This window comes from Drosophila obscura, unplaced genomic scaffold (genome assembly GCF_018151105.1).
Source record: "Drosophila obscura isolate BZ-5 IFL unplaced genomic scaffold, ASM1815110v1 contig_46, whole genome shotgun sequence".
NCBI classification, from domain to species: Eukaryota; Metazoa; Arthropoda; class Insecta; order Diptera; family Drosophilidae; genus Drosophila; species Drosophila obscura.
In genome coordinates, this window is record NW_024542835.1 from 2340201 (window position 1) to 2412081 (window position 71881).

The 71881-nt window shown below is 42.5% G+C and overlaps 4 protein-coding genes and 1 pseudogene across 4 annotated transcripts; 4 read left to right on the top strand and 1 right to left on the bottom strand.

Moving 5' to 3' along the window:
• Positions 1-6330: 6330 nt before the first annotated feature.
• On the top strand, positions 6331-27175 carry LOC111074731 (annotated as a pseudogene).
• On the top strand, positions 24203-25837 carry LOC111074734 (modular serine protease-like). Its single transcript, XM_022367647.2, has 2 exons — positions 24203-25260; positions 25324-25837. The coding sequence occupies exons 1-2, from the start codon at positions 24294-24296 to the stop codon at positions 25704-25706; spliced, it is 1350 nt and encodes a 449-aa protein (XP_022223339.2). The 5' UTR covers positions 24203-24293; the 3' UTR covers positions 25707-25837.
• Positions 27176-29109: 1934 nt separating the features above from the next.
• LOC111074718 (polypeptide N-acetylgalactosaminyltransferase 35A) lies at positions 29110-31244 on the top strand. The gene has a single exon (XM_022367617.2). The coding sequence runs from the start codon at positions 29154-29156 to the stop codon at positions 31113-31115; it is 1962 nt and encodes a 653-aa protein (XP_022223309.2). The 5' UTR covers positions 29110-29153; the 3' UTR covers positions 31116-31244.
• Positions 31245-31350: 106 nt separating this feature from the next.
• On the top strand, positions 31351-35063 carry LOC111074717 (DNA mismatch repair protein spellchecker 1). Its single transcript, XM_022367616.2, has 6 exons — positions 31351-31507; positions 31564-31613; positions 31666-32444; positions 32500-33584; positions 33671-33903; positions 33971-35063. The coding sequence occupies exons 1-6, from the start codon at positions 31459-31461 to the stop codon at positions 34517-34519; spliced, it is 2745 nt and encodes a 914-aa protein (XP_022223308.2). The 5' UTR covers positions 31351-31458; the 3' UTR covers positions 34520-35063.
• On the bottom strand, positions 34636-45977 carry LOC111074716 (voltage-dependent calcium channel subunit alpha-2/delta-3). The gene is made up of 11 exons (XM_022367615.2): positions 45186-45977; positions 39319-40648; positions 39071-39247; positions 38936-39013; positions 38497-38873; positions 38269-38420; positions 37693-38198; positions 37395-37637; positions 37226-37319; positions 36739-37163; positions 34636-36670 (listed from the first exon to the last, which is right to left on the bottom strand). The coding sequence occupies exons 1-11, from the start codon at positions 45356-45358 to the stop codon at positions 36560-36562; spliced, it is 3666 nt and encodes a 1221-aa protein (XP_022223307.2). The 5' UTR covers positions 45359-45977; the 3' UTR covers positions 34636-36559.
• Positions 45978-71881: the final 25904 nt, after the last annotated feature.

Below are 71881 nucleotides of genomic sequence, written 5' to 3' on the forward strand. Positions count from 1 at the left end.
CCGAGTCCCAGTTAAAATTACGTAAGGCAAAAATTAAAAATTGTTTTTGGACCTACTCGAGAATGGACTGTTGCTCCTTGTACTGTGGACTCCACACACAAGAAAAATATTCCAGAATCGAACGAGCCAAGGAGACGTACAGTGTTTTGGTGACATACGGGTCATCAAACTCCTTGGACCAACGCTTTATAAACGCTAGAACACCCTTAGCTTTATTTACATCTGAAGCTATATGGCTATTAAAACACAGTCTATGATCGAAAAGAACTCCAAGGTCATTAGAACTCGAAATTCGTTCGAGGGCATGAATTCCTAAAGCGTACGAGACAAAGTGTGGAGCGCGACGGTAAAAAGTCATAAGTTTGCATTTAGAAAGGTTCAGAAAGAGGAGATTTGTTGAACACCAAATTTGCAACTCGTTTAGGTCGAGTTGAAGGCGTTTGTGCAGGTACCAATCAGAGTAGGAGAGATAGATTTTAACATCGTCAGCGTACATAAGAGTAGAGGAGTATGTTATAACTTGAGGAAGGTCATTCACAAATAAAATAAACAGAAGTGGACCCAAATGACTACCTTGTGGCACTCCTGATGTAACATTAACGACATTGGACAACACATTAGTAAACAAAACACGTTGTGTGCGGTTAGAAAGATATGACGAAATATTAGTTTAGAAGATTAGTGGGGAAACCAATTAAAGAAAGCTTGTGAATGATGAAAGAATGGCTCACGGAGTCGAAAGCCTTGCTTAAATCCATGAAAATTACGTCAAGCTGCTTTGGAATGGCGGAAAGCTTAGCAATACCTCGGTAGTTCTTAATGTGAGATCTTGAACCCTTTTTCACTGGAAGACAAGACCGTTCCAATGATAGGTTGAAAAGATATATCAACGGTTTGCATAAGGACTGGGCACAGTGTTTTAAAATACAACTTGGTACCTTCTCTGGACCCGCCGAGAATGATATGTCAATCGTTGACAAACCTTCTAGAACATCACTTTCCTCAAAGAAAGGCAGAAAAATGCTGTTGGCATAAGGTAAATGGTAGGGATACGGAGTGGATGCGTGGTAGATATGTGACGAGTACGTTGATTGGAAGAAGGTGGCAAATAAATTTGCAATACCAGCAGCAGACGATTCAGATTTGTTTTGATAATGGAGGGATGGAGGAAATGCATTGGACTTACGTTTAGAATTAACGAACGAATAAAATTTTTTTGGATCACTACGAAAATTTATACTACATCGGGAAAGGTATTGATTATCCAATGGGATTGGCAGCGCAACTGGATCGAACACACTCAAGGGATATGGCTAAAGTTGGATGGTAGGGGTCTTTAGGAAGTGATACTGGACTTACTCTGGAGACCGTAGCAAGAGCAGCATCACAAACAAACATAAAGTCAAGGAGTCTGTCCCTACTATTTCTTATGGAATTAATTTGAACAAGGGAGACATCGGTAAGCCCGTCAATAAAATCGTTGTGGTAATTTGGTAGCAACAGGTTAGAATCATCACTAGGCATCCAAGAAAGAAGTGGTAAGTTAAAATCACCCATGATAATAATATGATCGTTGCAACCTAAAGTAGATACAATAGTCTGAATTGCAGAAAGGTGATAAGAGTAAACCTCAGCATCTGATTTGGGAGGAATGTAAGAGCAAGTCAAATAGATCGATACCGATCCAACAGAAACTTGGACTGCAATGAATTCAATGCCATAGATATTGTTGAATGGGAACAAATCAGATGAGAAATCCGTTTTCACAGCAATCAGAACCCCACCAGCAAAAGATGGACGGTCCATTCTATATGTGATAAACTTTGGAACGAAAATTTCATGATCATAGACGGAGGAGTTAAGCCAGGTTTCAGTTAAAGCGACAGCGTCAAAGTCAAAAGAGGCACTATTCGTATGTATTTGACACAATTTGCCCAACTGACTGCGTACGTTCTGGCAATGAATATAAAGTTATTATTAACTCAATTGTTAAACAGCGAAACACAGATAATTGGCACAAAAAAGGACCAATTATGATCAGTTTAAAGATGTACACGATTAGTTGTAATTAATATTTAATTAAATTGGCAAAAAGGCAGAAAATGCATGAGCGAGGTGAAAAGACGACCGGCTTAAGCAAGAGCACGCGAGTATTCTGCAGCCCTTCCGTGGCAGGTGCAGTAAGTAGTGGCTAAGTTTACCATTGCGCTCCTTGCCAATGGTTTCTGCAGGTGGTGGTACTCTTCCACCGGCTTCTGGCCTTCGTGTCCGCTCGTTTCTCCAGAGCGCTTTGTAGCGTTCTAAGGGAGACAGGCACGTTCTCGGTTCTGTCAATGGTCAGCCCGACGCCTTCCTTAGCCAGTACATCCGCTGTCTCGTTACCTTCGATGCCCTGGTGGCTGGGAACCAAATAGATCCGCACTGACTTTGTCGTGCTTAGGTAGTCTAATGCCTCCCTGCTCGGCAGGACGTTTCTGGAACTGACTGCTGATGACTGCATGGATCTTAACGCCGCCTGGCTGTCCACGAACAGGTTTACCCCGCCGTGTGAACAATCGATAGACTAAGCTGCCTCCGCCTGGAATATGCTGCATTGGCCCGGTAGCTTATAGGACAGCCTTATCTCAGGGTCTGTACAGTATATGCCCGCTCCTACTCTTCCTTCCATCTTGGAGTCGTCGGGTCCCATAAATGAGGTTGTTTTTACATCCAGGTAAGTTTGGGGGATCATGTATCCAGATATACTGGTAATGTCTCGGCCAATTGAACTGTGCCCGAATCCTTGTAGAGACATGTTTGCTGAGTTTCCTACTAAGCGTTATGCCGCCTTTCCTTCAGTTAGTTGAGCGTGGATGTCCAGGGGGTCGATTCCGATTATGGTTTCGAGTGCTTTTGTTGGGGTTGACCTCAGCGCCCCCGTAATGCACAGCAGTGTCTGCCGCTGGGTCCTTTCCATAAGCTTATCGTACGTCGTCTTTTCTGTCGCTTGCCACCTCACTAAGACTCCATACAGCAGAGTCGGTCGCACCACGGAGATGTAGATCCAGTGCATTAGAGCAGGTGACAGGCCCCATGTACTGCTAAGCATCTTATTGGACCCTTTCCACTACATTGGGCCTCCATCCCAACGTGCTATCCAGTACTATGCCGAGGTATTTGACTTGTGTTTTTGGGGTAAGTCTGGTTCAGTCGATTTTCGGGGGGATCCTCTTGTACCTCTTGGTGAAGAGGTTGAGGTCCGTCTTGTCCGCGTTGATACTGAGTCCTACTTTTCCCGCCCACTCACATATCTCCCTGAGTGTTGATTCCATTATAGAGCTTAGGCTCGATAAGCATACTTCCGTAAGCTGTTATTTTTGGGGCTATCCTCTCGAATCTCTTTATTAGGTCGTTGACCACCAGATTCCATAGGAGGGGCGACAGGACCCCACCCTGAGGTGTGCCTCTGTGTGCCCCTTTCACCATGGAAGCGGTGCCCCACTCTGAGTACACCCGTCTACAACTTAGAAGGTTCTTTATCCAGAGGTTGATTGCGGGATGTGTGTTGATCGCTTCTAGGCGGTCCACGTATTCACGTTGTTGAATGCTCCGGATATGTCTACGAATACTCCTAGAGCATTCTTCTTATTTTGAAGGGGATTTTCGATGGTGGCTACTAGCGAATGCAGTGCCGTTTCTACCGATTTCCCTTTGATGTAGGCATGCTGGTTGGTTGACATCTGTCCCCCTACATTCATTCCTGATGTGTAGATCCAGCAGCTTTTCTAGAGTTTTGAGTAGAAAGGAGGTGAGGCTTATCGGTCTATAATCCTTGGGGCTCATATGGCTGCACTTTCCTGCCTTTGGAAGGTAAAAAATCCTCGAGGTCCTCCATTGGATAGCCTGTGCTCAGGCAAGCTGAGTATATTGCAGAGAGCCACGGGGTGATCACATCTTTGGTCACCTGTAGCATGGCTGGGAAGTCCTGTAGCCGTCTAGTCCTGGTGCTTTTGTACCCGCAAAGGAGTCTATAGCCCAGTGGATTCTCTTAGACGATATGAGATCCGTTGGGGGATGCTGTTCCTCAGTTGCAAGGTCCTGATGCTCTGTAGCGTCAGCAACCTCGGTGCATCCTGGGAAGTGAGCTTCCATTAGTGCTGTTAGGCCTTCTTCACTGCCCTCAGTTCACTGTCTCTGTATGGTAGGTTGTTTTGATAGCAGCTTCCGGAGTCTAGCCGTTTCTGGGACTGTCTCGATATTGGAGCAAAAGTTCTTCCACGAGTTTCTTTGTGACCTTCGTATTTCTTTCTTGTACTCCCTGAGTAGGATTTTGTATTCCTCATTGATCATCTCATCGCTCGCCTGTTTGGCGATTTTGAAGAATTCTTTGAGGTTGTTTCTTTGAAGCGATAGGTCCCGGTTCCACTAGAGTGGTTTGGTCCTCTTTTTCGTTCTCGAGGGTGGGCACGATGCGTGGTACGCATCCAGTAGTTCCTTGGATAGGGTCTCCAGGGACGTTTCTATGTCTTCCGGGGATTTCACTGTGCCCGGACGAGTCGCGAGCTTCGAGGTAACTGTCTTTTTAAACTTTTCCCAGTTTGTGTTCCGGGGGTTTCTATAGACAGTTATCTTCGGAGAGTGTTTAAATTCGCACTTAAACTGAATGTACTTGTGGTCTGAGAAGGTTGGTATTTCAAGGACTCTCCAGCCAGATACCAAAGTACTCTTTCCCGTTACGAGTTTTATATCCAGCACGTTTGAAGAGGTGGGACCTACGAAGGAGTATTCCTCTCCTACGTTTGCTACTTCTAGGTTAGTCGATAGTATGAAGTCTAGGAGTGACGTTGATGTCGGGGCTTCCCCACAATTTGTGATGTGCGTTTGCGTCCCTACCGACGAGAAGTTGCTGGTCTTTCGGGCTGGCTTCCGCCACTAGATGCCTCAACTCTTCAGGTGGAGCTGGCCTTCAGGCGCCTTTCCTTACTTTCTAGCATCACCACGGTCAGATCGTCAGTGCTGTAATAAGACATAAGGTGCGCATGGATTCCCTTTAGTACGAGTACGGCGGTTATGTTCCTGCTTACCGATGGTGGATAGAATACGTTAAAATTTGAGGACTTTAGTCCGGCCACAGCATTGCCTGATGCAACCCATGGCTCCTGGACTAAGGCTATATCGGCGGGCCCTTGCTCCATGGCAAAGAGGAGCTCCGCCGACGTAATTTGACTTTTGTGTAGGTTGAGCTGCAGCAAACTCAACATGTGCGTCCGCCTCAGCTCCGCTCGACGGGTTGACTACTACCATCAGGTCACCGACCTCCTCCTCCTCCGAGTCCGGCGCAAGACCCTGGGCGGCCTCCACGATGGTGTACAGACCAAGGTCCTTATGCACCTCGCCCGCCTGCAGAGTGTGCGCATCTTTATCCTCGGGGTGGCGCTTTTTCAGCCGCAGGTACACACTGCCCATCCCCCACGCCATCTTCCCGAATCTTGGGTACAGCAGGTCCTCTGCCTCCTTGCTGATCTGGACGATCGCACTCTGGCCCCCCTCATTGGGTAGTGGGCTCCCGATGTGCAGTATCCTCCAGTTCGCCGTTGGTACATCAGGGTTCTGCCGCTGTAGTAGCTTTTTCGCTGGCCACAAGGCCATAAAACAAGTCGAACTTTCATACTAATGGACGTACATATATGGCTGTCTACCCATAAATCTATCTGCTGCTGTCGATGTCTGATCAAATATGTAGTTCAAAATGCGACAATTGTGACAAATTCATGCCAAGAAATATTTTTTTTTTTTTACTTTTTTTGAGTTTTTAAAGACAAAATTTCGAGGAAAAATACCGCAACAAAATTATCAAATTTTAATTGGAAATTATGCCTGCCACAGATTTTTATCCTTTGTGGGGGCGTAAGGGGACGGGGCGAAATGGGGCGAAGTGAAATACACTTGTAGCAGTGTGATATCACATGAGTCTGGAAACAAATTTGGTTACCCTAGCTCTTATAGTCTTTGAGATCTAGGCGCTCAACAAGACGGACAGACAGACAGACAGACATGGCTATATCGACTCGGCTATTGATGCTGATCAAGAATATATATACATTATGGGGTCGGAAACGTTTCTTTCTCTGCGTTACACACATCCAATTTTACCACAAATCTAATATCTAATATACCCCTTAACTCTTTTTGAATACGGGTATAAAAATGGAAAAACCAAATCAAAACAATTGAGATGCACTTAACAGCACTCTGTTAAGTAACACTGACCAAACTATGTTCGGTTTGCGCCTAACAGCAAACTATTGCGAACCAACTATCGTATCGCAGCGTTCTTTGCGATAACGATAGCTAATCAGCTGGGTTTAGCATTTTTAATAAAAACAGGCGCCAAATTTTGTCAATTGTTTAAACAATAAAGTAGAATAGAAAACAGAATAACCATGCAAGCCAAAGCCACTGAAAGCGGGCGAGAGTTAAAATTAAAACGCAAATGCAGAGAACTCATTTATTTCAGACACAAATGAGCGATTTCATCAAGTACCATGCCAAGCTTGGCGAGGTTAGTCTTGCCCCGATTAGAGAGCAAAAACATTCTAGCCCGTCTTTCACAGAAACCCAGCACCACAGTTCGCTTTTACGATCACTCGGACTGCTACACGGTCCACGGCAGCGATGACTGCGAGCTAGTGGCTAAGATTGTCTACAAGTCAACCGCGTTTATTGGGGCCCTTCTGCCCGACGACAAGGAGACTCTACAGTTCGTGGCCCTCTCCAAGGGGAACTTTGAGATGGCAGTGCGCGAGCTGCTCCTGGTGAGGAATTTGCGCGTTGAGGTCTACATCAAGCGTAATGAATGGCAAACTGGAGTATCGCGGGTCTCCGGGCAACCTGCTGCAGTTCGAGGACATATTGTTTGCCAACAAGGAGATCTTGGTGGGCAACAACATAATCTCACTTCAGGTCAAACTCGAGGGTGGAGCCCAGCGACGCGTGGGCGTGGCCAGTGTGGAGCAGAATGATTGCCAGTTCCAATTGCTGGAGTTCCTCGACGACGACTTCTTCACGGAGCTGGAGGCCACTGTGGTTCTCTTGGGGCCGAAGGAGTGCCTACTACCCTCGGTAGAGGGAGAATATGTACCAGTCAAAGCCCTGATGGAGCGGAATGGGGTGATGATCACTGTGCCGAAGAAGAGCAGCGCCAACGATCTCCTGCAGGACCTGAATCGTTTGTTGCGATTTGCCAAAGGCCAGCAAGAGGACGCCACAGGTCTGAAGGAGCTGCAAATGCTGCTGGCCGCTGAATCCCTGAAGGTGGCCATAAAGTACTTGGACTTGGTCAACGATGCTGGCAACTTGGGACACTACGAAATCAAGCAACTAGATCTAAAGCGGTGGGTGTACTAAAAGGGTCGCTGAACACTTTCAATAACTTCATTTTTATTCCAGATTTGTCCATTTAGACTCGGCTGCTGTGGGCGCCTTGAACATTATGCCCAAGCCGGGGACTCATCCGTCCATGCCCTCTTACCGCTGGCAGAGCATTTTGGGTGTCCTGGATCACTGCAGATCTCCACAGGGGCACCGACTAATGGGAAAGTGGGTGAAACAGCCACTGCGCAGCCAGGAGATCCTAAACGACCGTCATAACATCGTCGAGTGTCTGCTGGAGTCTTCAGATACCCTCGAGACGCTTAGTTTGGATTATCTGAAGCGCATTCCAGACATTCTGATGCTGACCAAGAAACTGATGCGTCGCAAGGCCACGTTGCAGGACCTGTTTCGCATCTATCAGGTTATATTGCGAACTCCCAAAATTGTGCAGATTCTGCTTGGCCTGGAAAACTCGACTCGTTTCCTAGAGGATCTTACGGGGCTCAAGCAGATGGTTGAGCAAGTATTCGACTTTGAGGCAATCGAAAGGGGGGAGTACCTGGTAAAATCCTCCTTCGACAGCCGCCTGATGGAGCTCCAGCAGACCATGAACGAGTTGTACGACAAAATGCAGCGCCTGCAGTCCAAGTGCAACGATGATTTTGATCTGGACCGCAAGCAGGTGAAGTTGGAGATGATGAAGGATGACTCAGTGCTTCGAAGAACAAGAACTATCGCATCATAGACGTGATAAAGGGCGGTGTGCGCTTCACCTCCGACAAGTTAGAGGGCTATGCCGATGAGTTTGCCAGCTGTCACAATCGCTACGAGGAGCTGTTGGATATGCTGCTCCATTTTCCTCTCTCAAAAATGAGCTGGCAGAGCTGGACTGTTTGGTCACCTTCGCTATTGCCGCCCGCAGTGCTCCCACTCCCTATGTCCGTCCCAAAATGCTAGCAGAGGGCGCTGGCCAACTGGTTCTCAAGGATGTGCGTCATCCCTGCCTCGAGCTGCAGGAACATGTTAGCTTCATAGCCAACAGTGTGGACTTTAAAAAGGGTGAGATCAAAGTCCTATATATATAATAAGAATTCCAGGGTTCAAAAAGAATGTTTTATTTAACCGAACTTATATTATAACATAGGATATGAACATACATATAGTGAATTCCCCAACTCAATGTTAGAAAGTCTCATATAAGTCTGATACTTCGTCTTCGTATTTGAGCAGTGATGGCTTTGGCTGAGAGAGTCGAAGCTTTGGTTGCGATAGGCGTAGTTTTGGTAAGAGCGGCTGATAAGCGATGCGTTGGCCTACTTGTGGGAGGCTTGGGAGATGCGTCGGCTTTGATGAAACAGGCGGCCGCAGCTGGCGATCGGTATCGACTTTCATCTTGAGAACTCACTTGTTTACAAGAGTTCTCCCTTCGATTGGAGTGTGGGAATGATTCTGGATTAGTCATATGATGGAGTGTGGGAACGAGCTGATAACGGATTGGTCAGCGACGTTCTATTGCATTCCACAGTTTTGGGTTGCATGAGACTTCCTGTTGGAACGACTCATGCTTTGTTTATGCAGGTGTTGGGGTATCTTCTCATATGTTTATCTTATTTCTTATATGTACGAGCACATAGGTGTAAGGGTGAGTTCTAGGCATATGCATAACGTGTATAGGTGTGGGTGTGGTTATGGATATGTCAAGTGCTTAACGTATACGTAATGCGTGTGTGGTTGTAGGGCATTATGGATATGTACTCCCCCGGCATTTCTTATAAGCCTGTCCTCAGGTTTTCATTTTGGAGTATAGGGATGGAATTTCATCTATTGTTATGTTAGATTTACATTGTTATATTAGAAGTACACAGAGTAAGCACGACTGCTTCATTTGGTTGATTGATTGAGAGAATGTTTATTGAATATCTTTTTGTTCTTATCCTAGGGTACAATCGTTCTTATGTATAACGGAGAGCGAGAGTTCTCCCATGCATTATATGATAAGAGTACCACCGCATAAGTATTAGTGCGCGTGGTCTCTGCCTGAGTCTAATGGAAATGCATGATCAGCGTTAAGGGGCTTTTGAGAGGGAGACCCATCGCCTCAGTGTTAGGGCGTTTGGGTTCGGCCTGAGTTCGGGTAAATGCCTGCTCAGCAGTTTTGGTAGCTGACCGATCTGCGTTCAAGTCGTAGATCGTTGCTGTGCAAAAGGAATGCGTAACATAAACATAAGTTGTTTATGTCACTGCTCATATGTACGCGCTTATATATGTATTTATATATATAACAGAGTGTTACATATGTACATGCATGGGTTCACTACACTATAACTATTGGGGTACCTTTTACTTCTTCTTCTTTTTCTTCCTCTTCCTTAGGTCGTACATATTTAATAGTTAGTATTTTTAGTTATTTTCTTAAATTTAACAATTATATACCCCATTATGCTTATTATTGATAAAATAAACATAATTATTATATGTAACTATTTGCAATATATTACTATATTTTGTTTGTTCTATAATTATTTCTTTTGTCTGTACAAAAGACAAAGGTTCTAATCTAGTTATATTATTACTAACATAGACATTTTGTGTGAAATCAAGCATTGAATTATATTTTGTGAATTCATTTAATTGGATTGAACAGTTGTAAATCTTAATTATGTTATTTCCTTCGATTATAATTTTTTTGTCTAAACAATTTTGGTTTAATTTGGATTTGGGAAGATTCCATGATAACAAAATGTTTGGTTCAACGTAATTTATTTGGAAATTCTAAAATGTTTTTGTATATGGAGAATTAGTGGTTTTTAGTTTTAAAATCCCTATTATACAATCGTCTTCTATCATTTGCTTAGTTTCTTTGCTGTATATTTATCTAAGTAACTATAATATTTATCGAATGTTATCTCTGTTAAGATATTATTTTGATTATCTGGATATGGGACTATTTTGCATACTGGGACATTAGCAATTTCGCTCGGAATATTGGAGATTATATAGATTTCATTTGTGTCAATATTTAACCATGTAGAAGTTTTAATATTTAATAATTTCTCAAAACGTATACGTAATGCGTGTGTGGGTGTAGGACATTATGGATATGTACTCCCCCGGCATTTCTTATAAGCCTGTCCTCAGGTTTTCATTTTAGGATATAGGGATGGAATATATGTGTCTCAGGTAATCTTGTTTTAATAGTTTTGGATTAAAAATAGCAAGTCTTTAGTTGAATTCCCATTTCTATATCTTCTATGTATTCTGTGAAATGTTGAAGATCGAAAATTAAAATTTCTAATTTTTTATTCTTATTGTTTTCTTCATTTAATTTGTTTATTATTTTAACTCCTTGGTTTACCACCTCTATAACTAAATTTAGTTCATTTGTTTGGATACCATGGATGGCAAGATTTTATATTTACATTTATTATATTATTATATTTATATTCGGTAGACGGCCTAGAATTATCATATTAACATTAATTTTCTTTTTAAACTTACCTTTATAATGGGTTATTTTCCTTCCTATATTCTTCTCTTCATAATGTTTTTCGTCTTACTTTGTTATTTCACCTGTCTTTTGAAAGGGATTAGTTACCTGAGTCTTTACGAGGGGTGATTGTCTGAACCTAGAGTCAACTTAAAAATCGTTACGACTTTGGTTCAACTGGGTGATTTGTTTCACCTTGTTTAGTTGAGTGTCGTATTCTGGGTGTCCTGCGTATATAAATATATCCGCAGTTGTTCTGTTAGTTGTATTATGTTTGCTTTAATGATTATATGTGTACAGTATTAATTCGAATTTGGTGTACTTATTTTCGGGGTCATTTTCGCTGGCTATGATCCTCAACTTTTCGTTAACTGTTTTGTGGAATCTCTCGACATCAGATATTCAATTTTTGCTGGATATTATTAGTAATTTAACATTTTCCGAGATGAGCTTGCAAAGCTGCGCACATGAAAGCTGAATCTTTGTCGGCTTTTATCTCTTGGGGTTTACCTATTTCGTTGAAGACCTTTAAATATATCTTTTTTGTTTCTCCAGTCGCGACTTTTTACTTCGTTGCCTATCAAATAGAAGTTCATTACATATCGCTCTCGGATGTTTAATTCTTCGGGTGTTAATTCGAATTCCAACTTGGTGTCTCTATGCTCAGTTTTGGCAATATTTTAAGTTGTGCATTCGTTTATTATATTCTGTGTCAATTTTTGATGGTCAGGGTAGTAATATTTTCCCTTAAACCATTGAAGGTTTTCTCAATTCCCGGATGAAGTAGTTCTTTATGGTTTTTATTATTAATTCTTTGAATTCCGCGTAATTTGGTATATCTATGAGTTTTGTACTAGATTTCAGAGCTTTTGTAAAGTTGTTTGGACTGATAATTTCCAAAATACGCTTTTTGGAAGGTTGGGAAATCAGTCTCATTATTGAAATATAAAGCACTCTTTTTGGTACATAGATATTCCTTAATAAGTTCTTTGTCGAAGGTGTTAGTCATTTCCTTGTATGTGATTTTGATAATTTATTTATGGAAATCATGTTCTGTATCTTCATCTCCCTTTATCAACTTAATTGTGGCGCCTGCACTGTCAGAAACCTCACCGAGTAGGTTTTCGTTAACTTTTACCCGGGAGATTGCATCCGCTACATGGTTTTCTTTGACTGGTAGATATTTGATTTTAAAATCAATTCCTTCAATTTGATCTTCCATCTTTGTCGTTTCATGTTGGGCTCTTTGAGGTTGCTTAACCATACTAAAGGCTTATGGTTACTAAGTATGATCGGAAATACTTGGTTGCCCAAATAATCGCTAACAATTCTTTCTCGATGGCAGAATAGTTGATCTCATGTTCGTTTAACGTTCGGCTGGCTTAGCAGATTGGCTTATGGTCCTGCGATAGGACCGCACCTATAGTAACAGAAAACGTCTTGTTGAAGTCTGGATATACGAGAATAGGGTCTGAGGTGATGAGTACTTTTAGTCTCTCAAATGCCTCGACGTAATTCTCTTCTTTAGGATATATTATTAATCGTTTCTTTAGTTTGAGCGTCATAGGCTTAGCTATGTTAGCGAAATTAGGAATGAACTTCCTATAAAATCCGCATAGTCCTAAGAATTACTTAATTTGTTTTGTGGTTTCTGGGATGGGAAACACTGTGATGTCTGTGATCTTGTTGCGATTTGGTACTATTCCTTCGGGTGTGACTATATGACCGAGGAACTCAGTTTCTTTCTTCAGAAACTCACACTTATCCATTTGTAGCTTAAGGTTTGCATCTCTCAGCTTGCCAAAGACTTTCCTTAATGACAAAAGGTGTTCTTCCAAGGAAGTGGAGAAAATTATTATGTCATCTAAGTATACCAGACAATTGGTGAAAATTAAGTCTTCCAAAAGATCGTTCATGCATCTGAGGAATGTGGCAGGGGCGTTGGTTAAGCCCAAAATGCATTCGAGTATTCTCGTAATGATCGTGTTTGGTAGAAAAGGCCGTTTTCGTGATCGAATTGGGTTCCATTGGGATTTTATGGAAACCTTTTGCCAAGTCGATCGTGGTGAAATATTAGCACTTTCCTAACTTGTCTAGGATTTCGTCCATTCTTGGAGTTGGAAATTTTGGCCTTTATGGTTATCTCGTTGAGACCTCGTTAGTCTACGACTAACCTGTACTTCTGTTTTCCAGAACCGCCTATCTTCTTTGGGATCATTCAAATGGGGGAACAGTAGGGCGATTTCGACTTACGAATTATTCCTTGTTCGATCATTTCTTTGATTTGTTTGTTGACTTCTTCGACATGTATTTGGGCATACTTATATGGCCTTCTGTATACCAGATCTTCATGTTGTGTTTGGATAGCATAGTACTTGTGAAAGTCAAACTGTCACCATCTCTTAACTACACATCACTGATCTCATACAACACTTTCTTCAATTTCTCTTTCTCTTCATCGTTTAGATGTTCTAGCGTTAGCTCGTGACATTCCATTAGTTCATTATCGAGAGCGGAAGTGAAGTATCGATCCCCTTCTGAGGATGAGTCAAAGCACTATTATGCGATATTATCTTCTTCCGAAGGTGTATCTTTGTACTTACAAGCGGTCCTTACTTCTTCAATAACTTCTGCACTAGGAATTATTGGGAATGTTCTTTCTCCTAACGTTACAGTGTTGTCTCTATAATTAATTACAGCCTTGCTGGCCGTCAGATATTCTCTTCCTCGCAGGATATCATAGTTGTCAGAGAAATTATACAGGTAGGACTTCTGCTCAATTGGGCAGACTTTGTTGGGGGCCTAATTATACTTTTTGTTAACTTAACTGGTCCCTTGATGGTATGGACTTTGAGGCTTTCTGTGTTTATTGGGGCGTTCGGAATGTTTTCCTTTATGATATTAATTGAGGATCCCGAATCCACAATATCTCTAAGTAATTTATTATTTAAATTTAGATTTATATAGGGTTTTTTTCTACATCCATTTTTACCTGATCGCTTTGGCTTTCCTTAATCCTTTTAGTGGGTTAATTGGGCCTGCTGCCACTAGCTTGGTTTTGATTAATTTGGTAATTCACAGGATTCTATGCCTGACCTTTATTTAAAGAGTTACGAAATTCCTGGTGCAATCCAGGATTATTATTATTGTACCGAGATGTACCTGAACCAGATGGATTCTGAGTTTGTTGTGTATGCTACTGAAGTTTGGGTAATAATTCCCAGTATTCTTGTAAGCGGACTGTTCTTTTTTATGCTTCTGCTTGTTAGTATTCTTTTCTTCTATCTTGGCTTCGTACAAGCCTTCTTCTTGAGCTGCTTTTTTAAGTTTTGACAGGGTTGTTATAACTTTTCGAAGAAGGGTCATAAAGGTCCTATCTGGGAGTTTACGCGATATAACGTCTTTAATAGTATTATCTAATGCAGTTTGATAAATCAAGGTTTTGGCGGCATTGTTTTCTAATGCTTCTTTATTAGTAACTACTAGTATTTTTGTTTCCAAATCTTCTATAAACTTACGAAGACTCCCGTAGATCTGTCTCAAAAGTTCCTCATATGGTGTTTGGTTTTTGAATTCGTCGATTAAAGCTGTTTTCAACTCCATCCAGGTGTTGGGTTAAACCATTTGTGATAATCGCTGTGCATTTTCGGTTAGTTGCACTTCAATGGCTCCAAATATTACTCGAGTCTATCTAGCTTCTTGCTTCGGGTACAGTTCTTGGATGTATTCGATGCGTTTTATGAATGAACTCATCTTTCTAGTTGATCCGTCATATCCGGCACTTGTCGAATGGACAGTAGTACTTGGTTTAAGTGAATTTCACTTAGGGATACTGGTGGCAATGCCATTTTGATTTATTGGTGGTTTTAATTCACTTCACATGTATTTCGCTCAATTGTTAATTTGGTTGATGATTTATTTAAACCGTTGCAATTTTCGTTACACAGTTTGGTTTTACTTAACGTTTAAGAGTTTGTAATTAGCCTAGTGCTACGTTGCACCTAGGTTCTTTGGAGGATTCACTTGGGCTAACTAGCTTCGCTGATCTCCAGCAATCTAGTCGTTTATATTGCTTCTAATAGATCAGTACCGGAACAATAACGTTAGTGTTGTGAATCCTACTAGCTGCGCCAATAAGAATTGCAGGGTTCAAAAGTAGGTTTTTAAAAAGGATGTTTTTATTTAACCGAACTTATATTAGAACATAGGATATGATTGAGTCTGTCTGAGGCAATGCAAGACGAATACTCTTTTTGCTTCTCGGCGAATCAAATAAAAACTAAACTATCCTAACCCCAGCCCGTCGACCGCGAGCCCTCTCCTGTTAGTCGCGACGCCGGCGCAGCGCAGCATAAAAAAGCTGACACCCGTGCAGATGTTCGAGTGGGATCGTCCACGATCACCCAATCCCACGTCTCATAAAATGCAAACTTGGCAGATATTTCTCCGCCCAGTGTACAATTGGTTAGCACTCGTTAACTACTCCCCCCTTTATGTCTTGACCGCCCTCGGTCGAGCCAATGTTTTTCAATACCTGCTGAATGGCGATGGCTGTACCTTTTTGTTGCTTGCGCCGCAACTCCTGGTGGTTGTTCCAATCATGATGGCGCATAGGCTGTAGTTGTGGCCAACACGGGGCCAATAACTAGGCGCGTCTGAACATCGTCGATCCATTGCAAATTTTCCACATTCAGCTTATGGAGATAAGGTAGACTCAAGAGGGACTGGTGTCGGGTGACGTTGATATTTGCAGCCGTTGTAATAACCGCGAGTCTCTTCGGGTCGTTGTTGAAGTTGGTCTTGGTCTGGTCTTGTTGACACGGGCGACTCGGTCGAAAGTCAGTATGTTCCAGTGACATTGTGCTCTGCGCCATCGACGGCGGCCACGATGACAGTCGTTGATTATGAAGACGCCCTCGTCTACCTCCACAATTGTAGGCAAGTCGTTAGATTGCGTGCCACAGTGGGCCACGGACCCTGAGTGCAGTTCCTGAGCGCGTCTGTTCCCTGGAGCCTCCTTGCAGAAGGCTAATGATGCGACGACCTTGCTGTCGCATACCGCTACCGCATACCGGGAAAGATAGTTAATTTCCTACAAATAAACTTAGGACTAGGTATTTCAATTACAAAAACTATTAGTTCTTTACTAGTAAGAGCCCTTACATTTGCGACACCCAATAGCTGGGTTGCGCTGATCTCGGTGGAACCCTTATTTAAAATCGCCTCCAAGTCACAAAAGAAACATTCAAAACCTGAATCTCTGTGGGGAAAAAATAACGCAAAAATGTATCAAATTTGAATTTGAAAGCTTAAAATCTTCTAAATCTTAAGCTGCAGCTACATAGTGTCTGGCTCGGATTTATAGCTGCATTTGTCAGCTTTTCAGAGCTGCAAAAGTTCTATGCAACCAGATTTAAGATACTTAAGTTATGTGAAAAATAGAAGCACTACCTCTGAAAAAAGACATGATAAAAGTACCAGATTTTAAAAAATTAAAAAAAATAAATAAACTATAAAAAAACATAATATTTAAAAAAATTGTAAGTCCCGAAATCTATCAGAAAAGTCATTTTGGTCCACAGGGGGAAGAAAAAGTTTAATTTTGTCGAGTAGTGTAATTTACAATGTATTGCATTGACCGTTCGGGTTTTATAACTTCTTTGGCCGCCTCAAGCAGCCCTTTCCGGTGGTAAAAATTAAGAATGTGTCTAGTTTTCTCTCGGAGCAAAACAGTGAGTTGTTTTAATGGGGAATCTGCCTTTTCCAGGACTATCTGGTTCCTGAAGCAGTTGAGGGGCTTGTCAGTGGTCTCAATTGTGTGAGTAAGGAAGACCTCACTGTGAGTAGTTGCCGCGTACGACCAGCTGGCACTTTCCAAGGCGTTGAGACTCTGCCACGAGAGCGCATCTGCGACATGGTTTGGTCCCTGGTCCCTGCTTGGTTTGTAAAGGACTCTCGCCCCAGTCTCTTGGATTCGCGCCTTCCAGCGCTTTATCTTGGAGTTGGGGTTCTTATCCGAGACCGCAAATATGAAAGGCTGGTGGTCTGTGTAAATGTTTATGTCACTTTTACCGTAAAGGTAGTGACGAAGTGTGTCTAATGCCCATATTATGGCTAGGAGCACTCTCTCATTTGTTGCGTAGTTAGTCTCGTTGTCCTTTAAGGTCTTAGAAATCATTGTGATATGACGGTTTTGTTGGGACAGCACCGCGCCTTTGCCAGTGGAAGACGCGTCTGTGGGAGGTTAAAGTCAAGGTAATGAAGTATGACGTCATCCGACGCCAAGCTTGTTTCTGGGTTTCGTCAAATTCTACGCAAATTGACTTTGATCGTTGTTTGGTGACTTTCCCGTTATCCCCTTTTAGTATGCTTGTGATGGGCCGAGCTCTTTGGGCAAAGTCTTCAATGAAAGACCATAGTAACTCGTAAGCCCCAGGAAGGACCTTACTTCAAATAAAGTGGAGGATTGCCTGAAATCCTGTATGGACTTGACCTTGTCAGGTCTTGTTCTGGTGCCTTCTGTAGACACGACGAACCCAACCCAACCCAAGCACTTGTGGACAGAATCTTTTCCGATGCCCTAGCCAAGTGAAGTTTTTTTGACCCCAAGTCAATATTAGAGCCAGCCACTCTCGAGCCCTATGATGCCGTCAAAAGTTGACAGTTCTGGCAGGATACGTACTGTTACTGTTGATTAGAAACTTTTGTTAAGGGTCAAGGACAATGAGCATCAATAATTTATATGTTCCTGGTGGCCAAGTCGGACGGATGGATGCGGTTTAACCTTCGCATGGTTCTGCTCCTTACCAATCTTTTAGCGAGGGCGTTCGGGTGGCTCCTTAGTTTGGTCAAGTATCTTGTGGCTTGTTCGTTAATAATGTCGCCGACTGAGGGAACTCCCAGGTCTTTGGAGATCTCTCTATTACGGACATACCACTCAGCACCAGAGTTCTTTCGGAGGGTCTTGTTCTGAAACACCCTCATCCTGTTGGTTTTCACTGCGATACCATGGACCTGGATGCCTGGAGGTTGTCCGTGGCAAATTTCACATCGATTGGCTGGGTCGTATTATCAACGCTATCTTTAGGCATACCTTGCGTGAAAATGCTGTACCGCGTTGGCCCTAGCACGCGGCCTTGCTGGACTCCGGCTTCAATCACCTTCACCGTGGAAACTGCTCCGCTCTGTGTGACTAGGAACGTTCTGTCCTTTAGAAATCTTTCAATAATCAGGAACAGTTGGGGGTTTATCAGGGGTTTTATCTTCGCAAGTAATCCGTCGTGCCAAACTCTCTCAAATGCTTGCTGGATGTCCAGGTACGATGCTTCGACGTACTGCTTCCTGTGAAAGCCATCCAGGATATGCTCCACCACACTATGCAGCTGGTACTCTATGCCTCAGCATGAACCCAAATTGGTGATTAGAGATAGCTCGATTTACGGATGGGCTGTCCAATAATCAGCAAAGAATGCTGCGCTCCAGGAGCTTCCCAAAAGTGGGGAGCAGCCTGATTGCCCTCTAATTGGCCAGGTCGTCAGGGGACTTGGCGGGTTAATGCAGAATCACAACCTGCGCGGCTTTCCATGCTTTGGGGAAGTGTCCCAACCTCAGCGTTGCATTCAGTATTTGTAAAAGGTACAAAAGCGCTCTGAGTGGCAGTGCTTTTGCCATTCTGTTATTTATATTGTCCTTTCCTGGGTATTTTTTAACTTTGAGCTAGAGGATATCCGTCTTTAGTTCCTGGAGCGTGATTGGGACTTCCGGGAGCTCCATTTGGTGGATTTCATCTAGCATAGCAGCAACTAGGCTTGCTCTTCTCGCTGAGGCCGTCCGAATGGTCTGAATCTGCACTCCAGCTCATCTGAAAAAGCTTCCACCCGGTCCGCTGCTGACCTCGCCCATGAGCCATCTGCCTTCCTTACTGGGATGTTAGGAGTGGATTGCCGTTTGTACCGGCTCGTGAGTTTCCACATATATATAAATTATTTTAAAGTGGTGTTGGTCCGAGCTGCGGTCTCCGTTGCGTTGGCTCCGGCGGCAGCGATCGGGTTCGATATATTCGATACTCCCATCAAATTAACTACTGGGACCTCTGTGAGCTGTTCGGTAAAAATAGTTTTTAGATCATTGTGGTCAAAACCTAACCTAACCTAACCTATATTCGCTTTGGCAAGTGTGATCGTAAGCATGAGATTTTGGACTTCCGAAATTAGCATCCTGTTTCTCGCCAGTAGCGCCTCATACAGGTGCGCGGTGTCCACCAAGTCGCCTTGTTTTTCTTTTAAGATCTTATTAACAGTATTGGTTAGAAAGTTAATATGTTTCTGTGCCTTTGTGTTAATCAGTACCTGTCTATTGTTTGATTCTATAAGCTGTGATTTTGTTATTCTTATTTTTTCGAGGTCCGACCCGTCGGGGGTACCTGCTACGACCTTTAGGGCTGTTCCCAGGAAGTCTAGGCTTCTGGTCATCCTATGATGTATCATTAAAGCGGACAACAGATTTTTTGCATGTTCTTTGTCTACCTCTAATAGTTTTCGCATATGCGAATGCGGGAACAACTCGAACATTTTAACGGTGTCATCTATAATGCTCGTATATTCGGTTAAATTAGTTTAGTGCCTCAAGTAGTTACGGTGTTCCCATACCAACACAGATTTTAGATCTAGGGTAGTAACAAATCTTGCCTTTCCCAAGTTCGCTAGAATCATGGGTATGCTTGGAATAGGGTATCGATCGGCGATTGTTCGCTCGATCAGTTTCCTGAAGTCGATTACCAGCCGTTTTTTCCTGTTGCCGTGGGCGTCAGATTTCTTTTTGTCTACAACCCAAATTGGGCTGTTGTATGGTGACCTAGATGGTCTTATTATGCCGTCCCTTAGCAGTTCTTTGACTTCTTTGTTTACGAAGTCTGCTGCTCCCATAGGGTAGGGGTATAATTTCGAGTAGACTGGTTCGTCATTCTCAGTTCGGATGGTGGCGACGACTGAGGTGTTAAAGGGAAGCGCCTCGTTAGAGGTCGAAAAAACTTTAATTCTCTTCAGTATAATCTTTTTAAACTAGGATTTTACAGAGCCTGGGACCACCAGGTCATCGACTTTAGTGAAATTTACATTGTCACAGTTGTGGAACTTAAGTTGTTCAGTTACGTTTCCGTATCTGATTGTTCAATGCAGGTTCAATGCCGCTCCCGCTCGCGTTAGCAAATCGGAAGCTATAATGGCATCAAACGTACTTAGCGTGTCTAACAAAAAAAATGGGGCGTTAAGCCCGAAAATCTGCACTAGGCACTTGTTTTTTATTTCACTGGAGCCATGTATTGAGCTCACGGTGAAGGGGGTATCGACCGAAGTTACGTTTTTTAGCTCCTTTGCGGGCTTTATGTAATTTTTAGCCGCATCAGTGTCGATTAAAATTTTTAGTGTTCTGCCAGCCAACTGTCGCTCGACGAACGGCAATTGGGAGCGCTCCCTAAAAAATTCAACAGGTCGTTGCCGCTAGCCGAGTCACTTTCTTCGTCAATTTCCGCAACCGCGGCCTCGGCTAAGTTTGCATATTCTTGTTCCCCTTGGTTAGGGGCCTGCTGTACTATATTATTTACCCGTTGGCGTCTTTGCCCAGATATACGATCTGACGTATTCCGCCTTTTCTGAGCTTCGCCCTGTGTGACGTCGCTCTGTGGTTTCCCCCAATTGGTCTGTTGCCTAAACCTGGACGTTGATGGGTCAACCTCCATAGGTTGCACTTGGTTTTGCTGTGGGGCCTCTTTATCGTTTGGATTTGGCCAAGGATCGCTCTGTTGCTGCCTATTTTGAGTACTTTTTCCCACAAAATGTGGGTTCTTTTCCTGACCTCTACCTTGCCTGGCTTGGGCCCGATGACCCTGTCTATTGCCGTCGCTTGAATGGTTTTTTTTCTCGATCGCCTTTGCGTACGTAGCGGCAAATGCGCTTCTCTCAATGCTATTTTCGGCCTCGCGAGCTAGAGCTAAGGCGGATGGCAAATCCTTGGGCTGTGCCGGGAGAACAAGCGATTTTAGCGGCCTCTTGAGGCCCGCTATGAATGCGTGTAAAGCATCATTCCTAATTTCCTCGTTGAGAATGGTAGCTGCCTCCTCATTATGAGTCATGACCACTTTGTTAGTGACGAGCGTGAGCTTTCTCTCGACCTCGTCATAATATTCCATTAGATCGGTTTCACCCTGCCTAACCATTTCCAAGTGTTGACGTAACACACGTAGGGATGTTTTGTCCGCATATGTGCAATCAAGTCTAGCTATGATTGCATCAAAATTGAGCAGCGTGTTGTGCGATGTGAGAAATGCTCGAGCTGTTCCACAGATTTTATTTTTTATGATGGCCACAGCCTCGTAGTGTGCCTGTCTACCAGTGTAGTTTTTGAAAACTTCGTACGCATCTAGAGCAGATTGTCTCCAAGACACATACTCCTCATGATTCCCGTTGAAAGTTGGTACTGATTTCACGATATCTAGTTTCACTTCACATTTTAGATTTTGGTCAATGGTCACTCTCTTATAAGTTTCCACCTGAGGGGCACCTACAGTTAAGGCGTTCACACTATTTCTCACTTTTTCGGGTTCCCTGCCAGATTCTGCACTCAGTCGTCGTTCCTGTTCGACGAGGGCGTTGTTGATTGCGCCTTCTACTAACGCTTTTATCATTGCTGGATCCATTTCTAATTGATTCTGTACTGACTGTTTAGTTCTGACTGGGGCCTGGTACGATAAGTCTGGGCTATCTTCACTGTCGTATTCGACCTTGTTTCTATAGTCCCAACTCATGAACGATCAGCGAAGGGGAAACAAAAATTCTTTCACAAGCTTTATTTTTTCCGAGCAGTCACTTACATGTTATTTTTTCTTGGGGATCCACCTAAATCCCGTTGGGCGCCAATTATCTTAAAGTGGTGTTGGTCCCAGCTGCGGTCTCCGTTGCGTTGGCTCCGGCGGCAGCGATCGGGTTCCCGTGGCCCGCTCTTGTAGCGGGGGGCGGTGGTTGCCGTTTGGCAACTAGGTCTTCTACTGAAGATTATGTTGAGAGGATAACTGCCCTCTATTTCGTTGGCCCTTAAGGCTCAACAATATGATTATGTTAATAAAGGTTTTAGGATTCGTGTCAAATCTTAAACTGAAACTTAATTCTGAACCTAACCAAAACATAGCCGGCGAGCCGGCCGCGCATAAACAGGAAATGCTGACCATGCAACATGCGCCAGAAGGGAGCCGCCCGCTACGGCGACATTTGCTGCATCACGTCTTGAGTATCAGACTTGGATACGTTAGGGCGGCACATGATTATTCATATTTCTTATGCGCTACGTTAGGGTGGCACATGAACATTCGTGCTTCATTTCTTATATGTTATTTCTTATGTGTTAACTTATATAGTTTTGAGCTAGCAGATATCCGTCTTTAGTTCCTGGAACGTGATTGGGGCGCTTGGGTTGGCTAATCTAAAATTAACGTATTTATACCTTATGAATGTGTTTGTTAATTGTTAGATAGTTAGAATTTGAAACAAAAAATATATTGAGCATCTCTGCAGCGTTCTCTAATGGCCGACTACGAAAGGTCGTTTAGTTAGCATGGGTTGGAATGGAAAATAACTAATATCTCCTAAAAGGTTCAATTGTGGTTGGTAATGGTTTGTTTGTTTGCTGAATATAGCAACCATTTTTTCGTGCAGTCCAATGCTTGGCCAAATATATCCTTTTTATATCCCGCTTAAAATTGAAAATAATGAAACAAATATAATCGAAACAAATATTTTCTTGTTTTTAATGATTATTTTAAATTTGTTCATTAAATTAAAGAAAAAAAAAATTTCTCCTAGCTTGAGTACGTTTTGAGAAAAATGCATTAACCTTTGCCTTTTAAGAACGGTTTTCTTAATTTTTTCAAAAACAGAAAAATGGTCCAACTTTGAACAACGATTATAAACCTTAAACATTGTTATCAAATTATAAAATTTTGGTTTTGAATAGCTTCATCAGTGTAACAAAAGTTTTGCCAAATTCAACAACGCGATATCCGACCTTTGCAACGAGTTTTCAGAAAATGAGCCACTGTGCGTGGTCGCAAGTCAGTGTTGGGTTGTCTAGCAGTAACAGCAGTTCGCTCACTTCAGTGTCAATGTCAGATTCACTCATACACATATTATATTTATGTTGCCCACAGACAATAATGTTGTATATTGTATATATTGTTGTATAGTATGGACTCAAGCTCCGCCGTTGTTATCTGCTCTTTTGACGAGAGAGAATAGAAATAGGTTCCGAGAAAAATGACGCTCGAACGTACTTTAGTCCAGAAACAAAACTTTTTTTTTTTAATTCAGATCAAAGTTGAAAAACGGCCAACAATGAGGTTAATACTCTAATGATTTTATATATTTCATCCATTAGACATGGGATATCTCAAGATATATCGGAAAATAGTTCTTCTATAGAAATTTTAAGTTTATAACTATTGTACAACAAATTTTAAAATATGTTTTATAATAAAAATGTCTTTAAAATTATATTTGATTAAAAATAAAATTTAAAAATATTATATGTAGTGATAATAACCATTAAACTTTTTTTATCGTTGGAAAAAACAAAGTTTAGCACATAATGCACCGCAAAAAGGCAAATATTCACCGGAGTCAAAGTTCAACTTTTACTATTTAAAGCTTCTAGACATTGTAGCACCATTATCTTATCATATCCTGCAGACTAAATTTTCAAAGATTTTTCCTTTCAAATGCAGTTCACTTCATGAAGATATCTTGATTCGTTCAGAAGTTATTAATTTAGCAAGCTGAAATGGCCGAAGTGCCCACTGTGCGACGTTGGGCGCCAGTAATGTTTTATATCCTTCAAACTTGATTAAGTATAAGACGACGGGATATTATATTCATCGTATTCTTTATTCAATAGATGGTGATTATGGTTAGTAGGTTAATATAACATATTTAATTGTTTGAGTAATTAAAGAGGCAATGCAAGACGAATACGTTCTTGCAGCTCGGCGAATCAAATAAAAACTAAACTATCCTAACCCAGCCCGTCGACCGCGAGCCCTCTGTTGTTAGTCGCGACGCCGGCGCAGCGCAGCATAAAAATGCTGACACCCGCGCAGATGTTCGCAGATCGCCAAACTTGGCATATATTCCTCCGCCCAGGAGGATTGGTAAGCACTCGTTAACTTATATATTTTCGAAAAATATAAGTGTGCCAATGATGATAAGAGCAGCAAAGTAACGAACGAGCAGCACAGATTCACTTGACTCTTCTGACCTTGTTCAACGGAAAGAGACGCAGATAAGCGGCAGAATTTCTCGCTCGAAGGCCTAAGCTGTTTTAGCTCAGTTCATCAGCGACATTTAAGAATATCGGATCCGAAGTGCCGAATTTGTTGAAGAGTTTCGAAATAAAACACCGCATAATAATAATGCTCCATAGGCTCTACTCGTATTGGAAGACTTACGTGAGACTGTTGCTGATATTTGGGCTCGCTTCAGCGGAAGTCTGCAATCAAAATTCACAACATCAGTGTGAAGAAGATGGAAAGTGTATCCCAATCATGGGTCGTTGCAATGGGACACCAGATTGTAAGTACGGGAGCGACGAATCCTTTGCAGAGTGCAAGGCTCACCTGAATGACTCGGTGGCAGACATGTTCTACTGTGCCTCTGGCATACTAATGATCGATGAACAACTTTGCAACAATGTAAGGGATTGCCCTGATGGATCTGATGAGCTGCCACAATTATGTGAATACGAGCCTTTTGGACTAAAGTTTAGGGACTTGAACATTCAGGGCAAATGTCGAAGCTCAGAAATCGAATGCCTACCTGGGGAGTGCGTCCCTGAAAATAAGAAATGCGATGGCAGAATCGACTGCAGCAATGGTCGGGATGAGTCCCTGGAACTCTGCTTGGATAGCTGCCGAGACTGTTTTAAGTGTGCCAATGGCGTAGCAATCAATTCGGAACTCGTCTGCGATAACAAAATAGACTGCTTGGACGGATCCGACGAGTTGCGCAATGTCTGCCAAGGAAATTCGGACAGCTGGACAGAGACCCTGCCAGCGATCTGCATAGAGCCGCCAGGCGGGAAGCACAGATTTACCGACAATACAATGTTCTCTTTGAGAAAAGAAACACGCTTTGTTTATCCCAATCAACCTGCCGAGCTGCAATGCCAGAGCAGCAATCAAACAGCTTGGAATGTGTGCATGAAGGACGGGTCCTGGAACCGCGAACTTCCCTCGTGCACGACCATGCCTAAATATGTAAACAGAAACCCCGACACGAATGGCACAAACGGCTGTCAAAAGAGCTGGTACCGTAAGGCCTTCTCTTATGTATTATCTTTTACCCCTTGGTCACAGGAGAACTCTAGTCCGCGCTGTACCAGTAAGTCTCTCGTCTTTTAATTAGTCTTCTCCACAGTATCAACTTTTCCCTTCACCCTTGCAGAGCTTTGCAGACCAGAGGACCTGACTAAAATTGCTTCTTTGATTCCCACATGCTACAATGGCAAGGATGGATCAAGCTTCAATTGTAATGACGAAAACTCTCTAATTCCTGATACCAGCGTGAAATTCAGGTGCACCGAGGGCTTTATGCGCCTGACCGATAAGGAATATTATGTAACTTGCAACGAAAATGGCATATGGGAGGGCTTGCAGGAGCTGTCCTTGAAGCAGGATAAACTGTGCACATATCAGTGCATTATCAATCACGCCACCTCAAACAGCGCAAATGGCGTTTCAAAAAATTCACATCATGCTTCGTGGGTCGTATGTGTTGTAAATTTTATTGCACTCAACATTGTACTGACTGCAGGCCAATTAATCTAATTAATCTGGAACCAGGTGAAATACGCGTTGGACCCACCGGCAACAGATCCAAGATAATTACTGAAGATTATTATGCGGTTAGACAAATTTAAAAAATTTAAAAAAAAACACTAAAACATAAAAAAATCCATAGTTAAAAAAAAAAAATTAAATTCCGAAATCTATCAGAAAAAGAAATTTGGGCCATAGCCGGAAAAAAATTCAATTTTGTCGAGTAATGTTATAAAAGGAAACACATTTTCCGCCGCAACAAATGGCGGTTGGTGCCAGGGGGAATCGGAGTTTCACATCTGGATCCAGATTTGGAGGCGTTGCCAGGCGCGGCATTACTCTTCTTCTTTTTAAATATGATGGAATTTTTCACGAACATTTTAAGAGTCCTTCGTGTAGTTCCTATAATCGCAATCCAAGGAAAAACTCTGTCCTGGCGACAGCCATGCCGTGATCGTGCCGTGTAGAACCTAAGACCACTGTTTAGTTAGTGTGGTAAGCAGATCAGTTAGAGCAGGGGAGCGTGGAACAGACTGCTGTGGATTTATGTAATATTTTCAAATTTTTAAATTTTACATTTTGTTGCTACATTTGTTATCTACATCTACAATGCATATTCTACATCTTCACCGCATCACATAACGAGGCAGAGAGAAGCGACCGAGAAAGAGTCTCTTGCTGGAGGAGGTGGGGGAAGCAACTGAAAATGAATTTCTTTATTTTGGCTATAATTATGATCCGATCTGATTCAGATTTCTGTGGATATGGTCATTCTCTACGATACTGTGTTTTTAGTTTTATCGTATCTTTTAAATTATGGCTGACACAGATTTCCGTCCTTTAGTGGTCGGAAGGGGGCAGGGCTAAATTTTGAAATACACTTGTAGCAGTGTGATATCACATGAGACTGGAAATAAAATTTGGTTGCTCTAGCTTGTGAGGACCTATCTCAGGCTGAGGTATGCATCAGTCCGTCCAGGCTCCTGAATCACAAGGTATTTGTAATTCACGAGGACTTTATCGGGAAAAACCAGGAGCTTTGCCAGGAACTGAAAGAAAACGATTTGCTATTCACAACACTTTTTGGTTCTTTTAGAGTTTTAAATAGTTTTGTTTATTTGTGTCGGATTATTATTATTGCTACTTAGTTAGTTTGGTTGTTGGGCCGCGGCGTGTAGGTAACTTCTTGATTCCCGGTGGACTGCTTTGCGTGTTTGTTATTTGCCTGACTGCTATGGCTGATGGACTGCTGATTGACTATGGCTGATGGACTGCCTATCGACTCGAAAGCGAATTCAAGGCGAACTCCTAGCGAACTGCAAGCGAACTCCCGATTTGCGAACTGATGGCGAACTCCAATCGAACTACTTTATTACAGGTAGAACTCAGATATATATAGCGTTTTCCCTTTCTTTACAGGGCCAGTGCTGCTATGTATAGGACATTGCTCCGAGCCGGGCTAGGGTTTCGCTTTAGCGTGTTGATCTGCACTTTTCCATGTTATTGGTTGTATTTTGCTGCGTGGGGTGATCGCAATTCCTTGACGTTCGATGGCACGTGTGCTGAGTCCTCGGTTTTCCTGTCTGCCGGTCACGCGTGTGCTGAGGTTGGTAGTTATATTTCTTTATTTTGTCTCTTACTGTTCACATTTTCGTGGATTTTGGTGGCACGTGTGCTGAGTTTTTATTTTGTTGACCTCGTCATTTGAGAGCTTTGGTTACTTGGTTTTGCTGTGGTGGGGGTTGGTTATATAATCTTGGCCAGCGCCTTTCCGTCGATTGGCCGCGCGTGTGCTGAGCTCTCGCTTTTCTTCCTTTCCTCCGTCGACGTCTTTCTGTCTTTCAACCTGTGCTTCGTCTTTGAATTCGTTGGTGTTCATATCTACACCTGGGGGTAGCGTTGGTTACACCGACTGCTTGTGACGAACCATGGCAACTTGGCAACAAAGAAGACGGACAGACGAACATGGCTTAATCGACTCGGCTATTGATGCTTATCAAGAATATATATAATTTATGTCTCTGCGTTGGACACATCCACTTTTACCACAAATACAATATACCCCTTAACTACTTGAGTACTGGTATAAGTAATACAATACCATTGTTCTTTGCTTGCGTTTTGTTTTTTATGAATTCTTTTAGTTTTGATGTTTGATCAACACGTTAACATTTTTAAAGAAATTAATTGTTAATTGTTTAAGGCTCCACAATGTGCAGTTGAACTAATGAAAGAACAATTTAAATGTATACATATGACATATTGACATATTACCCTGACCTAAGGGGACTAATGTATTGGCTCAAGTAGGAGCTCACAGCCAAGTTGAGGTCATAGAATAGCTGATAAAATTAAGAATAAACTAATTTAAATGAATCATTAACATAGACTTTACCTTAATAGTACAATTTTCGAAAGAAAACACATGAAAAAATGCATTATAGTTTCGGCAAAGCTTACGGAAAGATGCATGGTCAGAGTAATTAGAAAGACGGTTATTTAGTCTTCTTTCGGATCCTAATGTACTCGTAGAACCCACACAACCAGAACATGATTCTGAATATTTTATATTTTGTTACCTGTCTTTAGAAATAATTTGTTGAATAAATATTAATTTTTTTTAAATAATTTTAAAAATAAAAAAAATTTATTAAAAAAAACAGTAAATAAAAAAATTCTATTATTTACAAATTACACATCGAAAAATACAGGAAGACGAAAAGGTCTTGATTATATACCAGGACACGCCAATAAAGCTCAACTAAACGGTGAAGGGAAAACCAAAGCTCGTTATCTACTGGCTTGCTAAGCTCTGAGATCCTAACCAGGCACGTATTCTATGTGATGATCATACGGTTTTTAAGTGGCTGCGCCACGAATCAGCTGAAGACTGCGTGGGTGTTTAGCAAGTGATGACAGACAAGTGTCACGAAATAATTATTGCCCCGAAAAAGCGCCAGTAGAGCTAAAAATTATTCTAGCAATTTTAGCAGCACTTTTATCGAGCATTGTGAAAATTGTATACATTTATTAGACTCGATTGATTGTTCACGCACCCCAAGCACGTTTATGACTATATGATTTTGTTTTGTTTACCTCATAGTGTATGTACTGTATGGTGAGTGGCAAATTTGAAATTTGAATTGGCTCCAAAAGTGTGCGCTCTACAGCACATTGTGTGCATGTGAAGCTGTATCCGGTGTTTTTTTATTTAAAGTCAATGATTAAAATGATTAAGTAAAATACTATTTTACGTATAATGGTTGTGTTCCAACGCCTTCCTTAAAATCTACACTTAAAGACAGACATTACATGTGACAACAATATGTAAAAATGATTTGCAGAAACATCGATGTTTAAAAAGTAACATTGGTCATTGCAGATTCATCGTCGTGCGACCACTCAATTCGCTTTAGCGATTAAATACCAAAAAAAAAAAAATAAAAAGTAACATCGATGTCATCGATGTTGCTATGCAAATTAGCATTAATTTATTCACAATTCAACAATGACGAAATAGTGTTCAAAACGGGCTACGTAAACGAATCTCAACCTATGATGCAAATCAAAAGACTACTCTGCAAGTCCTGCACCTTGGGCACCATGCTAATAGCCGCTGTGTGGATCCTGGCCCTCCTTCTCTACAACCACAATCTTAACAGTTCCATACACACGGCTGGCTGGAGGTTCAACAAATCAAATAATTCTCCCAGAGCGGAACTAAGCTACGAGGCAAGGGTCACGAGTGGCTGCACTCCCAGCTCTTTCCACTCCAACTCCTCCACAGCAGTAGCAGAGGTTCCCTCCGAGCCACTGGAGCTCCTGGGCGTGGTGCGAAACAAGCAGGACAAGTACATCCGTGACATTGGATATAAACATCATGCCTTCAATGCCCTGGTATCCAACAATATTGGACTATATCGCGAGATTCCGGACACGCGCCACAAGGTCTGTGACAGGAGCGAGACCAGCGAGGCGGAGCAACTGCCTCGAGCCTCCGTCATCATGTGCTTCTATAACGAGCACAAAATGACGCTGATGCGGTCCATTAAGACCGTTTTGGAGCGCACGCCCAGCTACCTGCTTAAGGAGATTGTCCTCGTCGACGACCATAGCGACCTGCCCGAGCTGGAGTTCCATCTGCATGGCGATCTCCGCGCCCGTCTCAAGTACGACAACTTGCGGTATGTGAAGAACAACAAGCGGGAGGGACTGATCCGCTCTCGCGTGATTGGCGCAAGAGAGGCCGTCGGAGATGTCTTGGTTTTCCTGGATTCGCACATCGAGGTGAACCGCCAGTGGATAGAGCCGCTGCTGCGCCTCATTAAGGCGGAGAATGCCTCGCTTGCCGTTCCAGTCATCGACCTGATCAACGCAGACACCTTCGAGTACACTCCGAGTCCGCTGGTGCGCGGAGGATTCAACTGGGGCTTGCACTTCCGGTGGGAGAACCTCCCCGAGGGAACGCTCAAGGTGCCGGAGGACTTTCGGGGTCCATTCCGCTCGCCCACCATGGCTGGTGGACTGTTTGCCGTAAATCGGCTATATTTCCAGGACATCGGCGAGTACGACATGGCCATGGATATATGGGGCGGCGAGAACATAGAGATCTCCTTCCGCGTGTGGCAGTGTGGCGGCGCCATCAAGATTGTGCCCTGCTCCCGAGTAGGCCACATCTTTCGGAAACGTCGCCCCTACACTGCGCCGGATGGGGCCAACACCATGCTAAAGAACTCCCTGCGCCTGGCATACGTCTGGATGGACAAGTACAAGGACTTTTATCTCAAGCACGAGAAGGTGCCCAAGGAGTACGACTATGGAGACATTAGCGATAGGCTGAAGCTGCGTGAGCGCCTCCGGTGTCGAGACTTTGAGTGGTACCTGCGAAACGTCTATCCAGAGCTTCACATACCGGGCGAGGAGCCAAAGAAGTCAGCCCCCGGTCCCGTCTTTCAGCCATGGCACTCGAGGAAACGCAACTATATTGACTTCTATCTGCTGCGGTTGGCTGGGACGGAACTCTGTGCTTCCGTTGTGGCACCCAAGGTGAAGGGATTCTGGAAGAAAGGCAGCTCCCTGCAGCTGCAGCCCTGTCGAAGCACGTCGAACCAACTATGGTATGAGACAGAAAAGTCGGAGATCATTCTGGACAAGCTGCTCTGTCTGGAGGCCTCTGGCGATGCCCAGGTGATCATCAACAAATGCCACGAGATGCTGGGGGACCAGCAGTGGCGTCACACCCGCAACTCCAACAGTCCTGTCTACAATATGGCTAAGGGCACGTGCCTCCGAGCAGCGTCTCCGGCGGTGGGCGCCCTCATTAGTCTGGACCTGTGCTCCAAGACGGGTGGCCTGGGGGGCGCCTGGGACATTGTCCAGCAGAAGAAGAGCGTGGAGAAGGCGGACACGGCGCTGTGAGCGGACGGGTTTGCAGCTGCAATGCAATATTAGACTGATAACTGATTAGGTGCCAAGTGTATTATGTTTAAATAGTCAGTATTTTTGCATGAACTTTAATAATAACAATGGAAAACCCAAATCAAAACAATTGAGATGCACTTAACAGCACTCTGTTAAGTAACACTGACCAAACTATGTTCGGCTTGCGCCTAACAGCAAACTATTGCGAACCAACTATCGAATAGCAGCGTTCTTTGCGATAACGATAGCTAATCAGCTGGGTTTAGCATTTTTAATAAAAACAGGCGCGAAATTTTGTCAATTGTTTAAACAACAAAGTAGAATAGAAAACAGAATAACCATGCAAGCCAAAGCCACTGAAAGCGGGCGGGAGCCAACGCTGCACATGGGTAAGCACAAAGCTTTCAAAATTAAAACGCAAATGCAGAGAACTCATTTCTTTCAGACACAAATGCGCGACGCAATTTCATCAAGTACCATGCCAAGCTTGGCGAGGTGAGTCTTGCCCCGATCCGAGACCAAAAACATTCTAGCCCGTCTTTCACAGAAACCCAGCACCACAGTTCGCTTTTACGATCACTCGGACTGCTACACGGTCCACGGCAGCGATGACTGCGAGCTAGTGGCTAAGATTGTCTACAAGTCAACCGCGTTTATTGGGGCCCTTCTGCCCGACGACAAGGAGACTCTACAGTTCGTGGCCCTCTCCAAGGGGAACTTTGAGATGGCAGTGCGCGAGCTGCTCCTGGTGAGGAATTTGCGCGTTGAGGTCTACATCAAGCGTAATGAATGGCAACTGGAGTATCGCGGGTCTCCGGGCAACCTGCTGCAGTTCGAGGACATATTGTTTGCCAACAAGGAGATCTTGGTGGGCAACAACATAATCTCACTTCAGGTCAAACTCGAGGGTGGAGCCCAGCGACGCGTGGGCGTGGCCAGTGTGGAGCAGAATGATTGCCAGTTCCAATTGCTGGAGTTCCTCGACGACGACTTCTTCACGGAGCTGGAGGCCACTGTGGTTCTCTTGGGGCCGAAGGAGTGCCTACTACCCTCGGTAGAGGGAGAATATGTACCAGTCAAAGCCCTGATGGAGCGGAATGGGGTGATGATCACTGTGCCGAAGAAGAGCAGCGCCAACGATCTCCTGCAGGACCTGAATCGCTTGTTGCGATTCGCCAAAGGCCAGCAAGAGGACGCCACCGGGCTAAAGGAGCTGCAAATGCTGCTGGCCGCTGAATCCCTGAAGGTGGCCATAAAGTACTTGGACTTGGTCAACGATGCTGGCAACTTGGGACACTACGAAATCAAGCAACTAGATCTAAAGCGGTGGGTGTACTAAAAGGGTCGCTGAACACTTTCAATAACTTCATTTTTATTCCAGATTTGTCCATTTAGACTCGGCTGCTGTGGGCGCCTTGAATATTATGCCCAAGCCTGGGACTCATCCGTCCATGCCCTCTTACCGCTGGCAGAGCATTTTGGGTGTCCTGGATCACTGCAGATCTCCACAGGGGCACCGACTAATGGGAAAGTGGGTGAAACAGCCACTGCGCAGCCAGGAGATCCTAAACGACCGTCATAACATCGTCGAGTGTCTGCTGGAGTCTTCAGATACCCTCGAGACGCTTAGTTTGGATTATCTGAAGCGCATTCCAGACATTCTGATGCTGACCAAGAAACTGATGCGTCGCAAGGCCACGTTGCAGGACCTGTTTCGCATCTATCAGGTTATATTGCGAACTCCAAAAATTGTGCAGATTCTGCTTGGCCTGGAAAACTCGACGATCGAGAATGTGATTTGCTCCCCCTTCAAAAGTTTCCTAGAGGATCTTACGGGGCTCAAGCAGATGGTCGAGCAAGTAGTCGACTTTGAGGCGATCGAAAGGGGGGAGTACCTGGTAAAATCCTCCTTCGACAGCCGCCTGATGGAGCTCCAGCAGACCATGAACGTGTTGTACGAAAAAATGCAGCGCCTGCAGTCCAAGTGCAACGATGATCTTGATCTGGACGGCAAGCAGGTCAAGTTGGAAAATGTGGCCAAGTTGGGCTACCACTTCCGCATAACCCTGAAGGATGACTCAGTGCTTCGCAAGAACAAGAACTATCGCATCGTAGACGTGATAAAGGGCGGTGTGCGCTTCACCTCCGACAAGTTGGAGGGCTATGCCGATGAGTTTGCCAGCTGTCACAATCGCTACGAGGAGCAGCAACTATCCATCGTTGAGGAGATCATACAGGTCGCTGTTGGATATGCTGCTCCATTGACCTCTCTCAACAATGAGCTGGCACAGCTGGACTGTTTGGTCAGCTTCGCTATTGCCGCCCGCAGTGCTCCCACTCCTTATGTCCGTCCCAAAATGCTAGCAGAGGGCGCTGGCCAACTGGTTCTCAAGGATGTGCGTCATCCCTGCCTCGAGCTGCAGGAACATGTTAGCTTCATAGCCAACAGTGTGGACTTTAAAAAGGGTGAGATAAAATCAAAGTCATATATAAATGTACCTATGAGGAAACGTTTGAATACCTCTGATATGCATCTGTTCTGATTCGTTTAGACAAATGCAACATGTTCATCATCACAGGCCCTAACATGGGGGGAAAGAGCACCTACATTCGCTCCGTTGGGACTGCCGTGCTGATGGCCCATGTTGGTGCCTTTGTGCCCTGCGACGTGGCCACCATCAGCATGGTCGATTCGATTCTCGGTCGTGTGGGAGCCAGCGACAATATTATAAAGGGATTGAGTACTTTCATGGTGGAGATGATTGAGACTTCGGGTATTATAAGGGTAAGTAGAGGAGGAGTGGATCCTTCAAAGGAAGAGTGTGAGATGTTTAGGGATTATTTCTTTTCAGACTGCAACGGAAAAGTCCTTGGTTATTATCGACGAGTTGGGACGTGGCACGTCCACCTATGAGGGCTGTGGCATTGCCTGGTCAATTGCCGAGCATCTGGCCAAGGAAACCAAATGCTTTACGCTCTTCGCCACCCACTTCCATGAGATTACCAAGCTGGCTGAGACACTGCCAACAGTGAAAAACTGTCACATGGCTGCGGTGGCCGACGCCGAAAACTTTACGCTGCTGTATCAGGTGCGTCCTGGTGTGATGGAGATGAGCTTTGGGATTCAGGTGGCCCGTCTGGCAAACTTCCCGGAGGATGTGGTGCAGAATGCCGAGGAGGTATACAATGAATTTGAGGACGAGCATGCCGACAAACAAAATCAGGAGGATAAGGCATTGCTTGAGAAGATTCAGGTCGCTATTCAGCAGCTCTCAACGGCTGGCAACAATACGGAAATAAATGTAGAGGACCTCACCCAGCTGGTCACACAGTTTACGCAGGACATTAAGCAACTGGACAGCGACTACTTCAAGTCTGTGCTGGCCTCCAGTGAGGCTTAGGGTTAGACGGTTGGCCACGATTCAGTGATCTAGCGGTTGAGCAGTATTACTTTGGATTTTGGAATACGATGCAGTGCAGGAATAGCAACTCCATAAGTTCACATCCCATTTCATTATTTAAACATTTATTGGTCTTTTTATTTACTTATTAGTTGTATGTTCTTTTTCCTTCATATATTTCATGGTTTGTGTACATCTTTTTTTTTTGTCAGTTTCAAACCGCATTTTGTTTTAAACATCAAAAGTTCGAATTCGCACGAACGTCTATGCCATTTATATTGCTAAGGAAATTTAAAATTTTTATCATTTTCAGTTTCAGTGGACATTTCTTGTACAATGTGTATACGTGTCGAGCTTGAAAAGGTAGTGATTAAGAAGAGCGATAAACTCAAAGAGATGAATACGCGTATTACAATATGTGTTCTTTATGAATGTGAAGCTAATCCACGTATACCACTAGATTACCATGTAGATTTAGTTTCGTAATTATTTTATACATTTTACAACGTTTAAACACTCCAAAAAATAAATATTGTTTTAGTAATTTGGTTTGTTTAAAAAATTACATTTAATAGTTAACTGTTTACTTTTCAATTATCCTTCCTCCTCACTGTCTGTTCCTCCTCAGTTCCGCTTCGAGGACGCGTCCCCCTTTTGATTTCATTCACTTGAAAATAATCCTAATTTAAATTGTTATTTTTTTCGTTTAACACTCGTCTACGGTTTGGTTTTCAGTTTTCTATGCATAAATTCATAAAGTTCATAAAATGTTTCCACATTCGAAATACGATACAAAGGCAATTGTTTGGTTTTGGTATTCATTTTCGGTTTGGTATTGTTTTGTTTTGTTTGGTTTCGTTTCGCTTCTCTTTTTGTGTATGTAACAGCTGCTAAGATTTTTGACTAAGTGTAAGGCCAGAAAAGATCCAATGAACAAACTTATCAATCAATGATTGGGTAACAAGTATTGCATACTCGTACTTTGCAGGTGGTCCTATTCGGGTGCTATCAATCTGTGTGCGCGCTTTCATTGTTAACTCTGTTCTTTACAAAATACGGGTACATTTAATAAAATACACACAATAATATACAGTACAAAAACAACTGGGAAAACATAGTTTTTGTTGCCATGTAAACGCTTAAAATATAGTACATAGTCGTAATTAGTTATAACCCATTTGTGTATACATATGTACGAGTATGTATAAATCCATTTTGATTGTATCCAAAAAAAGCTAACAAATTACTTCAAGACTTCTTCTGCGGTTGGGACAAAAGGGACGAAATATTTATAATATTTTTAAGTGTGAGTGTTTGTGGGTCTCGTGTGCCATCTCTTTTATGCTTCTTGTTCACTCGTAATATTATGTGTTTTCATAAATTTGTATCTTTATAAAAATCAACTAAGTTTTATAAAATTACAAAAATAATTGTCGTTAGAATTATTTTCGTTTGCTTACATAATTGGTTTCCATCTCCTATTTTTTGTTTGTTTTGTTTTGTTTTGTTAATATTTGGCATAGGTTGTACCATAATAAACTATCAAAATAGTTAATGAAACGTGGGTCTTTAGCTAGAGGCGTTATGTATATTAAAACTTAACCTGCTAACATTCTATGAAACTGACGGGTTGGGGCACTGGGACACCCGGAACTCATCATTTCTCGGGGCTGGTGGTTTTTTTAATTAATTAATTTATGCTTTGTATAGTTGGATCTTCAATTTAGCCTCGCTTCCAGCATTCTCCATCAATATATCTATAAAGTAAGACCAGTTTCTTATTCTTTGGCGTTTTGTTTTGTTTGTAAGTCTAAAAGTTGAAATTGCTCTCGCTAAAAGTGGTTTAGTTCCAAAGATTGTGCCAGTTTTGGTTTGGTTTGCTTGTTAAACATTCGACTAGAATTGGACTACAGAATAGTTTACAATCTATAGGAAACAAAAATTATATATATATATATAGGTAATTATAATCAACAAATCGATCAACGTCGTTCGCATACTCGTATAGTACATATGTGTATATAGTTGTGTATATATAATCTAACGCATAAAGCAGCGCGTCAAGTAAAACATCAAAATTATGGTCAGCGGCAGCAGCTGGAGCTTCAGACCCAGCCGCGAGGCATTGCCGCAATAGGTGAACAGTTCCTCCTAAGCACGAACGACAGATGAGTATTAGAATGTTGGGACTACAACGAGTATATTAAAAATGCACTCACATCCTCGTGTTCTGTGTAGCACTCCTCGAGGCGCCGTCTCTCGTAGAAACTCATATTGAGCTTGTAGCAGGGAAACTCCTTGCTGTATTCCAGTATCGGCTGGGGCTCGGTGGTGAGTCGGACACTTCGCGACGGCATCAGGACATTGACCACGACCAGCAGCAGGTTGGAGTTGGGTATCTTTTTGACCAGAAACGGGCGCGTCGATGGCACCTCCACAAAATCGTTGATGCTAATCAGGGCAGCGGGCTGGAGGGCATAGAGCGTGGACCGCATGTCGCAGGGATGGTAGATGGGATCCGGTTCGGGTTCCTGGAACAAGGCATTGCCATCGTCGGAATCTTCTTTCGGCTTGGCTGCCGATGCTGAATTACTCTCCCCCACGGCCACGTATTCGTCCTCGATTTCGTCCGTATATTCCATGACTGAAATAAATATACATAATGCTTATTGTGCACCCTGGGAATCTGCCGATTTAGTCACTTACAGGGTGCTCCATCCACCCACCACTGGATCCTCTGGTACTGGAAGAATAGCCGGGCCACCAGCCACTTCCATCCCAGACTCAGCAGGCGCAGGGGCTATGTGGAAACAAACCGAAACGAAACGAAAGGAATAGTTAAGCGAATCGAGCAGAGAAATCTTCTACTACATACATGCAGCAGGCTGTGTCCATCGCTGTTTGTCTTTGGCTCCTCCTTGCACTGCACCTGGTAGTCGTACACCTCGATGGCCTGGAAGATGCCCTTCTCCACCATGGCAGCCATGACGTCGCCATGGAACTCGCCAAAGAACTTTCCCGTGGTGTTCATGTTCTGGCCAATCACAATGTAGGCGTTATTGTCAATGACCACACAGTCCACATCGTCGTCGGTGCAGATGGGCAGGCAATGGTTGCACTATGAAAATAGGCGATTACAATGGTTGCACTTGGCAGGGCTGGCCGCGACTTACGTTATCCACAGCGGTGATGCTGAAGAATCTCTCCCACATGCGGGCGTGGGAGAACTGAAAGCCGACGACGCACGCGGGTGCCTCCTTGCCACCATCTCGCGGGAAGATGGCATGGGAGGCGGTCACCTTGAGGTCGCTGTCCTCCATTGGATCGTTGTAGTGCTTTACGGAGTACACGAAGCTCTCCGTGCGATCCTCGTGATGCTGCAGAATGGCGCTTTTGTACCAGGTTTCGTCGATGGCCGTGGTATGATAGTCGCCGAACTCCCGGTCCGTGTCCACCTCCACCTCTCCAAAGATGAACTGCCAGCGGGTCAGCCCACTCATTGTGGCCACGAATCGCAGAGTGGCACCGAAGCGTTCGATTAGCTGGCGCTCCTCCTCGTTCTCAAACTTCCATTCGCCGTAGCTGGAGTTTGTCACTTTGGCGTCGAAGATGAGCAGGTGGACCAGCTCCTTGTTGCAATAGTAGGCATCGTTACCGAGGGTGTTGCGGCCGCAGTTCACTGTTGATGAGCACGTGCTGGGTGAGATAGATGGCTGGGGGTGGCTGAGATGGGTGGAAGGAATACATACAATCGTCCTTGTCATCCCAATCGGACTCGTCCTCCGCATATTGCTCCGCCCACTTCCAGTCGTCCTTGACCATCTTGCCCAGAAACTCGCGCAGCTCCGCCTCGGGGGTCTGGAACTCGTGTCCCTCCAGATAGTGATACTTGCAGTAGACCCTATGGGAGAGCATACACTTACATACATATTCTACGAGCTTATGTACATATTCTAGTGGGGAATGGGGCTACCCACCAGTCTGGATGCACCTTCCAGTTCTCGCCGATGAAAAAGTCTGATATGTTGACCTTTTTGTGAATGCTCCTTTGCACCTCATCGCCGACCTTGATCCACGTCTTGCCATACTCGCTGGGCATCACAATGCCCAATGTGAACGGGGTATTGGGCAGCGGTGCAAAGAAGTAATCCTGCATCTCCTCCGACACGCGTCGCATTTTATCATAGTGAAACTTTACCGAGATGTCCTTGAACTCCTTGGCCTCGTGGCGCACCATGGCGCTGCGTATATTGAGGATCGATTCGCCTGGCTCGCGCGGACTCTGGTCCTCGAAGAGATGTTCGACTTCCGTGAAGTCGATGCTGTTGTAGTTGGGATTCATTTTGCCATTGGTCTGCAAGGGACCGAGGCAGACATTAGGACCAGCACTGTGGGAGACTGATTGCCCATACTCACCCCAAGGGGTCGCAGGTCGGGATGCAGAAGAACATACCCGTTGTTGGACACCACAAACGAGTACCCATTGACGCCCAGCTGCAAAGGATGGGGATGCATTAGGCTAGGTTACATTTGCACAGCTCGATGACTCACCTTATAGGGAAGCGTTAGCTTGTCTATGTCCTCCACGGGCACGTCTGTTCCTGCCACGCCCAACAGACGCGCCCTGCGATTGGTGCTGTTCTCGTGGCGATAGAATCGGTCGAAGGCGGGCACTCCCACCGCTATCATGAGGCGGGGCCGTCGATCAACCGAGGTCTTTGGGTCATACTAAGGGGGCCATAAAAGAAGAGAGATTCGAACAGATGTCTTAAGCGAAGGACAGGCAACAGTCCGCTCACCGTCTTGTCCGTGAAGGCGTGTGTCCAGGTGGGCGGATGCTGTTCATTCTGCAGCACCAAGGGCGTGGCTATGACATCGACGTACTTGAGCACCTCCTCGTGGACCTCGTCCAGGGACTGGACATGCGAGTAGTAGCCGCGGTTCAGGCAAGCCATCCACTGGATCTCACGCACCTTCGTGACCTCCTTGCCCAGAAGGTACGTGAATATCCGGACGTTCATTTTGGAGGTGCCATTCTCGCCATTCCCCCAGTTGTACTTCTGGAAAACTTCGGTGGTGTTGCCGGCCACGCCGTCGGTGACCAGCATGATGGCCTGGTTGCAGGTGGAGGTCGCGTTGCAGTTCCGCTCCTCGTAGTAGGTGCGCAGCAGCTGGAAGGCCTTTTCGTAGGCGAGCGTGAGGTTGGCGTAGCCCTCCGGGTCCGGCAGTTTGGCGATGGCGTCGTTGAATACCTCGATGTTCTCGGGCGTGGCCTGGACGAGGGCGCCGTTGAAGCAGGGTATGATGTCGTCCACGCCGGCCGAGTAGTTGAAGATGGTAAAGAAGTCGTTGTTGGAGAAGGTGTCGAGGATGCTGCGTATAGTGAACTTGGCCACGTGATGCCGGAAACCCGTCATCGAGCCGGAGTGGTCCAGCAGGATGACAATGTCCTTGGAGCACGTAGCCGTCTCAATGTACCAGGACCGCTTGCGACAGTCGTAGGTGTCGGCGTCCAGGCGATTGGGACGCGGATCCGTCCATTGAGAGGCGGGATAATGACGCAGTATGCCCGTGTCGGAGCCAAAGTACTGCCAGGAGAGGGCCGGATCCGACTGGTAGTTCTGTCGGAAGACCTCGTCCAGCTGCTCCGACCACATGATGGTCTTCAGCACGCGCTTCGATCGATCCCAGACGTTGGAGGGTACATGCACCGAGCTGTGCTTCGTGTCCACGGGCGTGTTGTAGAAGTGCGTGTCCGGATTGAGTTCCAGCTCGCGGTACATCCACTCAAACTCCGCTTCATTCGGCTCCAGTTCCTCGGAGCTGTTCCCGTTGAACGTCGAGTACTTGCTGGAGAAGTAGGTGTAGTTGGCCTCCGCGTAGGTGAGGTTGAACTCGAAGTTCTCATTGACGCTCTCCGCCTTCTCCTGGATGCACCGCACCGCGTCCATTTTGCGGGCCAGCATCTTGCCCACATTGGCCGTAATTGACTTGATCAGCTCGGTGCCGTTCTTCAGCTCTACACGGGCATTGAACTCCTTGTACTTCTCCTTGATCTCCTGCGATTTGGTGATTTTCTGGGCCAGCAGGAACAGCTCATCCCCGAACTTTGTGGCCCACTTGCCCACGCTGCAACGAGACGAAACGAGACGAGCACAAAAATAACGTATCAGAAATCAGCAGGCCACTCTGCACAGTCTACAGAAAAAAGTCGCAAAGTGTCAACCACCTGTCCGAGCTCCACTAATTCAATTAGCCCACATGTTCGTCAGGGGTTGGTCAGGAGGAGGTGCGGTAGGGTGAGATGTTTGGGGGTACAAGCAAGGTGTGCTCTCAGAAAGAGGCACTTAATAGTGCTGACAGCACGGCCACCCCACCCTTGGCAGCGTCGCGACGCCAGCGTTCTCACCACAATCAGCTGTGCATGGCCTACGTGGCGAGAGATCAACAAGTGCCTGCGCGCGCACTTTCTCTCATGTGTACTACTGCTCTCTCTTAGTAACACAAACTCACGCTCTCTCTTAACTTGTGGTGCAAAGATTATGGAGCTAAGATTCCATAAGTTAGGGTAACCAATAAGCAAACAATCACTTAATTACTCAGAAATGCTGGATGGGAGTACCAGAAGTGACAATTCTAGGTATTAGAAATAATCACAATTTTGGTTTTTATTCGAGATATAGGTAGTATTTATTTATTACACCATGCAATAGATATTTACAACCATATATTCAAATAAAATAACTAATTAAATCAGCTGTGTGGTGATGAATACACTGTGATGAATACTCTAAACAAATCTCAATCAAATTTCTTCTTGTGCCCTCTTGCAATAACACAATTACTTTGGGTAGTATGCGTAGCTTCTTCATTGGATTAGCCAATTTTCCACCTCTATGCATCTAGAAATCATAATGTTCCCTTCAATACAGTCAGCCATTTCCTGAGAATCTCTGGCTGCCATTTCTTTCTATTGATATCATTGGCATACTGCAAAGATCGTTAACATCAAAGTAATTTGCGAATGAAAAATAAGGGGAAACGCATTGGCCTAGCCATTCTTCAAGTGTAAGTTCAGCAATTATTATAAACATTTGATGGATTGGGGGCCTGCGCATGACTGCACAATGCGATCTCTCTCTTGCTCTCCATTTGTATGGACGGGGGGCGCTCTTGTTGGGGCATCGATGGTGCCACCGCTGCCGGCGGCGCTGCTTCGGCCATTTTCATTTCACTTCTGTCGCCGACGCGACGTTGCCTTTGACACAGTTATTTCGCCCCGCACATGCAAACGCACCCTCGAGCACGGCCCCGCCGCGGCGGTCTGGCGTTTGTCGTCTGTTTCTAGTGGGAAATGGATGATACCTCTCCGGGTTTTATTGCGTCCTGGAATTGTTCAATTAATTTGGCCACATCGCTTTGAGCGCGGCCCTGCTCGTATCTTGTTTGTCATTGTTTTAGATGGGTCTTGTTATCTACATACGCCCAACAACAACTACATGGCCGAGTTGAAGCTGTCTTGGACAACAACAAACCGACCCCCGTCCGCCTTGGACCGCACATACGAGTACACCAGCGGTCTAAAGACTATGCCCATGGATTCCTCACTATTCCCCAACCCGTATAAAGTATTTTGCAATCGGGATCAATTTATATGTGTCGTGTTCGAGTTGTTTCCCATTCGAATGCAAAATAATCAAATTAATCCTGAACGGGTATATTGGTCAGAAATATTCAAAGTGCTAAATGAAAATATGTACATATGTATATTGTAGGCGGGTCGGATAGCAAAACGTGCACATTTTTTTGTTGCGGCTGTGCCAAACACATTTTCAACATTGTTTTACATTTTAGATTGATTTTTTATTGCTGCTCCTTGGGGTACAAATGGCCATTTTCTATTAATGTTGGCATTGCGGCGAAAGTCCCGCCCCTCCATTAAATATTCTGTGTAATGGGAACATTAAATCTCTTTGGTTTTCTCTCCCTCTCCCTCTCCAGGCCAACATTTTGTGGCTATTTAGTAGCGCTAATTTGGTTGGAGACTTTTTGTTTTTTGTCCGCAAATACTTAATTATTTATGTCCCTTTGATGTAGGCTACTAATTGGACTTTTACTTAATTCTAAATTGAGTGGCCTTGCGACAGTTTTATGAGTCAGTCACTTAGTTTTTTTTCCCTAATATTTGTTAAGTTTTTTCTTTTTGGATTTGGATCTAAGGAAATTCGCATAAATACCAATGTGTATATTCCATATCAAAGAATTAACTGAACATATATTTTTAATTTTCTTGTGAATTTTTGCTCAATAGTTTATTTATAAGTGTGATTCTCTGACGTGCATACATATGTATATGCACATATGTATGTATGTACTCTAAAGTGTACTCCAACAATAAATGATATCAGATATGAGTTCGAATACTATTGAAATAGGAATGCCTATTAATAATCGATGAAATTGAAATCTTGATTTTCAGTTGAAAATCTTCGTGATGAAATGCCTGAGATACAAAATTTTAAGTCTTAAAAGTGTAGTCCATTTTGCCAAAAGGTTTTACTCTTTACGAATGTTCTAGTTACATTTTATTGATCATCCCTTTATTAACGAAATTTTAGTGTCCACTCGGATTTGAGATTATACCGTAAAAAACCAATCTTATCCCCATTCGATTTTTTTTTTTTGGAAAAAGTCTTCTCATAGGTCAGGAGATATTGATTCAAAAATATACAAAAATACAGACAAAATTTAAATTAAATATTTCTTTATAGGAATACAAGAATCTTCATTCCATTAACTGACATACTTTGGCTTTAGAATCAATATTCAACTAATATTTTATTCAAATACTATATGTGTTCACTGTATAGACATATATATTCTTTATTTAATTAAAATTATGCTTCTCTGGTTCTTTGTTGACTCACTCGCATCACGAACATTATCCATGGAAGCAAACAAACAAAAACAAATAACAAAAATGTCCAGCTCAGCCGTCTAGTTACTTAAATTAATTGCACAACTTTGGGCATGATGTTTAGCGGTCCCAACAAATGTCCAATAAAGTATTCATTAGGCGTAAATGGGCGTCGCTGGTTCTACCATTCTACCTGTTTGCGTCGCTCCCCAAGTCAGCATGTCAGACAAATAATTTCTTTATGTGACTTTATGAAAAGTTGCGGCCCAAAACAAAAGCAAAACGAAGCGTCTCGACCCCCAAGCAACCATCTCGGCGACCAAAAGTGAGACGGAGGGAATGAGTAACAGTGGACAAAAATGCTGACGCACACATGCACGCAAACTGAAGAAGAAAAAAACGCTCGAAACAAAAGACAAAATGCTTAAGCACGCAATGCGAAATGTCCGAAAGAAGGTGCGTGGGGTTCGACTCTCGCAATACCTCGGGGGAAATCTAGTGGTCATAAAACTGAAAACTCATAAAGGCAAGATGTAATTAAATATTTATTTGTCATTTGTGAGGATTTCCATCAAAATTGCAACGAGCAGGTTGTGGAATGTACCTAAATGACATGAAGGTTAACATAAGGATTTATGGTTATTCATATACCTAAGGTGTTTAACTGATTTTATTTTATTCAAATCTCAGTGTTGTACAAATAAAATTTTTGAAGAGTTTTATAAAATAAAAATGAAAAAAATAAAATAAATTCAAAAGTTATCGGGGAAATAAGGAAGCATTCTGGTAGATCGCCAAAGGATTAAACTTTCCAATGCCTAATGCTGTGACCCATCATATTTCAAGAATGAATAACTAAGGAAATGTTTTAAGTATTTTAGGGGCTTACTTTCAGAGTCTTTTACTCCATGTGAGGCATAAATATGTGTATGTATATGTATGTATTATATTAAAAGCAATATCGACTCAAGCTGAATGCTGTCCACACACGAATCTAATTCTAAACTAAACAAGAAGCATATTTCCATTGAATTGCCAATCGAATAAAGTCAATAGTCATGAAGTGAATGCTAATTTTAATGTTGGGCTAATTTCAATGTAGGCTGCAATGAAAGCCCGAGATAATTTGATTTTCGTTTGAAGTGAAAGCCAATTGCCATGAATTACATAGACAGCTTACGGGAATGAAAATACGGATTAAAGTCCGTTAAAGAGCAGACGACAATAGAAGAGTGAAATATTATTATAGCATTCACCAGCAGTCTGTTGCTGTCTGTAGTAATGTATGTTAAATTACTCAGCGGCTTTGGGTACAACGTTATTGAGAAATTGATGAGAAAATAATCTGTGAAGATAAGCAGATAATATTCGATACCCACAGGGCACCCACAGCCCAATAAGCCCACTTAATGCCTACAGGGAATTTCTGTAAAGAAAAAGCAAGAGGGAACTGGCGGCTGCCAAACAAAATTAGCATAAAATGTACGAAAAATTAACGAGCGACATCGAAAACGAGACGAAGACGGGCCACAGGGACCGGCAGGAGCAGGGCTCGAAGGGGAATACGAGTAACATCAGCGACAAAGACGATGATGATGGGAACACGCCCCTTAATTGACTTGTTTTCAAAAGCCCCCACAAGGGATACGTGCGGGTATGCGTGTCGAACATGTGGAACTACACGTTCGAGTATCTATTCCGGCCAGACCAGCCCAGACCAGCCCAGCCCGCTTTAAAGGGGAAACTTACGCTTCATCCGCTGCCGATGCTTGCACCAAGATGGACGAGGATGAGGTGGAACTGCCGCCATACGGCGTCGCTGGCGGCCCGCAAATCAGCAACAACAACAGCGGCTGGGAGACGAGAAATGCGGTCAAAATGACAGCAAAATGTGTCATCAACTTTTCGCATAAACCAAACATTTTTCTCGCATTTTCCTTGTTGTTTCGCTACGACGATTCTCGCTGGGATTGGGTATGGATCTGGACACTATGGCATCGACAGGGCGCTTCTCCGGGCCGCACCGCACTCTAAGCAGAGGAGAACACCTTAAAATTGATATACAATTTTGGGTGGAGTCGCAGCGCCGACAGCGACGCCGGCAGCGACGGGATTTTCTTTCTTGCTTTTCTTTTCGCTCTTTATTTTCACCACAAACCGAACCGACGGACCGACCGACGACACACTGGGCGTATTCGTAATGGAAATAATAATAACAATAACCGTGATTATTGCCTACACTCGCAGGCCACGTAAACACCACAGAAAATGTAACTTTTCATTTCGGGTCGGCAAAGTGGACAAGCTGTGATTCTCGTAATTTATTTTGGTATTTTAGTTTTCCTCAGCTGTGCGTAGATATTTTCTATATATAAACGCTTGCTCTTAGTGCGGGGCTCCGAACGCTTTTTGATTACACATATGGAGCACACTGTCACTGCTTGCGTGTGTATGGGTGTGTACGTGTGTACGGGTGTGAGTGTGTAGGGGCCCGAGTCGGGGGCTTCCGCGTTTTCCCAGCCACGAACCGCCGACGTTGAAGAGCTGCGAATGACTGAAAATGTGGAAATTCCGTGTGCGGCGAGAATCGTTAAATCTCTTTCGGTCTCTTTCTCTCTCTCTCTCTCTCTCAGAGGACTCTCTTCCGTGTGGCGCTCTTTGGTGTCCTATTTTTAGTCGCTCTCCTCGGCCGCTCGGCCGTTCTGCCGTGTTTACATTTTGCCGCCGCCCGCCTTTCCGGAACAGCTGTTCCCGTTGGCTTTTCCTTTATCTATTGATTTTACCACTAGGGAATCCGTTGAATTTTCCTCGCGTTCCCTTTTGTGCCGCATATTCACAACAGAGAGAAGGAGAATTTTTCCCCGTTCCTATTTTTGTAAGAGATATCTGTGGAAGAGAACTGCAAGAGTCTCTTGTGCCTGAGTTTTGAGAATTGTTCGGCATGCTTGGGAATGGCATTAATCATGCCTCTGATGACTTTCGAGATTGGTATTTTATGGCTGTGGTGTTTACAAGTAATATATATTCGTTCTCCCCGTTAATAGTTGATAAATTCCTTGAAAGAACAACCAGCTGTGGGGTTCGATCAGAAGATTGCTCGTGAGTGAATTATATAATTTTAGCTCACACCTGACCAAACAATTTAGTAATGGTAGCTATACTACATTACTATATTATTCTAACGTTTTTATAAATATTATAAAATAATTGTTTACGATCCTTAGATATGATGGAGAATATTTATGTGAGAAAATGATATTGATGATACATTTAAGTGTGCTACTGTCCATCCATTGCAATGTATTCAAAACTCGAGGCTAATATAGTACGTCTCTGGATGTCGACTTAATTGCTCTCTGCCCCAACCATATGCCGCCTGAATATTTGATGTGTCGCAATCAGACCATGGGGAACTATCATCTCGACGTAATCCCGGTTCAGACATTCTGCGTGCGTTTAGCAAGAAAATCCAATTTCAGTGGGCAAAACCCGAAACAAAAAACCAAAACCATTTTCCGCATACGCATACGCACACACACACGAATAGAACAGAACGCCAAAGTTCAAGTGCGCCTACCGCACATCAGTAGCCGCCCCCGACAAACTCGTGCCGACTCGTACCTACACCCACGCAGGACACCGGGACACCGGGACATCGGGACGTTAGGACATCAAGGACGTGCAGGAAGCCAAGTATCATCACACATATGTATAGCCTCATAGTCGCAGTGACGGTTATGAGGAGCCAGAGTCATGCCCAGAGACACAAGAGCAGATGCCTGCCAGCCCTCGCCAGCCCTCGCCAGCTTTGCCATGCCATGATGATGATGACAACGCACTTAGTCAAATTTTTAATGAACTCAACAACGTTTTACTTTTACAAAAAAGATAAAATATAAAGTATGAGGCAACCGTCGTGTAGTTCGACTACAATATACCCGCTACGTAGATTAATTTTGAATTCTTATAGAAAAGAAACATTGCAGCCGCAGCAGCAGCAAAATTAAGAAGAAAGGAGATGGCATGGAGATGATGATAGTAAGCAATTTATTTTGTCCTTAAAATTGCAAAATGTATCTATTTGTGTTGATTTTTGCATCAATCGATAAACAATTTAGGTATATTCTGCTCCACCAAATGTAAGCCCCATTTATTCTAGTCATCGCCGTGGTTATTGATCTGCAGAAGACTTATGAGTGGCTTGTGAGAGAATAACTCAATATGAATACAGAATACTCATGTACGCTACAAGAACGAGGTATGTACCTGCAAAAACTAGAGGAGCACATGATGAAGGACACTCTTGAAGTGCAGTTGCCTCCTCCCTGACAAAGGGACGAACGAAAAAAGTTCTCAGTGGCATTTCAGGTTTGCTTGTCATACGGCAGGTAGGTTAAATGATGAGCATACTTTTGAGGGCAGACGACTCACCCAAGCCGCAGTCCCAGTGCTAGCACCAGCACCACTGTGGGGCATGATAATGCCCATAATTGTGGCAGCTGTAGCACACACATTTTCCGGATGAGAAGGAAAAATGGAGACCCGTGTGTGTTCACTGCGCTGGTGTCACGCCCCACAGCTGTTTGTGTCCCCACCTTTTTAGGCGGTTAAAGTGTGCGGAAAGCCAGACAGCGAAAGACCGCAGAATGCTGGCAAAGCGCATTTCATTTGCATGAAATTATGAGCAGCAGAAATCTGTGTCATATTCTGCAGCGTTGCTGACTCTAGCCTCGAGAAGTGCCTACCAACAAACTCTCCACAACTCGTAGAAACTTACTTATATTAAAGATAGATATACCAGGAAAAAGACCAATCGAGTCGTACGCCTTGGAGCATATAATCAACATTCTGAAATTGAAAACTTTTCCGCCAGCTCTTCGGAAGTAGGAGGCGAAGACCCCTGAGGGCTATTGCTTTGACAATATTTCGCAACATCAACTTTCCTTTTCTTTTAATTTTTCGATTCGATTCTTTTCATTTTCATTTTTTTCTGCTTTTGCTTCGAATAAAAAAGCAGAGAATTGATAATCAAGAAAATGATACAAGAGGAAAGAGAAAAGAGAAAACAAAACAAAAAGGAAGTAGAAGCCACCTCAATCACTGAATTTGGACAGGGTGCTCCAGTGACAGTTTTATTGCTTGGTTCCACTGGATTTGAAATGGAAAGCGGTTCGACTTTCCTACAATAAGTAATGAGAGCTCTCATTCGCTCTAGCGTGCACTGAATGATCCATTCAGGAATTGTGCGCATCTGGTACATACATATATACATATGTATGTATTGAAGGTGTAATAATCTTTGTAGAATAAACTATGGCACCCTGTGTGGTCCAATGCCCATCAATTGCTTGGGCACCCAACCTATTTCTTCGTTCTGCTTTCCCGCCGCTGCTCTTGACTACGGTCACCAGTGCAACACCCACAGTAGGAGGGAGAAGGCAGAAACGATGGAAAAATAAGTAAGGAAAAATAGGTTGACACCAGTGTCAGTTGTCATTTCCATTTTGCTGTTTGGATTGGCGCCAATTGCGCGAGCATTTTCCCATGTCCTTTCTCTATTTTTTTTTTTATCACTTCTGTCAATAATGGTGCACACAATTTTTGGCAGAGCTCTTATGAATGTTTTATATGTTTATTGCATTGTTTGTATTAAATGAGATTCGGATATGTACCTATAAAATGTTAAAGGTGAAAAGGGACATACAGAATTGTCTTTGTACACAAATGCTTAATATGACGTACATATGTGATTATATATAAAAAGTTGAATAGGATAAACGAGCTACATGCAGCTACAATAATGCTTAAATCAACTGATTTTTTTTATTCATTGGATTAAGCTGAATAAAAAATTGTTTTTAATTCAGAACTGAGTCCAAAAATCCAAAAAAATAGAACACAAAATGGAGAATATTTCGGAGATTTCTGAATCTTACTTACGCCAAATTCCGGGACTGATATTGAATGTGGCCCGTGTACGAGCATGTACAAAGTAAAGCAATTTTCAGGGCATTGAGGGTCTTGAATAATTCATTTACGATTTTTCCTAATCCGTTCAAACTGTGTAGCACACATTTCAGAGTTGGGCTTAAAGCTGTCTCTACCCTGGCCAGGGTTCGTGCCTCGCTTACTCCTGTGTTCTCCCATTCAGGCTTGTTTTTCACAGTTGGCTGGCTACGTTTTATAGTCCAATAGCGCATCAGCATCATTTCATGTTGACCGCAAGTCCTTTACCCAAAATTGTCCACGTACGTGAGGCAGTATCTGTATATGTTTGTGCTCAGTGAGCGGAAATAACCGGCATCCCGGGCGTGTTAAGAGTTCGAACAAGTTAAAATGTTTCAAAATAATCTATAATGTAGTTGTCGTGTTCGCCATTTTCGAGTTTTGTGTTCTCCGTCAACTGTCCTCTGTACTCTCTCCTCAGTTTTGTGTGCTCTGCTGTGCTGTATTCAGTGTCCTTTCGGCAAAGTTAAACAAATGAGAGCGTTAAAAGGGCTTAAACAGCTTTTGTGTGGCTTACTTAAGAGCTTATTAGAATTTTGGTTTTGATTTAATTACTGGAGGGCTCATTTGAATTTTGGTTTTCATTTAATTGCATATCAATTACGCTGAGCGTGCTAAAAGCCCAATGAACACGCATTATCAGGCCAAACAAAAACGCGAGCATGTACGAGTATGTCCATTAATTACGCCCGGATGCTACTGGAACGGCGCTGTTACACTGTATCCTGTACCCTGTTAACTGCAAATCGAGTGCCAAAGTCGTTCTGGCCGGAAAGTGGACATATAGTACCATAATTTATGAACTTGCGCCCGTTTCATGGGCTCTTGTTTCTCTGTGAGTTATGGCCCCTGTACGTGTCGAGGCCCTCTGCTCTGCTCTGCTCTTCTCTCTCTTCTCTTCGCTCCACTCACCGACTGGCAATGACAACGAAACTGACACATTTGTTTTGGGCTTCTCTTTATAGACAAATTTGTCGCTTTAATGTCAGATTGCACAATGCAGGGGCGAAAATATGCCCATTATTAGGTATGCAGCGGATTTTCAATTAATTTATACACACATTCTGCTAATTAGTGATTCGCTGTTATTATTTGCCCAAAATGGCCAAATCGCTCGCACGTGCTGGCCTTTGGAATTGTGCAGTTATGTGGCATTTGTGGTTTTCTCTGCCACACCAAAGCCGCTAATTAGTTGAGATTGATTGGGGTGGAGCGCTGAGATAGGGAGTAATACGACTTTGGGTGAAAATATGACAGCAATGTCTTCCATCCTACCATTAAAGCTCGTCAGAACTCATCCCATTCTCATCAGGAGTCATCCGCCTTATGAAATTCCAACATTCTTTAGAAACTTCTTCAAACTCTTAATAAAGCCAGCATCAGGAATATGTGTACTATGTACTTTATTTCTAAGCAAGCGAAATGGTAATTTGTACATCTTTGTACACCAACTGATTATCCTGAAAACATTTGTAAATTTCTGTTCAAGGAGATTGTCAACTCAGTCTGCCAACCGCAATGTGTAGTTAATCAAACTTTGAGCCATGCAAAGCTCTCCTTGCACATTTCATAATGTCAGAAAAATTTAATAGGATTCTTATCCGCAATTGCTTGGGCACACAGCTTTCATTGGATTTGTCCTGGCGAAACCGAAAATCTGTTTGTGACATTGTTTATGTGCCGGCTCAAGCGTTCTCGATGCGATTTGCTACTAAAAATGGCCAGAGTTCAAGCCTGGGCCATTTTTCTTGGCACCCCCGTTTTAATTAGGCGAGAGAGCTTTCGGGCGGATTTTATTTGGAGCCCGCTTGCCTAATTCCCGGCCAGGCACTTTGCTTAATGTATCTTTTCAGTGGAAACTCTTGGCCCGGTCATGTTCAATTAATTTGTTTCGCCTTTGAAAGTCAGTGAAAACAAAAAGATGTCGAGAACGAAATCCACAGAAGGGAAATGGGAAGGATCTCTGTAGGGCCCGCGGGGCTCTCACACTTATTGAGCTTTCCAACTCTACAAATTGTTTCGGATTCGGGTTTCGGGTTTCGCTCAGCTTTATCAAAACGTTCCAACGCCTCTGAGCTATGAATAGGGCTGCGCTCAGGCAAATCGATAATTGCTTTTGTTGCTCAAGAGATTCACGAGCTCAATTACGGCTAAACTAAATTCAATGAACCGCAAATTAAAGAAGTCTCAAACGGGATATTTAACTCGATCCGTGCATGCTGCCCAAAGGCTATTTGCACACCCTAATGAGATATGACTGCCCCAATTCCATGGTTTTCTCGTGCTCCTTCCTTGTCACTCATTCACGCAACACCGAGGGTCTTTAATTAATTTCCTTTGACACCGTCACACTGACATTCGGGGGACAAGACGTTGACACTCACAGGAGGAGCAGAATCCTAGAGGCATCCGGAGCATTTAACCTTGTTGCTCGTGACGATGACAGACAGCTGCAGAGGGACCAGTAGCTGGTAGCTACCGGAGTAGCTTCTCTCTCTTCACATTTCGTCCCATCCATCCATCGCATCCCGGCACCGGATCGGGCCTTGTTCCACTTGCCCACGTTTTCGAAGGACACGTCCATTGTATCGTTGACTGATGATGGGCGTCGTATGATTTATGAGATTCAGACGCTTCGTCTTCCCACGACATGCGAAAAATCTATTCAGTTTTCTTTTTCCTAAAGTTTCGCCATCGAAAAAACGTTAACTGTAGTTGGCTTATAAACGATACAGCAAAAAGGTCCTAGTTTTTTTCCAAATAACAATTCATGTCAGCCGGCCATGCTAACGACTTGACCTTTAAAATTTTGCTGGTACGAGACCGAGTTGTGAACTCTACTGAAAATGAATGGAATGTCTGATTAGTTTGAGCTTGAGTTTTGGTGAGGCTGTTCAGGCTGGAAAGGCCATTGAATGATGGATAAGTTTTTGATGAAAAATTGTGGAATGTTCGCATAGGTTAAGGTTATAAAGAGTTCGTTTTGGTTTCATTCGACGGATGGATGGGGGATGTTTTATCCGATGGGAATCATATATGGTAGAGTAACGTTTGGGAGTGATAAGACGCATTACTTTGGAAGTATTGTAACCAATTTTCGATACCCTAAATCAATCAAGCTTCATTAAGAAAATTACTTATATTGATGCACAAACCGAATAGAACCCCGGGGGAATTTCCATTTGCCTTGCAAAAAATCCATTTTAATTAGCTAAAATAAAAGCCCAGCGAACTTTTCTTTGTTCCTTAAACGAACATCCTTAAAAGAACTTTGGATAATGTCACATCCATTGCTTCATTACACTAATGACTGACGGCAGGCGCCGATAGCAAAAGGGACACCTGACACTTGCACGGCGACAAAGACGACGACGACGACGCTCCCGAGAAAGGGAGAATCAGAGGCGAGGTCGACAAGTGTCGAGATTCCATTGCCATTGTGCACCTAATTAAAGTGTAAACAATGGAAGAAAGAGGCGGGGATTGGCCGAGCTGCATCTGACGTCGCACCGCAGGGATTCCCTTGATACGAAGTGGGACCTTAGGCCATTCCAATTGTGGCCACAATGCCGGCATCGACTGGGCTGGCGTATGGGAGCGATGGGTGGCGATTGCCACACCAGGGACTTCGGGTAAGTGCTCATAAAGACATCCGCTTTTGTTGAGACGATTGGCACCATTGTCAACACTTGACCAAACCGTTTGCCTCTGTCGCCCTGCCGTATCTGTGTGTATGTGTTTGTGCATGTGTCGGTTCCGGGCTGAATATTCATAGGCCAATGTGCCGACTCGTCAGGATCTCGTCGCTCATGCATTATGCAATCTCGCATCCGCTGCAGCAGCAGCAGCAGCAGCCACAGCAACTCAGCGACAACAATGCCAATCGTGCTGACTCTGACGAGTGTTCTCGGAACCCACACACAAATAAACGCAAAAAAAATAGGAACCGCAGACTAGAGAACTACGACTATAAGATACCCGCTTGGGAAGAGTATTGAAGTAAGGCAAAGACATTTAAAGGGAATAAAAAGAAAAAAGAACAAGGCACGCACATTCTGTCATTCTGGCAGTAAAACTATTATTTTGATAATTTCTTTGTGTATATGAATAATTTTGATTAATGATAATTCGATTAATTTTGTTGTTCTGCTCTTCACTGGGATGATCTGAATGGGATGGAAATGCTTCCTATGGGAAACCAATATACCCCTCTCCGCTGCAAGTGCAGGGTATGCAAATCGAATGCAATTGCTAAATGGCTATTGAAGTGAGCCTTTTGTATATGTGTGCTGTTCTGTAAATCGATTTGTGCTATTAATGAATAAGAAAAATGTCCTCAAAAGGAATTGATTTCTTCGCAAAAGGTCAAAGGGAAATTGTTTAATACAAATTTATAACGATTATTTTTTGATAATTTAAAAGTTTTTATCAAGTAATAATAATAAGGATGTACACACATTTATTTGTATCAAAAAAAGTATGAATTTTTCGTTTAAAATGCGTGACTGGACTGTAAATCTACGAGCTTAAATATTTGACCGGACGTCTAAAAACATTTTACACGATACATGGATGGTGGAAGAATTAAATAATCCTTTGCGAAGCTCAATGAAAGCTTCCGGAAACTTTCTCAGGTCCTTGAAAAATAGCTTCGAAAACTTTGGAAAGCTCAAAAGATATGTGCAATTTAACAGAGAAATTATTAACATAAAAAGCTTCGGACCGCCAAAGCTGTTGTGGGAAACTGTCAATGGTCTACGTTGGAAAAAGTGTCGGCAGAGGGAAATGCGCTTTATATTTACATGCAACACATGTGTACATACATTTATCAAATAAGGATATACATATTTATATATCTATATGACTACATATATAGAGCTATTAAATAACCAATTTATATTTTTCGTGACATATAACCATTTATTTTCCAAACTTATATGACTGCAAACATCTGGAAAAATTTAACGTAATGCGCCATCCAATAAACGCAAACCGAAATGACTTTAACTAATTTCGATTAATTACAATTAAATGGGACAAAGGCCAACTGAAAGTTATTATCGATGTGGAAAGCTTAATGAAAACCAATCGAGCATATTTCAAAAGGTATAAACGACAACAGCTAAAGCAACAAAAGCAACAAAGGCATCAACAACAACGGAATCAGGAGCAGCAACAACAATTTACAAAAATGACCTCAATTTGATTGTTTTCAGGAAGTTCAGCGATGCATGTGTGTGCGCGTGTGTGTTTGTATGTCGGTGTGTTTGTAGACGAAATCCATGACAAATACTCAATTATTTTTCATTAAAGCAGTATTATTGATATAAATGCAATTTGGGCATGCGTAATTAAATTGTGTGTTCCAAGTTCTTTGGCGTTCAATCTAAGTAGGGGCTTTGAGTTGATCCTTTGGTTAATTTTGATTAGCTCGGGTTTCCGGCTAGTATATCCGTGGGAGTGGAACCGTTGAGTAGAGCCTTAGAAGGAAGTCCCACAAGATCATGGTGGTTTCGGTAAAGGCAAGTAGCTCTTGGATAAGACCTCAGTGCCTCCAGAATGTAGATCCTACAATTACAGCATTAATAAATTGTTCCCTCGTAGTTTGTATAATTTGTGGATAATACAAATCCGACCGTTCTCCTCTATGTTTCCTACAGTCATGAAACAACATTTTCCGAAATTGAAATGTGAGCATTTTAGCGAATTTTATTCAATATTTAATTCATTCATAATACACGTATTTGTGTATAAGTTAATTCGATATTTTTAGTTTTAGCTATTTAACTTACATTAAATTTAAACTCAAGCCAGTTCCCCCTAGCATAAAGAAGAAATTCCTAAATGTTGTAAATTCCAGTGCAATACCTTGGAAGGAATACAAAATATTTTATAATAATAAATGACATTTTTTGCAAGCGATATGCGCAGAATGCAGCAACACGTAGTGAAAATAAAATGACAGGACAATGAAGCTGGAAAATGGACTCAGTGTCGAAGGCCGTGGACCAGGCAGTGGCCGAGCCGGAGGTGGAGAGCCAGCATTCAACAATCAGCCAAAGTAGTCACAGAACAGATGGAGGGTCCATCTCTGCGTGAAGTCGACTCGTGAGAGCACACAACTCCAGCGATTATCATTTATTCACAACAAATATTCCACATACCACTCGCTCATTCACGTCTCCCCATGTGGTTGAGGGATGTGCGCAGAGTTGACCAAAAGTGGCAGCTGGACAAACTCGAGTTGGGGCCTTAAATGGATGGAAAAACATGACTTAATTGCATTCCCGTAGAATATCTCGTTGAAAAGTGTTTTGAATTTAAGTAACTCTAAGATTTTCACAACTCAGAGAAATAGATTACCAAAGAATTTAATAAAATTGTTTAACTAAAAAACACCTTAGGGGTGAAATAAATGTTAGTCAGTCATATCTAAGAGTTAGGCAGAGAAAAAAACCTGATAACTAACTGATCGTTGAAAAGTAAATTAAATAATTACAAATATTTGTACTCGTATATATTTTTAGTCAGCATCAATGGCTTTGAATCAATACATAGATAAACGCAGAATCCGCAGAATCAAAGAAAAAAAAGGACAGGACAATTAAGCTGGAAAATGATATCATTGTCAAAGGCCGTGAGCCAGACAGACCAGACTGTTTAATAAAAGAATTAATATACTAACATATTAATGACGCGCTTTTGAGTGCAAAGTCAGGCAAAGTCAATAGACCATGAACTTCACCGGCAAATAAGTTATATCCTAGGAGACATGCCCCACATCTGTGAACTGAAAATCGATAGGTAGATATGTGTCCAAAATGTTCGTTCCCGTCGCAACAACTCCTGCGGCGTCGTTCCTCTGGAAAATTGAATAAAAAGAGCCAATGTCCAGAGGCAACGTGATGACTGAAAATTACAGAGTGCTCTAGGAACGAGATGGTCTGAAGTTTGGTTGCTTAGAATGACAGACGTAATTTATCCGCCACAGATCATATTTTGTTTTTCTAGCTATGGAAATAATCGAAGATGAGGTGCTTTTAAAATCGGGTGGAAAGGAAAATGAAGTGATCGATTTAATTTAAGATTTAATATTAAAGAAATAATCCTTTGGAATGCCCGAAAATATTCACAAATTTATTTTAGTGCCATCTATCTAGGAAATAACAGATTAGTTGCAGTTCTTCACTGGTCAGCATTTGGAATTTTTTGGTTCCTTTTTGCCCCATTCGTCTCGGTAATTTTCGTTGGGTCATCACGTAGGCCAAGGCCTCCTCCCCATCACTCCACATACTTTATGGGCGTCAGCAGGAGCCACAGCCGACGATGAAAACTTTGGGCCCTCCCCACACATACACTACACACACACACACACAGATACTACGTACAGATACAGATACGTACATATTTTATGAAATTTAATGCAGCTGATAATAAAATGTGCACCAAGCGGGGCACAAGCCCCGAAACGGGAGCCGACGGGGAGTGATGTTTGTGCCAAAGTGCAGTGCGCATAATTCATGGACTTAAAAGCGTTAAATAGAATGCAGGATGCCGGAGCAGGATGGGCATCGCCATGTGGCTGAGATGGTTCCCCCGTAATAAGCCTAATATGTATGTAAATGGCGGCAAGTGGGCCAAAAACTGTGGCAAATTGCAGTCCAGCCAAAATCAGAGCCAGAATCAGAATCCAAACCAGAAACAGACTAGAGCAGGGTAGGGGTTGGGGTAGGGGTGCGTGTATGGGTCCTTGTCCCCGGGCCTGGGTCTCGGCGCCCCCTATCTCTGGTGTGTCAAAATTTATGTGGATTGCGTGACCTTCGTGCATTTGTGCGTGATAAATCAATTTCATTGCAATTTGTAATTGTGTAAAATGTATTTTCAATTTGCCCAGCCCCACATCACCCTGCATAGCTAGCAATGGTGGTGGAGGGAGCGGGAAATGCATGATTTTGGTCACATTTCCAATTGTCAATGAGATTTCAAATCTCCGAGATTTATGTGTTGCAGTCTCACCAGGCGCACACACAATGGGCATTTTGTCCGGTATGTCAAGCAATTTCTAAGCCATTATATATGTATGTATGTTCTATTTCCACGTGCCTGTATTTGTGTGTGTGTGTGTGTGTGTGTGTGCGAGCATGAGTATCTCTATGTGTCTGTAAATTTCTGTTTTTGGTTTCATGATTTATGTATGGCCGCCAGAAGCCAAACCAAATCAGCCCACATCGCACACCCTGAGAACCCTGCATTCCGGCACAAAGACTAATTGCATTTGGTTAAGTTTAACTTAAGAAATTTTGAGGATGAATTGAATTTGCCAACTGGCCGAACTTCCTGTTCCTTCTATTCCTTGTCCGTGTCTTCGACTTGCCTAAATTTACGAGTATCATGAGTTGAGGCAAATTATATTATTGACGGAGTTGGTGTGATATTGGCCGGACTAAAGCGTAAGTAAGTATGAGAGCAGGCATTCGGGATTAAATTGTGAAAAATAGCAGCCTCATCTGTTATCATCCATTTGGGGGCCAACTGTGTCACAATTCACTTCTTGACGGCAGCTGTCTTCTCCTTCCATGTGCTGACAGTCTGACAGCTGTGGGAGGTGGGTGTCAACAAATGCTGGCATATTTTGAAACCTTTTTTAGGTTCACAGAGAGGAGAGAGCAAAAATGCTATAAAATGATTTTAGAATTGTTTGCATAGCGACATTCTACGATGTTTCAAGGTGAATAATAATTACACTTAAACTTAAAACGGGCTCCATACTAACTTTTTTATTTCTAACTGTCTATATGGTTTTAATTTAAACATATTTTATTCCTATGTTATGTTACTACATGTTAAGAAATTAATCTTTGGAATTTTTTAATGTAAATTGTAATCTTTACCTGAATTTTTATTGTTATTATCTGGATCTCCAGGTAAATTTGATCAATTAATCTTCAAGATAAATTACTCTTACATAAATAATTTCTCTTTGCACTATGCATATTAGTTTAAGTCAGGCCAAACGATTTTTTCAAACAATTAAATCTCTACCTTTACAGATGTTGTATGATACATGGGTTTGAATTATAGTTGTCTATCATTTCGTCTATATATATTATAATATTGAAATCGTTTGCAGCCATTGCCGTTGGTAATTAAAAGCCACTTTCTCACATTCGAATTCATTGAATCGAAATGAAATGCATCAATTCGAAGCCATGAATTTAATGAATTTACCATAATTCAAACGAAATTCATGCCCAATTCGTTGGGCATTAATTCATGCAAATTCTGTTTACTCAGTAGAGCGCCTAAGGGCAATTAAGCTAATATAAAAAGCGATAAACAAAATACTGAATAACCAAACTAGCACAAAGCCAAACAAAAATGAACACGAAACCGAGTGCTAAGCGAGTCATTTAATCTGCATCATTAATCAAGAGGGCATACGCTCTGATTATACGACTGAATCAGAGCCCCGAATGCATTAAATTTCTAACAAAACAAAAAATACGAGTAACACTCGCAGAGATTCTGATAAAATCGATAGCGAAATGCGAGTGGAATTTTCACCTGTAATGCCAGCAAATAAACAAGCTGCAAATTGCGCCAAATGCAGAGCAGACAATTACTCAACTTTAATTAAGAAGTTTTCTACACTGCACGCTAGAGAACGCGCCGTGAATGCATTTAAATTGACTTTTTTGCAAGTTAATAGTAATTAAAATAATTATTCATTAAGCTGCGTCCAAATTGGATAGAGGCAAAAGAACATCAACAAAATTATGCCATCAACAGATAACAAACTCGCGCAACCTTCCGATTTTATAACCTGGCAAATTTAACACACAATTTCGGTCAGAGGGGTGAACGGAAAGTATATAGCTGTAGATTTCAGCTATTTTGTTTTTAGATGTAAAAATAAGATCGATGTTAGGACAGACTTAAAGAAAGATTATGATTAAAATAGTTTTTGACGTTTATTTGTTTTATTCTCCAATCTCAACTAATAACACACATTTCGTATATTTGTATTTAATAAAATCAGCATGAGTACCCACTGTGACTATTTTGAGTAATCTCATATTTTTACCGAGCTGGATTTCTCAGCATTGTAATTGCTGCCTTGTGGTTAATACTAGCATTTTTTGCAAATTACTTATTGCAGTAGATAGGTAGATAGGCATTACACATTCCTCAGGTTAAAGCGGCTTAAATAAATTCCGAAGGCTCAATAGGTATTACAGGACAATGCACACACACACACACACACACATTCTTAGGCAGAAATAAAGCATTATTCCCCAACAAAAGACAAATTGCAGTCGAGTCAAGGTCTGGGCATGTCTGAGCGACTGATGAACTGACCATTCGGATACTGGTGAGTGGACAGGCCTAGGCATGCAGGACAAAAAATGTCAATTGGGGTTCAAGTAGCACACACACATATCTTTGTCCGCCCCTCTGTCCCTCTGAGTGCCTCTTTCTCTGACCTTCCTGGTGAGGCATGCTTGTTAGTGGCAAAGCAAGTTAAGTGCTTGACACTGATGAGTGTCAAATTAGTCCAAGCAAAATGTCAAACAAGAGACAGGCTTGGTTAAACTCCAAATATTTTGCATGCCAGTCGTTCGGCGAGCAGCCTGCTTTAAGGAAGTGTGCGAGTGAGCAAATTCCATCAAGACATCAACTATATTATGTTGGAGCGTTTTCTGGGGAAGTGCACATCTGATATTCAAAAGTGGAAACCTTATTCCGTTTCAGCAAATTTTCCAATGCATATTCATACGGGTATGCTTTGATGCATTTCAAACTACACAAAATTTTCTTGCTGACTTGCAGCAATAAAACTTTATTATTACGTTGCTTCTTTTTTTTGTTTTATTATTCTGCCCCTCTGACTCGTTTTGGCAAACATCAAATATGATTCGAGTATTCGGAGGCAGAGAAATTCTAAAACATTTACATAAGTGCTAATTTCCTAATAAAAATTCAAAAGTAAATGCAAATTGCGAGTGGCTGGGGAAGATCACAAAGTCAGACTCTCGGAGCAAGAGTCGTTCGGTCTATTTATGCATGAATGGAATTCAATTTGCATAATTAAAGCAAAATGCATTGCCGCTGCTAGTAAATTCATAAATAATCCAGCAATGCTCGTATATGGATTACAGCAAAGGAGAGAAAAAATAAATCATTTCTCAATGTTTACTATACGAAGCTCTTCATCGCACAAAAAATACAGTGACAAAAAATTAAAAGTCATCAGGGCGTATGAGTGATAGTCATGTGCCCGACTAAGACAACCCATTAAGTCTGTCTAGCCCTAGTCATTAGGTTTAATGGCTTCCGAACATGTGCTGGTTGGTAATCCATGGTCTTATCCGACCCCTACTCTCGCTTCCGTCCCTTATAAACTCGACCATATGTCGGCTGCTTGGCCAAAAAACTTTGCGCATTCCACGTCCAGTGCGAAAGCCATAAAAGAGTTATTAGTTTTAATGAGGCTGTCCGTCGAAAAAAGCCCGTATATAGTAACTCTTGAAAACTTTATCCAATTGTTGAACAATTGTGCCTGACACATGCAATATTCATTGGGAAAAAATATGGGTGAATACCTTCAATAGACATTTAAAATTGCTTTTAAATTTGTGTACTTTTGTTGCCATTTGTTTGTCATTGTACTGTAAAAATCAATTGACCTAATTTTGATGGCTTTGAAATTGGTTTTTGTCCCGCACGAAATGGCATTGTTGGAAAAGTATTTTAATTATTTTATGTGACATTTAAAGGATTTGCCTTTGGTTTTTTTGCTTCATTTGTATCTTTGTCCAATTGTTTTTCCCCCAGGGCTTTAAAGTGCATTAAAGTATGATAACATAACCCAAACGAAATTCAGTTCCAGGTATTATATATAGGGACCTCCTTTTGAGCAAGACATTTTCATTATTTTATTGTGGTTACTATCGTAAAAGTCATCTGCAGAAAACAAAAATAAATAGAAACTAATTTTATTTGTTTTCTCTCTTTTAATAAATGGGAAATTGTTTTATTTATTATTTTTAAATTTTTTATTAGAGACCAATGCTACAATAATTATGGAGAATTATAAGTCGCAAAGCTTTCCTTTTTCTAATAAAAAATGTACACATCTACCCGTAAGGCTTCTGTGGGTTATCTGAGCCAAATATCAATAATAATTTGAAAATGGAGTCTACAGCGACTGTTAAATATGAATTTTTGTCTCATTAATATTATTTATAATCAATGAGTCTATAATAATATTATTTCCGATTCGTTTAGGCTGTTTCCAATGCAAACATATGAAGGATTGGATAGGTTGGGTGCCCAACAAGATTTACAACTTTACTGCTGATCGATCACATGGAAAACCATATACCATATACCGACGCCATAACTCACACATTTACTTCTTTATTGTTATTTTACAACTGTGATAAAGTAACCGTCCGAGATGTCTTCACTTCTGGACTATTCGAAGTTCGATACTCGGGAGAGCAACGTCACCACCACAAGGACACGACTGTACTTTTTGATTTTTTCCCTGCCACCTTATGCCAATGATTAAATTTATTTGAAAGTGTTTTATAAATAGTCGAATAGTTTGTAATAATAAAGTACGCTCAGAGCTGGCAAAATGTAAATTAAATAGTTAAAATCCAAACAAACAAGTTTGCATTCTATGAGAATAACAAAGTACAGACCGATCCCAAGCAAACAAAGCTGCAATTGAGCGGCAATATGGCGTTGGCATTATACTATTAGAGTCAAATTACAGGTGAGCTGCAGTCTCCAGCGGATTTAAAGCACTCCAGCACACACAGGGAATGTGAAATTATGCGTTGCAGAATTTGTGCAATTGGAAAAAGCAGTTAATTAAATTTGAAAAGCATGAGTGCTGGGGAGTGCTGTAATGCGAACGATTTTAATCAAGCTCATATTCAATTTGTAAGCTCAGCAGCCTCTCAGTTGGAAGCGTTTAATTAAGCGAAGCGAGATATTTCATTTAAATATTATAACTTTAATCGTGCCAATTTGCCAGAGGGCAAAGGACAGAGAGCACAAAGGATGTGGGAGAAATCAATGAGGAAAGGGAGCAAAGGAAGCGAAGCAGAATTGAAATTTCGGCAAGCTTTTTAAGCGATTTAACATGCCATAAAATGCTCGTAAATATGATGGTCAATAAATGCGATAATAAAATGTGCTCAGGAAAATACAACTATAGCAGAAAATGCTTCCTCAGGGACATTCGAAGATATACTTAAACATACGAGTATATGTTTGTAGACACATACTGCTGCAGAGATATGCGGATATGTATGTACAATGGACCCGCATCAGGAGAAGGAAACCATTGAAGCAATCAGGCAGTCCATGACCACAGTGACTACATTCCGTCCCATTCGATTCCCGTCCCGTCCCATCCCATCCGAATCCCCTTCCGGCTCCAGCTCCTCTATTCGATTATGATAAAATGCCTTTAGGTGACCACAGCATGCAAAAGATGTTGGGGCGCCGGATCGGGATCGGGACGAAGAAAAGACCTCCGAAGAGCCCAAAATAATAATCGTGTGCATAAATAAAACATTTTAAATCAAGTGGTTTCCCCCACATTCGAAACAAACAAACAAACAAACAGACAGACCAAACGGAATGGGAAAGGATACAGTCCTACGGGTGGGAGGAGAAAAACTGAAATTGAAAGTCAAGACATGAAATATTTATGTATTGTGGGTTCTCCGAAAGTTTTGTGGGTGCGTTGCCATCTTGGCATGTTTGCTATTTGTGGTTTATATGCCAATAAATAAAAACCTTTGGCCAGGCCCAAGCAACAGACCCAGCAAATTTTAAAGTGTGTCCGTTCGGTGCTCACCAAACTGTAACCAAGTGAACCCACCAATCTGTTTGGTCTGAGGCTCTCCTGAATGACCCTCACTCTCACAGAGACGAACAAATTGTTAGTTGAACTTTGCTCTGGCCGAGTTCCGTTTCCCTCTTGATTGAGCTTTTGGTTTTAAGGGTCTCCACCCTCACCTCTAGCTCCAGCTCCGTCTCCGGCTCCGGCTCAGGCTCCTGTCGGTGTCAGCAAACTATTTGCACTTGGTTTTGGCTACAAAATTGCATAATAAATGTAGCTACAATTTTTCCTCTGGCCGATGGAAGTTTAAATTATTTTCAGTATTTGTTTCTGCTCTCTAGCAAATTTGAATATCGAGGAGCTTTCTTTTATCGACTCTTGGAGAGTGGAAAGTGCCAGATTGGTCGTATGAAAAGCGTCCAAGTACTGTGAAGTGGAATGGTCTTCCAAGAAATGGACCGACTGTATTCACTTGATGCATTTAATGGAATTAAGAATATTTATCTGTGCAATACAATAATTTAAATTCAGAGATAAGCAGCTCAGAAAAATATCCTTTAGAACTGTGCACTTTTACAGATTTAAGTTGTGTAACACAACTAAATGGGAAATTGTAATTTTAACAGATATATAGGGGTTTTTTGAATCCAAGCAGGTTCAAGAAAATCGGTCTATGATTTTCTGAGTATCTCAGTATCATTGACGACGTAAACACAATTTTTAGATTTTTGTACTAACATAAAAGAGAACACGGGATAAATATTACCCATTAATATGCCCCACAAGACCTCTCAATATTTATAGTAGCAGTCTCTTACCATATATTTTTTGCTCAGTATTTTCCGTCATGTAAACCATTTTTGTACATCTCCCATACATTGCTACTCATCCACAAACAAAGTCAAGCGAGCGACGCCATTGTGTGGCCTGTGAAAAGAAAAATTCTTGGCACAACGGCAGAAGGACCAGCTAAGAAGTTAATCTGAAGCTGTCGGCAGTGCCGTGGCTATTCAAGTAGCCAAAAGACCGACTTGGCTCTTGTGCCACTAGCCGGCAGGACGGCATTCTCAAAGAGATTCCTGGCCTGGGGCAAGCATGGTACGAGTAAGGCCAAAAAGGGGAGAAGGGACAAATGCTGCTTAGCCTTTCCGAGATCGGACGACAAGTTATTTAATTTATTATAAAACATTGATATACGTATTATGTTTATTCATGCCCCATCTACCAGGGGGGGGGCCTTGCTTATGCTCCTAGTCCTCATCCTGCGCCTTCTGGTCGCCTGGCACGAGGAAATGAAAAAGTTTTAGGCTCAGATGCTCCCTCCGAGGAAGGAGGTCCTGCGAATGCCAGAGGCGTCTGGCTTTTTGTGTGGCGCTGTTGGGATCCGCCCAATCTTCATCCCCCGACCTGAGGGTCTTTGAATTTTCACTTAGGCTCTTTGCATAATCAAGATAAACGATAAGTAAATTTATCTTTATTAACAAATCTTTAACGTGGCCTGGTAATTTATTTGCGGTCTCGGCATCGCCTGGCCTCTATCAAGCAAAAGTCTCCCCGATTGCCCTTTTTTTTCTTTCGTTTGACTGGCATTTGAAATTGACTTACGGTCTACAGGTTTCACTCTCACAGTTGCGGTTCTGGTAAGGTCAAGAAGTCGGTTTCGTTGGTTAGTTATTATACCTAGTTTATCTTGCCAGTTGGGAGAGGGTCGTAACCAGTGTCCTCGAAAGTTTAAACACTTTTTTCTACCCTTTAATGAACATGTGATTCGAATTTGAAATAAGAATATTTTGCATTTACAAAACGAAGTGAAGTTAGTTTTAATTTTAAGGAACGTTGTAAATTGTAGTCGAATCATTTATAAATATTAATTACTCCTACGAAATATTCTTAAATCGAGAATAGTATTTTTCATGTATAATATTCCCCTGGTCGGCTGTCTACCAATCAAAGCATATTCAAAATGTCGACTCTGTACGTTCAGATATAAGTGTTTCCTTAGTTGTCCCTTGCCCTGGGGTTCAAACCGTTCGGCAGCAAACACGTTCCGCGGAAACAATCATGCTTGCAATAGTTTCCTGCCTGATTGTAAAGCGATTATCTATATGTATGGCTTAAATATGTGGATGTGCAGCGCTGGTCTGTCCGGCTGGAGCCCTAACCGGGAGCTACGGCTAGGCGACTCCAGCTCGGGCCCGCCTCCGGCTCCGGCTGCAGCTTTGCGGCGCTCCATTCACGGCATAAAGGATGTGCAGCCGGCACACATGACTTCCGTCTGATGGAAAATAAAGAAAACGAATTGAGTGCAGGACAACAGCGGCGGTAGGAATGAAGAAGGTTGTGGGGCGCTGCCGAAACGGGAATGCGGAGGAAAAGCATCCAAGAATGCCACTGATTAAAGTCAGCCGGGAAAGAAGCGCACACAGGAAAAAAAAAGGAAGAAAGCCCGGTAAGCGACTAAAATAGCTTCGGTATTGGTTTACTTTGCCCCTACCTATAAAGTAAATAAGGAATTCGAGATGCAGTCAGCACTGAAAGGAGCTAAAGCAGAAGCAGAAGTAGCCGTAGCAGTATTCGAAGGAGCTAAAAAGGCATTAAAGGATTACGTAGTTTGGAATTTACTATCATATGGTACGCTTGGCAACCTGCATCTATGTACCGCCTACAGCGATGTGGAATTTATAAAATATAAAAAAAGTACTGAGGCAAACGACAAAGGGAAATTAGAAAAATTGAGATAAACATCACAAAGAATTTAAAATAAAATTCTGTAAGTGGATTTATGAGACCCGTTGAAGTCATAGAAAAGGTTGGAGTTAACTTAATGTCTGAGGATACAATTAAACTCTGTTTTACTTGGTTTCGGGTCTTTCGTGCTTTTGACACAAAGCTCATGTTGGCGAATAACAACTCTGATATCCCCCATAAAATTAAATTGTCTGATAATCTTTTGTAAATACCTGATCAATCAATCAATTTCCGCACTTTTGTTGTTCGTCGTGATCCACTTATCCCAGGCGGCCAGCCACCTGTTCCGCCTTCATCAAAAACACAATCGCACAAATAAAACTTCAATTAATTGAATATCAGAGAGTAAAGTGCCCACAATTCAGGCCAAACCATTTCCTTTGCCTTTAACTCTGTGAGGGGGGGGGGGGGGTGAACATTACACCCGGCTCGGCTTGGATCCGCAAGGCAGGCTCGTCGCGTCATTCAGGACATGACTCAATCCAACAATCCTCTCGGGCCCGAGGATGGGAAAACAAAGTATAAAGTGATAAGACCAACAGAGATGGCGGGCAGAGATGGAGGGAGCGCCGCACCAGGCAGGAAACAAGTGAAACAAGCCATATAAAAGTTTTTGCCCACACAACAAAGAATGGCTCCATACATATGTATATGTATATGTATATGTGGTGGTAGTGTGTGTGGAGAAAGTCCCTTTTATTTGGCCGCAGCTAATTGTTTTTCGTTACGCTACGCATACCAATGCATTTAGCCATTGGCCAGGACCATAACTCTTGAGTGTTTTATGGCCTCACGCACGGCAGGACAATATCTTACCGCCAGATATCCTTCCCACCACCATGCAGGGACAACAGGGACAACATGGACACGAACACCGTACACCCGTACACCCGTACACCCGTACGACCGTCTCCACACACTTGTGCGTGGTCCAAGCCATAAAATAAACCATATACAGGGAAGCAAACACTTGGAAATTTATTAATGTTTTGGTCAGCAGCTCAAACTTCAATTCCAATTGCAATTTCACCTTCAGGTCCGATTTCCAATCACAATTCCCCATGTTGACTCAATCTGTCAAAAGCTTAAAATCTCATTTAACGCTCTCCGTGCTTCGTTGCCAATTTAATTGGCTTTTGCCGTATTAATCGTAAGAGGAATCAAACCCAAAGACAATTTAATTAATCGAAATGGAGCAAAGCAGCATACTTTAAGCCATGTGCGGTGGTCTTTCAGCATTACTCCGCTCAGTACTGAAACACGAAACAATAGAGGACATAATTCACATGTCCTTGTCGAGTCCGTTGTCCATTACTGGCTGCTCCACGCTTCGTTTACTTTGGCTTCACTCTCACTTTGTCTTTGTCTTCCTTTCTCTCTTTCGGCTTCCGCCGCTTTGCTTTTTCTCCGCTTATTCTCCCCCATTCCTTTCCGGAGAACAAACATTTTTGTGAAATGAGCCGTAATAAGTTGAAAATGCTTTATGGTTTCAATTGTTGCTTTCTGGGGCGAGGATGAGAGCATTTTTGGTGGGTTTATTAGAAGAAACGGCAATGGAATTAGCCACGGGGAGTACGAGCACATCTCAGTTAATTAGGAAAATTAAAGAAATTGTTAAACTAAGTGCATTGGATACAATACTATTTAATTTAATTTCTAATCAATTAGGATAAACAGATTAAGATAATAAGAGATCTCCTGTATAGCCAGTATCGTTTTTAGAATAAGTATTGCCATTCTATAAGGATGTTCTATAAGTTCTATAATGAAAAGAATAAAATTTGGATATAGTTATAATAATAATATAATAATAATAATCATCCCCCATTTAAATCTACTGCAGTTTGTTTCGTTTCTTTTCATTGAGAATTACAATTTTTACCTAGCATTTTTCCATTATAAAGTTGTGTGACAACATTTAGTTGCCAGGGCAAAAACTTTATTGCAATGTTAATTGTGGAAATTAAGCTGAAACAAGTGAGACGATCATAGTCCGGCTACGAGATACCCTTTACTCAAAAGAAATATCACTCATATGCGGAAACATTTAGGATAAAATGTGGCTGCAAAATTGCAATTTGCTGGATCGGTATACCTTGTTCTCGTATAGTTATACAAAATAAAATTCTGCATGTTAAAATTTTCTGGATTTTATGAGGGAAAACTTTTTTCACACATCTCAAAAGTATTCAAGTCAAATTAAATTTACCATCTTTAGTAGTGTTTACACTAAAGGTTGTTTATCTTGAAATTACGAACGAATTAACATAGGGATTCAAAAATCTTTGCAAAGACAATGAACCCTTTTTAAGAGTACCGAGTGTATTATGTAGCCCGCACACTTACATCCCTTTTGCCGCAACGAGCCCTGAGCACAGGAAAATAACAAAATGCAGAACACCAGCAGCAACAACAGGAACAGATACAGAAACAGGAACAGGAACAGTAACAGAAACAGTAACTACAAGGATGGCGCAATTCTGACAACAGTAAAAACCACATGCCAACACTTAATGCCAACCACGTTGGATAGAGGCTGCCGGCCAGGACCAGGACCTGGCTCATATTATGCTTAATTATAAGCGTTTATACGTATGCAGAAGGGCTGCTGGACAGCAACATTTTGTAATAGCTGACCCCCTCTCATGCCGTAATACAGGCTAGGCTCGACTGTGTCTGCAAACACTCGCCCTCCTTGTCTGGGGCTCCTCTGGTGCAACTGCATTGACCAAAAGTTTGGTGCACCAAAAAGTTTTTCTGGCCGGCAGCTTTATGTCAAAGCAAAGGGCGCCAGCAACAGAAGCACACAAGACACAGGACTCCTGTCATGTCTTCGACATGGCCGCAGAAAGTTTTGTGCGAGGGTCGGTCCAAGTATGGAACGGGGTTGCACGAGTGCCAGGGACCAGATCGGAAAGCTTATCGCGTTCGTTCTCTATGTGGTTCGGTCACAGCCACAAAGAAAACACAAAATTGCTATTAATGTTTGTTTTCTGATAGCTCGAAAGCCGTAAACCATTCAGGAAATGTTTAATGGAAGGAGAAGAATATATATATGGAGTCTTAAATGGTATTAAAATGTGTTGACTATATTCACAAATTTGTATTATAAATTATTGAAAGAGCACCAACCTTATTTCCTGATCTTCATTACCAGCTGGTCTTTTTTTCGCCGGTTGGTGTTCAAATTCATCCGTCAATTAAAGAGCTATCTCGTTGCAACTTTTCCCAGCCAAAAAGACTCGAAATATAATGAATATCACGGCGATTACATTTCAGAATTTCATGATTAAGAAATGTTCAGTAAGAGCATAAAGTACTGTGTACAGTCACTAAATGCACGATGGCCATTTCCCCCTTGTCATATGTATGTATGTACGTGTATAGGGAATATTTTATGACGACACCATTAAAGTTCATTACTTAAGATTTCCTGCAGTGCACTGCGCTGCCATTTTGTTGCAGAATGCAAATATATCAAAACTTGAGTCTGTCTATGCCCGGGTGGAATCGTCGCCGAGATGCCCAGACTCCTCGAGACTGCTTGCTGATGCTGAAGATTTATTATTTATCAGTGCAGATTGTGCAACTACTTTGTTGCTCATTCCCCGAACCCTTCTCTGGGGCTCGGTCATGTGTGCAGCATAAGATTCCTTAGACACACACGCACGGAAGCAATGTGAGGTCCTGTAGCTGGGGCATCCTTTGGCGAAAAATCTATATGCATTGTCTTGTTCCAGTCTGTGACTCAAAATGCAGATTGTTTACTGATGCTGGATGGTATTTTCAATGGCTTCTTGCCATGTCTCGAATTGCCAATGGAAATTGCCTTGATTTTGTTTTGCTGCTGCAGTTTTCCGTACGAGTATACATATGTGAAAAAGAGCGGATAGATGGGATGACTAAGGTATTAAAGAGATGGAAAAAGTTCGCAGTTAGTCATCCATCATCATCATCATAGTTTGGGGCAAATAAATCGATGCAAATACTCCACTGTATTATCTTTCAGCTCTATTTTAATCCGCTTCGAAAGTCCAAGTCAAACACTTGCTAAAGGAAAACAAAGGAATGAATGAGCCTACAGCACAATCCCACATGACCTTATCTTCCCTCAGTCCTTCTAAACAATTCAATTACGGGCATAAACAAACAAACAAATAAACAAGGAAAATAACAGAGCAAAAACTTTGCCAAGTTCCTGGAGAAAACAAAAATTAAATGAAAATGAAAACTAGACACGCAGACGGAAAGCTGAAAATTATCTGTGTATTTCGTGCAAATGAAAGCAGAAAATTCATTTTTTGCCGCAGTCAGCTGACGTTATCTGTGCCTCCTGCCCCTGTCGCTCCCCTGACCTGCTGCTTCTTGACTGCATTTAACTAATTGCGATAATTAATTAGGACTAACAACTGGAGTTGGCTAAAAGTCTGTGCAAGCCAGCCAACTGCATCGGGGGAATAAGGAGAACAACAGCAGGAACAGGAATGGCGACAAGGCACAGCCCAGAGCACGCAAAGAACGCCTACGGAGGTCCTGAGCCCAGGCCCTGGATGTGTGCTAAGAGCAGGGGATTATCAAATTGATATATAAAGTTTGCCTCCTGGGCTTTATGCATAATGGTGTTAATGGTCTTACTTGACTTCCTACTCTTGCATGGGTCTTGCTTACATGTCGTACTGAGGTTAAGTTTTCATCAGGAATAATTGTTCCTTATTTTACAGCTGCGACATGTAGGGAGATAGCTTGTTCGGTAAGTTAAAATTCTTAAAAAATGTGTTATTTAAATTAACTGAACTGCTACTTTAATAACTAACATTAGCATACAATATCAGAATTTATGCAGCCATGTTCCGCTTATGACATATCGCAAAAAGTTGATAATTGACTGTCAAGTCGTACAATTGCGTGCTCCGGTTTTTGTTAATCGTAAGATTCTTGCGCGGATAAAAACTATAAACATATTTGCTGATGTTTTTCCTAGTAAATGGTTTTCGGTCGTGGTTGCCCGATATTTTTTGTATAGCATATGTGCGAAGAAATTAAATATATGACCATGTCTGACCGCCAAATAGTTTTTGAGTGTAAATTCTTGATAAATCGCTGTCCAGAGGGTTGGCGCTGAAGCGACGCGAGTGCGCAGGGGCTTTATATTTATTTAATATGAAATTTATGTTCGTATAACTTCATATATTTAATACACCAAATAAACAAAACCAACAAAAAATTCCGAATTTCCGGATGACCGCCAAGCATCGGTATCAATTTTTTGTCATGGGTTGCAGATGTCGTCCGTCCGTTATTTAACGAGCAGCATATAGTGCAATTGCCAAAACGATGACAAATCAAACTAAGATATTAGAATTTAAAAAAGAAAACAATTTTTTTTAGGTACTGCTTGCATTGTGTTGCTGCAGAGTGTACTTTTTCTTTTTATGAAAGTTTTTATTTTTGTTTATAATATTCGGTCACCCCGAGAGGAAATACAGATATTAAACTACATAAACAAGTTTTCATACATTGTTTAGAGGCTTAATTTACTACCATTTGTCGTGCTTTACATATTTCCTTCAGTTAGTTTTAATTACTATCGTACCATGCCAACGATGACCTAATAGTGCAGATAGTTCACCTAAAGTTTTCCTTTGAGGGAAAATTTCTTTTACTCTTAAATACTTTTAGAAACTCTTTCGCCGCCATGGGATTCTTTCAGTTGGGGAATTTCAGCGTCGAAATTAATTTCACTTCATTAATTAATGAGATTTCCACGGGCCTCTCGTGCGGTGGGGCACTGCACTGTTCTCCTTCTGTTTGACAACCACACTCAAAT

Bases quoted from the DNA above. Each gene is read 5' to 3' on its own strand.
- LOC111074734 (XM_022367647.2), top strand. From the start codon at position 24,294: ATGCTCCATAGGCTCTACTCGTATTGGAAGACTTACGTGAGACTGTTG. The intron at 25,261-25,323 runs GTAAGTCTCTCG...TCACCCTTGCAG, and splicing joins CTCTAGTCCGCGCTGTACCA to AGCTTTGCAGACCAGAGGAC.
- LOC111074718 (XM_022367617.2), top strand. From the start codon at position 29,154: ATGTCATCGATGTTGCTATGCAAATTAGCATTAATTTATTCACAATTC.
- LOC111074717 (XM_022367616.2), top strand. From the start codon at position 31,459: ATGCAAGCCAAAGCCACTGAAAGCGGGCGGGAGCCAACGCTGCACATG. The intron at 32,445-32,499 runs GTGGGTGTACTA...TTTTTATTCCAG, and splicing joins AAGCAACTAGATCTAAAGCG to ATTTGTCCATTTAGACTCGG. The intron at 33,585-33,670 runs GTGAGATAAAAT...TGATTCGTTTAG, and splicing joins CAGTGTGGACTTTAAAAAGG to ACAAATGCAACATGTTCATC.
- LOC111074716 (XM_022367615.2), bottom strand. From the start codon at position 45,358: ATGTTTGGTTTATGCGAAAAGTTGATGACACATTTTGCTGTCATTTTG. The intron at 38,421-38,496 runs GTGGGTAGCCCC...GCTCTCCCATAG, and splicing joins TGGAAGGTGCATCCAGACTG to GGTCTACTGCAAGTATCACT. The intron at 36,671-36,738 runs GTGAGTGCATTT...GTTCGTGCTTAG, and splicing joins GCTACACAGAACACGAGGAT to GAGGAACTGTTCACCTATTG.